The sequence below is a fragment of the Centroberyx gerrardi genome, chromosome 4 (genome assembly GCF_048128805.1).
Source record: "Centroberyx gerrardi isolate f3 chromosome 4, fCenGer3.hap1.cur.20231027, whole genome shotgun sequence".
NCBI lineage: Eukaryota > Metazoa > Chordata > Actinopteri > Beryciformes > Berycidae > Centroberyx > Centroberyx gerrardi.
In genome coordinates, this window is record NC_136000.1 from 9275926 (window position 1) to 9348014 (window position 72089).

Sequence of the window (72089 nt, forward strand, 5' to 3'; positions counted from 1 at the left end):
TGACATTCAGGGACGCAGCGCACACAAGACAGATCCATCTTTTTATTTGTAAAATAGAATTTACATTCCATTTTAAGCTAATGTAAATCTTCATGAATTCAGCAAGCCTTATGAGATTCTCATCCAAATAAGATTGAACAAATACACATCAATATGGAACTATTGAGAATTTTTGGTTTATAGTCTTGACAGTTTTTCACCTGATTTCGATCAGTTCATAGTCAATAGTTTACCCACTATTTATTTTATCACTACACTACCGATGACAATGAAAGGTGTTGAGCCAAAACAACATCCAAAGTGCTTAATATACTTGAAAACTGCAATGAGGGAGAGTCTTAATTTCTTTCAGTTTGCTTTAAGCTGTCTGACAAGTTAACCTTAAAGCAGAAAGGAGGAGGTGAAGTATAGCGCCACCTGTGGTTCCAGTGTCACACTTCTACTGGTTTTGTTCATGTCAATTTGATCAATCTGAAGACTTTTAATTTTCAAATCAATTGAATGAAGCCATGATACAAGGACTAACAGCTATAGTATTTAGTAAGTATTTAGAAGCTGTATTTTTTGTTCACATTTGGACCTGTATGTTTCATCATTTTGTTTGTTTTATTCAACCTTAATTTACCCAGATTTTAAGACTGAAGATCATTAAAAATCATTTTTTTAAGAGAGACCTAGCCAAGAAAGCAGAACATATAACAAACTCATAACAAACATACAAGAATGTACACGGGCAAGAATACAATAAAACCTGAAAAGTATGGAAAACATCATTTACCATGACCAAATTCTACATTTTAAGATTTTATGTGTATAACTGATATATTCCAAAAAAAAATCCCAGATGGGGGTTTTAAAGTCGTTTCCTGTAAATGAACCGCAGAAATGTGTGTTGTGAAACGATGGAGAGAATGAATGTTGTTTTGTTCATTTGTTGTGATAGTCTACAAGCTCTAAAAGCTCAAATTACAGTGTAGAGGGTGAATGCTGTGTTGCAGCAGAGTTGTAATACAGTTGTTGTGTTGTATGGTGAACTTTTTCTGTCCTTGACATATTTGGAAACGTGTACAGTTCGTGCCGTGGCTCTCCTCTGTTGTCTTTGTATAGAAGTTCCTTGGAAGATGTACATCAACTTGTTAAAGTCGGTTTTTAGCCATATTTATTTCCAAAAATAAGCAAAGTCAGTATGTCTTTCTGTATGTGTTTTCCTACTTCCCTGTGTGTAACTTAATACAGTGCAGCATTACGTGTTTCAGCTGAAATAAAGTGTAGGCTACTTGTTTTGTTCCAAACAATCCACTTTTCTAACATTTTTGAGGCTTTAGAGGCTTTCAATAGATGCTGAACGCAGCAACATACAACACTTTGTATTTATCAAAATGTGTTTGTAATTGTATGTCTCAAATGTGTTATTACAATGTAATAAATAAATGTAAACATGCCATTTTAATTTCATATTTTTCATTCATGGGATGTATGACCTTGATCCCACAGTGGATCAGTCCACAGTGTGTAAAAAAAAGATTGTCTCGATGTAAAAAAAATCTGTTAAGTGTTTCAGCATTCAAGCCAAATAAAAAAATAATGCACCTTTAACTTTTGTCTTCAATTACCCGCTTATGACTGTATGTTGAGTGACTGAATTGGTTTTTACTGTACAGCTTTAGACTCCACTAAACACCGCTGATCTGTCATGTTGACGGCTGTGAGGCGGGCGGCTGTATGTTGGTGCAGGGCTGGAGAGAGTACTAAAACATACTCCAGTAGAAGTACTGTTTCTTTGCTGATATTTTAATTAAGTAGAAGTAAAAGTGCTGGTGGAAAAATCTACTTAAGTAAAAATTAGCTCATTTAAAATGTACTCAGAGTAAGTAAGTTACTGAGTTACTTTTTACTCTTCTCGACTGACTGTTCACTGTGAATTGCTCCACAATTTGCCAATTTCAATTGGTCTAGTTTCTGATGCTGATGGAAAGCCACAAAATCTGTACTCTACAATTGATGTGATTTAAAATCACATAAAAAAAGTAAAATTACTGACTTGAAAAAATACTTTAAAAAGTACACAAAAAAGCTACTCAATTACAATACTGTACTGTGAGTAAATGTAATTAGTTACTTCCACCCTTGGTTGGGTGTATGAATTATCTTACCTCAAGATGTGTTATTTTTCTTGACTAAATGCACTCATTGAGGTGTCATGTTTAGGTCTGTGAAAGCAGGCTGATATGATACATGTAAACATAATCTGAACAAACCAAACTGCATTATTTTGCCTGATCCTAACTTCTCAGTGTGGTCCGCACTGAGAGTGAGTTTGACACACTTGGTCTCGAGGACTAGATCAGTCTATTAAGTATAATCAGGGATGTAGAGGACCCAAAATAATAAAGTCAGTTTACCCTCCTTTACAGGCTGACAAACATCTTTCTGGCCTAAAATCATAGTGTACATTATAGGAAGTAGTATCAAATTGTTGTAAGCTATATGAGGATATGGTCTTTGAAAGGAAAAAAAACATAAATTAATGCTTTTCTTAATGCTTTCTTGATTTTGTTTATGGTTTATATTCATGGTTTGCCTCATGAAGATCCCACTTTTTATCACAGAGTATAATACTCAGAAATACTCAGAAAAAGCATGGATAGACAGTCCCAACAGCATCACATCCTCTCATCCGCTGATTACCACCGTGAAGCGGAGCAGATAGATTTCACAACCAAATACAGAACAAAGGCCTCAGGTTTTCAAGCTGTTTCAACTCCCCAAGAGTTTCAGCTCCCTGTTTTGACTAATGTCAGTAATTGTCTCGGCTGATAAAGAGTTATAGCTTTAGGTTTGCTGGTGCCTCTCACGGCTTCCTTTGATACGCTGTCAGCCCATTAGGTGACATTTCCTGATTGCCTCTCCGCGCGGCGTGTTTACTGACTGAAAGTTAGCGTGGCGCTAGACAACTTCAACAGCTTCACTTATGTGTTGCTTTGATGTGCCATATACTCATTGCGAGGCGGGCGAGTCAACATGTTTTTCAACACAGCACTTTGACAGCACTTAGTCAACAGCCGCTCTGAAAGGGCCGCTCTCTGTTCATCTTCTCATCAGGATGTAATGACGATACTGCAGCTTGTGTCCAATCTGTTCATGAGAGAACAATATTTTGAGATGCCTATGATTTGCCTATGATTATTGATTTATTAAGAGGGGTGGCAAAATATTTTGGTCCTGTACGGCATCAAAACTGTCAGAATTAGTGCTTTGACTCCCACTGGGGTGAACCATGCTAAAATAATACGCACTCATGGTTCTGTAAAACGCTTTGGATAGACACATCCACCAAATAAAAAGGCGATACTTTATTGATGATGTGTTGAACTATCAATTTCAATTTCCTCACTGTCTTGCTCAAGGACACTTCAGCAGGACGGAGGCTTGAACTGAGACAGGATTCAAACCAGAACCTTCAGATCCACAGTTAGACAAAATCAAAATCTTTCATTAAACCTCTTTCTGTTATCACCATCAGTAATGTAGAGGTATTTTATTTAAGAGCTCACCGCAGAGGAGTTGAGGAAAGCAGTCAGGCTGGTTTGCTGTTAATATTTACTATTAATATGTACTACTACTAATATGCTAATGTGTACGGCATGGGAGACGCAGACTAAGGAGGAAATCAGATTCTCTGACTGGCAGCCGTTGTGAACCACAGCACTCAAACATATTCTAATTGCAATAGGAAGCAATACTGCAGAATAACCAACAAATCTGTCAGGCAGAGACAGAAGCGAGGCATTTGAATTCAAAATATCTTTTTTATTCATTATCATTGACACATTTAATTTATGCCTGTACATTATTTATGTCAGGCTGATTGACCATACTGTATCTCTTCTTCTTCTTTCTTTTTTTTTAAGTAATAACATAATCAAACCATAAGCTTCAAATGTAAATCAAGCATCAATAACTAAATTTAGAGATGGAAAAAACATAAAACTGAAAAAAAAGGGAAAGTTTAAAGCAATATTGATGATTTCATATTTAAAAGTGTTGATGTTTGAAAGGTCTTGGAAAATAGCTAATAACTTGAACGTTATTCCAAAATGAGTTTTTACTTTTATGGCAGCAATCATCAAGAGCAAATCAAAGAGCTGGCATCTTTTTTTTTTTTTTCATCAAATGGTGAATATTTAATTTAGGAAGGAAACTCTTCAACTGGATCAAAATGGGCAACTAACATCTGTAAAGCTTTTTTCTTATTCACTGGCTTGTGAAAACTTACTGGAAAACGTTTCCTACCTGCTTTACAGTTCAGGTAAAATCTACAGGGACGAAGGAGCGCAGCACTCTCTCCATTAAAATCATATCATGTGAGTCAACAGGACCTTCATCACAGTTTCCGGCAAATCTCAAATGAACCACAGCGGCATTGGATTGCGCCTCATTTGTTGTTGCAAACAAATTGTTGACATGCCTGCAAAAATATTTGCAACTGTGAAACTTTAACAAGCATTGTTAACAGGGAGGGATGTGGCCTATTTTGGTTTGATGTTGTGTTTCTCTACTAATAACTGGCACCTTTATGAAAAAAAAAACACCCAGAGAGCTTTGTGTATCAAGAGCAAACTTAAAAGAAAAAGGAAAACTAATCACTTACACATTCTGTCTATCCAGCGGTCTTGGATGCAATTCATGATTCTAATGATGATGATCATATTGTCATATTTTTCCCCAAACACCTAATAACCTCCAGTCAGTTTTATGGAAATACAGACAGGCTCTTCAGCATTAAAGAATCTATATGAAACATATTTGGTACAACTTAAAAAAAACCATTTGTGAGACATGGATGATGCACTTTTCTATCACTGTACTTGCATTTATTTGCATAATGAATGCTTGCAACGGCTTTGACAGGTTGTTATCAGTGTTGGGGTGTATAACTGTGTGTGTGTGTGTGTGAGTGAGTAAGAGAGAGAGAGAGAGAGAGAGAGAGCTTGCATACATATTCAGCTAACACACTTATGGGGTATGTGTCTCTGTTGTGTTAGGTGACTAAATGCAGAACAGAGAAGGCAACCTAAAGTCACACAACCGGGCCTTTGCTGTCCACGCTGTTCTGTGATCAGTCTGTTTAGAGCGGCGACACAGGGGGTTCGCTGGGACGGGGAGTGTTATTAAGTCACAACAATACACACACACACACACACATACATACACACAGCAGTGACTCAGGCCGGCGTGTTGGGTGGTGTATCTGGAAGGAGGGTTTCTGGCTTCTGGATCTGGACAGAAGCAGGAAGATGAAGGAGGTGAGCGGGTGAATGAAGTGCGAGTGACACTGAACAGCCATGTGTATCAGACATGTTACCAGGAGACCGCTTACCTGTGGATGGGACAGAGGGAGCAAGCGACCCGACTAAAGGCAAGTGGCAACTATCTCACCTGAAATGAGCTGTAGATTTTACAATAAATATAATGGCAGGAGTCCCAAAAACATTTGGAAATGTTTTAATACATACAGGAATTTGAGCAAAGCACTAAAAGCTGTTTATTCCTCTTAGGTATCACAGAATGACTTACATAATAAATACACACAGTCTATCTGGGTACTTGTGGGTAGGGTTTGACTGATAGGGGCTTTTGAAGGCCGATATCAACACAGATATTTTTAGATAGAAGCTGCTGGTAGCCGATATTTTGTGCTGATATTCAATATCTTTAAATTTGACCATTTCCATGCCAAGAAATTGCAAGGATTCAGTGGTTGCCCCCTAGAATTTGATTCTTTTCAGCGTGTAAAAGCCTCTGAAGCAGCATTTAGAGCATCATGGGACACTAAACATCTCCATTGAATCCCAGACTAATGAAATTCTTTTAGGGTGAGCAGCTCTTTAAGGCAGGGACCCGCCACACCTTCAACACACATTCATCAATTCTTGGATAGATTACTGCCTTTAAATGAGGAATTAATTTAGAAGAACATGATTTAACAATCAAAGGAATAAATATAACCCTAACCCTAAGAAAATAAAAATTTTACAGGCTGTTTTATGCAGCTGTGGTCAGGGAGGAACCTATCAGAGACGGACTGACTGGCTGATATCCGATATTTAATAAAATGCCAATGCTTCATATAACGACAAAACGATATATCGGTCTAACTCTACATGGGTACTGCTAACTCACTGGTTTCGTTGTGCCTCCCGGAATTACAGTGTTATTAATACTTTATAATTTCTCAAAAATATCTAAAGTAGGGCTGGACGATATGGTTGAAATCAATATCACGATAATCATAAGGATTTTTTTCGATATCGATATATATGACGATATGGCTCACATAAGCGAAATCACGTTAAATAAAAAATTAATGTTCATCATATTGAATCCAGTGGTAATGTTTGGTGTGATGTCAAACTAAACTGAAATTTTCACATAATATTACTACCATACTTCATTTTGTCTGAGTTTCTAAATAAAATTTGTTTGTTCTCATCAGTTTAGACAGCAGAATTCTGCGTCTCGATATCCCAAAATCACCATATCATCACAATATAATCCCACTGAAAGACGATAAACGATAATATTGAATTATCGCCCAGCCCTAATCTAAAGGTTGCCGTGGCTAACATCATGACAGGCTGGCAAAAATCTGAACTAGAGGTGTGGAAGGGAAGCTATGAGTGGGGACTGGGACTGTGTTCGCCTCTGGCTTGTTTTCCTTCTCCTTGTGCATCAACTTTATATGTATCTGTGGCATGTTGCTTTTATACTAACATGACCTTTGTCTGATGTGTTTCAAGGTGGCGCGTCTTTAAAATCAGCAGAGGAAATCCTTTCTACACATGATGATGCCACCAGAGGAAACACCGTCCCCACTGACCTCATTATCAGTAAGTGGAAACCTCAGTCAATGAATTCAGTGACCAGTATTAAATGTGCGACATGACTGGGGCTTTGACTGAAGACAAAATCATTTTCATTAAAGTGGAACAGAGTCAGTGAGACAGGGATGAAATTCCAAGTCGACAGAGTCATAGCATTTCATCAGCTCATCGGCCTATTTAACAGACAAAGCTGCAAAATTATTCCCTCCACCTTACTGTCTCACTGCAAATAACGTGCAATCATGCAAATTTACCTTGAAATCTAGAGTTTATCAAAGACCATAAAATGTCTGTGTGATTATTTTTTTTTGACGCCAGAGATGTGTTCAGGATTTTGAGGAAATAACAAAATCAATATGTTGTAAAAAGAAATCAGTAAAGAGTCATGAACTGTAAAGTCAATTAAAATCCAAATAATTAACACATGGACAAAAGGGGGTGACAAACTAAATGGAGGTTTTCTTGTCAATATACCTTGAAATCTAGGGTTTAGAGAAGACAAAGAAGATATTTTTCTGATAATACAATATGTAAAACACATGAACTAAAGGGTGTTTCTTACAACGGGAACAACAGCAGAATAATCTTAAATTCCTAGATCACCAAAATTACGATAACACAATATTCCTGTGTTATCGTGCGCAGATAATCTTCTTAAGCTCTTACTTCACTCCTTTATTACTGTACAGAAAATCTGGAGTCTGACTTTTAGGGAACATTATTGACTTTTCAGCGGGTGCGTACACAGATACATCCAGGGAGGCTCGCAACTACAACAACTCCCGCCTAGTTTTTACTTTTTACTTCTTCCCCCATCCTACGACAAACCACACTGACTGAGGCAGATACCCTGCAGGGAGCATCACGCTTTCCCTCTTACACAACTAATAGCCAGGGGTGCAAGGGTCTCCTGACAATATTCCTGTAATCCTACAGCAGCGATGGGCAACCATGGAGCCATGGAGGGCTGAGAGTCTGCAGGTTTTCCCTCCAACCACAGACTACACCAGGTTTTTTCTCTGATTAGCACACCTCCAACCAGAGAGGAGGACCTAATCAGCGAAATCACCTGCTGTAGTGGCTGTTTGGAAGGGAAACCCGCAGACCCTCGGCCCTCCGCGGCACACGGCTGCCAATCCCTGCTCTACAGTGATTATAAAAGAGAGAATTTCTGTCTCTATTTCTGTTCTGCCCAGCTCAGCCTCTCCCTGCTGCACCCGTAGAGGCCTCAGAGGGGGCGGCGGGGTCGGAGGAACCCCAGGTTGAGCCCCAGGTTGAGCTCCGGCAGCCCTGCCCGCGATGTGGTCTCTCCCCGGCCCTCAGCAGACTGCAGGGCTCCAGCCTGTCGGTGCAGAGCAACAGCGGCAGCAGCAGGAGGAGTAAGAGCAGGGACAGTCTGGCCAGCTCACACCAGCCTGCTGCTGCACCGGGAGGTAGGAACGACCGATGTGGCTCGCTCCCACAAGCACACACACTGTAAATTAAATAGATGGTACATAAGGGATGGGACGATATGCTTATCTCACGATACGATTCGATACGCGATATGGGATTCAAGGTTCGATACAACCACGATACGATGTGATGAATAAGAGTTCAATGATAACAAAGTACGACCGCAGAATTCTGTTTATTTCTGAGCCACAAATTTTTCTAACAATGGAATTGGTTTGCTAGAATGTAAACGACAATTTAAAAATGTCATTACAAAGTGCGAATAATATAATTTGGATGGAGAGCTTGTGAAATTGTGATGGGCAAGCCGTCTCATTTGTGATTACTGCAGCAGAATAAAATGGAGCTAATATCACAATTCATTTTAGTACCCACAATACTTATTCTCACATTTTTGTATTTGTATTTCGATATATTGTCCCATCCCTATATGCCACATGATATACTACATCATCTATCTACAAATGGAGCTCTAAAAAACTTTCACCTGAAGACTTTCAAACTGCTATGTTTTCTTCCAGTAAAAATGACAGTTATGAATTGATATTTTGCTTAAAAAACATTTAAAAACTGTGTAGTAAGTGTGTACATTCAAATCAATTCTTTCTCATTACTATCAAAGACTGGAAGACTACAGACCATACTATATGCCACATACTATAATGCATTATCTATCTATCTATCTATCTATCTATCTATCTATCTATCTATCTATCGAGCTCTAAAAAACTTTCACCTGAACACTTTCAAACTGCTATGCTTTCTTCCAGAACTATCAAAGCCTGTGCTAGGCCAGTTCTTGTTTATCATTGTGTTCATGTTGTTATCTCTAAAAAGTTATGCATTAAATCAATACAGTCGCTACACATAATGCTCCTTTTTCATCTACACACACGAGCATTAGCATAAGTTATGTGTGGGGGGAGTGTAATTCGGGCCGCTAAGCAGGAAAACGCTGAACCCCACTCCCCAGGGAATTCTGCCATCTTCTTTTCATTTACTTCCTTGAGTAAACAGGATAAAACACCTTGATTTGCATGAGCTCACTCGCTATCTGGTCTTTGCGAGGATGAAAACAGCAGCTGAGTAATAATACAACGGTTTGGACCCTAAGAGATGCACTATAACGCACCAACGGGGTTAATGCATGCAATTTTATGTGTGCCTAATTTGGATAGGAGAGCAATTATCTAGTGACAGCTTCTTCCTAGTGTGTTGTTCATCACTGGCGGCCTCTGTGGCTTCCTTTTTATTCTCCCCGAGGACTGAACCGGGCTCTGTGATTAAGTAAACACAATCACACTTGATCACTGTGGCGGTGTAGTGTCTCTTTTAAGCTCTAGATGACACAACAAATAAACATGCATGAGATTAATTTAGGGTTAATAGAATTGTTAATCCCCGTCTCTCGATGCCTGACAGTCGTTTGGAACATCTAGCGGCTTTTCTGTAACCCACTCTGGATCCTCAGACACTTCATTTGTTGCCAAATCTCTTTCCTCCTCGTTTTCCTCCTCACCGCGGCTCCCACAGACTCCTGTCTTCGGCTGGTGCTGGCCTGCCTGTCGTGCCAGTGCTCGCTGCTGCTCCTGGGCCTGCTGGAGGCTTGTTCCTCCTGCCTCCACACCCTCTGCTCCTCCTGCTGCCACGGCTGCGCCCGCTGCTGCTCGGCCCTGCGGGAGGCGCCCGTGGAAGAGCTCAACTGCCACGCCCACTGCCACTCCGTCCTGTTCGAGTCGTGCTGCGAGCCGACCGAGTGTCTCGAGTTTTGTCTGGAGTGCTGCAACATCTGCCATCACAGCTAGCGGGCGGCTGATCCACCAAATCCTAGCTAGCTAAGCCAACTGAGGTCTAACTTTCAGGACCTGGGTCTCTTGGAAGAGGACAGATCAATAAAGGCAGCAATATTTTATTTGTCAGTATAGTAGTACTGCTCATTGTTCACACAGGGTTCCTGCACAGTTTCAGTTATAAAATCCCAGACTTTTTCCAGACCTTAATTTGTTGATATGAAGATTTTGGTTGGTGTTCAGTCTGACAGTCTTCTCACTCCTACTAACTCCTGCCATATCACTCAAATACAGCAACAAATATCAGAACATGTGAGATGACGGGGGTCTAAAACCACGCAATGTATCCATATGTGGGGACAGTACAATATTTTTTCCATACTTTTCCAAACATTTTGTGCAATTTCCACACCTTTTGATACCTGGAAATCACCAAATTCTTTTACCATACATTTCCAGACCTGTGTAGGAACCCTGTTCACAATGAGCCTTTGTGGAAGAAAAAGTGAGGTATCAAATATTTTAAATGCAAATATTAATATTTATATCAGCAATAATTTAAGTGATTAACATTAAAAACACTGACTTCTTTATTTATTAAACATGACCAGGAAATTGTCAAGGTCAGCTTTGCCAAATATCTCAAATTTCTCTGGGTAAACTACAGAAATTAAAACCAATGTGGGATTCATTAGCGCTATAATAATCTCGTTAGTGACCAAACCGCTTCTATTTGACCTTACTGTGTCAGTTACAGTTGTGAACAACACAAACACCTTGTTGGATGGTGTGTGTTGTGTATGAATGTAGTTCTCGCCGAATTATGTAGTTTTATGTCTCAATGTACTGGCGGTGCACTAAGAAATATTCCTAGCAACCCTTGTGTTGATATGGCAATACAGTTGACCTTTGACCTGAGAAATATTCTGTCTTTGTGATCACCAATGTGATTCCTTCCCTATTATCCCAGATGAAATAACTCCTGGCACAATTATCAATCTTTATCGACTTCGACCCACATGAATCCATTGGTACAGTAAGAGGGCAGATTGCAGATTTGATTTTGTGCCTCTCGGTGCTTTTCAGTGAAGGAATGGGGCGACACAAACATCAACTCTGCTTTAAATCCTTTTCCTTATGTGCCAGATAAAGCTTTTACAACATGAAAGGATGCTCAGCTCATTCCAACAACGCTGACAAGAGGAAGGAACAAATGCAATATTTATCTCCTGTGTGATTTTTGGGAAATAGATGCAAAATAATCAAGGACCTTTTGAAATATTAAAAGAAATTTGTCAAGGTTTTCCCGTCTCTCAAATCTCTTTGGATAGCCAGGGTAAATAAAATCCAAGCCAATGTGGAACTCATTAATACAACAGAGATGTTGCTAGTTGCACATTCAGCCTCTAGCTGAAGTCTTTATGTCAATTAACAGAACAACAAATGTCTATTTAAGCTGCATAGTAACTAGTGAGAGAGAGAAATAGAGAGGAGGTTGGTGCTGTAAATAAAAAAATCTATCATGTCTCATGAAGTACTAACATGCATTTAACTGTGAACTGACTGTGTGTGTGTGTGTGTGTGTGTGTGTGGGGGGGTACTTTAGCTCATGACCTTTAGGGTTTTTTGTATTTTATTCTTGTGTATTTTTTGTATTTCAATTTATTTATTTTTTTCCCTCAGACATGCAACGCGGTTTTCCTGCTTTTAGTATTCTTGCTCACATCCCTGCACACTCAAATCGTTGTTTTTGTGATCAACAAAGCACCAACAAGCCACAAAGGCCTACACTACACTGCAGCCTGTACAGTACATGTGTGATTCAGGCCTTATTCCGCATGAAATAACAACGTGCAGATTAACTTCCATTTAATGACTCTGACCCAGTGAACCCCTGAATGAGAGGGGGTCTTCCTCGTCGTTCTCGGTTCACCGTGGTTCTCATGATATAAGATTCCAGGTTTGACTTCTCCCTGCACGGCGCTTTGCAGCTAAGGAATGGGGCGACACAAAACTTGTCAGCTCTTTCTTGAATCCCTTTTCATATTTGTCATATAAAGCACTTACAACATGAAAGGACGCTCAGCTTATTCGCACAAGATCTTGAATATCGAAGCCGGCTCCTTTAAGCTCTTTGTGCGAGATGACAGCAGAGAGGCAGAGTAAATAGCCAAAAATAAAACAAAGCACCAATAAAGACAACACTGTCAATCTGTCCAGGCGAGCCAAAAGGCTCATTTAAATCACGTTAGAGCGAGAAAATCAAATCAAAGTGTCTCTTTTCCAACACATTTGGATTCTACTAGTGACAAATAACAGTGGTGACACCTAATTTAGAGCGTGGTGACCATACGCCAGCAAATAAACACTCAGGTTTGTTACGCTTGTCGAAAAATCACCCATCACACATTTCACAGACAGGTTAGGTTATTGGAGTAAATTCTGATTCCTACATATTTTGCACCCAGACAGTTGTTTTTAGGCTAGATGTATTCATAAGTAATTTGCTGCGTAAAGTGTTTCTGCCAGTGCAAAAATCAATCATGTGAATGTGTGTCAGGAAGGTTCCTCACAGTACCATCACTATTCCTCAACTTAATTTTCTGACAATTTAATCATTAATCAAGTAATAAAATAAAACATGTAATAGAGCTAACAGCAGTTGGTAAGATGATATATAGGAAATTTCAACTTTAACTATCAACTTATCAACTTACTTGCATTAATATTAATTAATAATTGCAGTAAATTCGCTGCTGATGTCCAAAACCAAGTGATTCTCTGTTTGGGATGAATCACATAGGCTTCTTAAAATTTTGAATTATCACTTGATGCAAATATATTTAATCTGCAATTCATATCCAAGTACACCTCTAACAACATGCTTACTCAAACATTGATACAGTATGGCTTGTAAAATAATGTTTCAGATTTCCTAATATTTCTTTGATTCATTTATTCATTTCTTTGTTTCATTTGGGAGAGGATCAATGCTTTCCAAATCTGTGACACTGTATGCACTTGAACATTTGAACAATCACAAAACTATCCTTTCTATTGACAACCTCATAACGCAGCGGAGCCTGGAGGGTGAAAACCGATGCCTTGTTTTTCTTAACAACTGCCATGATTTGTTGGACTGGCAGCCTGAGATAACAAGAGTGGGCATCACAGATACAGGATGACCCACTGAGGAACGGTTTGTTTTAAACCTACGTTGCTTTTCAAAAACAACCCTTTCAACACATTTTATTCAGAATCTGTCTATTTGTATTCTCCCCTGCTCTAAAGCTCCATGACAGTGTTTGTAACCTCCTCAATCAAAACAAGCTTTATGTGTAGTGTATGAAGTGGTGTCTATTGAAAAAAGAGGAAATAATAAAAACGTAATAGTCAGTCTGTCAGATGTGCCCATCTGCTGTAAAGGAAACAAAAATAAATGTAACCAGATTTGAATATCTAACATTTGAGGCTGACGGAGAGAGGATAGATCAAAGGGAAGAGAGACACAGCGGAGGGGGGCAATCATAAACACATTGTCTCATTTTAATAAGTGAGGGGAATGGTTTCTAAACCAGCGCACGCCAGCAAGTTTCATGTGTTTTGGAGTGCGAGGAGAGGGGGGGGTAAAGTGAAACACATCAAAACTTGGCTAATGAGGGTTGGGTTACAAATGGGTGTGCATGAAATATTGATGGCAAGCTTCATTTTTATCTTGGAATGAGATACCTGGAATCCAGAGTAAGTTATGCACAGAATAACTGCAGGAGGACATGTGTGAGGAGTAATCCTGGAGTAACAGAGGTCAATACTAAATAATGACTGAATCTTTAGCTCATTTAACTACATTAACCCAAGTTTTCATAACTGTTAATTCTCCACCTTTATTCAAGTTAAACATTAAGCAGTTTGTGACCATTCAGACTGTATTTACTGACCAGTCTACATCACTGAGATTCCTGAGGTTTTGACTATGTGCATAAAGGAATCACAGCTGTATAAACCCATTTAAACTACAGCTTAACAGAATCTGCCATCTGGTTAAGTATTGTTATGTTTTTAAGTTTTTTCTTTTTCGCAAAATAATTTTTTGTGCAATTCAGTTAAGATCCACTTAGTTCAACCCATTTTTTTTTTTTAACATGTCAGTGTGAGGGTGTATGTATGCATATATATTTCTCCTTCAATATTTTCCTTATGCATCATTATCTAGTAGTATTAATACATTCACCCCCTTTCAACCAACCAGCCTCATGACTAGACTTAACCTCTCATATTGTTGAAGGTCTTGTGTTATTGCATGTGATGTTTGTTGGTTTTATGTTGTCTCAGTATGTTCTCATAATCCTCTATTAGTCTCAGTCTTCTTTTTGTGTTTGATATGATACTGTCTCTATATTAGTTAGTCACTTTTGTTTGTTTTTGTATTGCACTTTCAAAACTTATTACTAATAAATTATAATAACTCCCTTTTGAACCTTGCACTGCCATTTCTCTTGTGTCCATGCAGTGTCCAGACATGAATAGTGGACGCAAAGTCAGGGTTTTCTGAAGCTTTATTTGAAACGTTAGAGTCTTCTGTAATGTACAGGCGTTGGAAATGTTCCCTTATATTTTCCACTACAAGAATTATTATGACTTTCATGAAAAAACAGAACAAAACAAATACTGAAATGTTCCACTTTTGGTAGCCTTGAATGCAAACCAACCAAAAGTGAAATGACCGTTTTAACCTACAAATGACGATACCCTGTTTAAATAACCAGAGAATGTTCTAGTTCGTCTTATTCAAGTATATCATGTTCTCTTAAAAAAACAAAACAACAACATAATAATAATAAACACAAGACTCCAATGAGTCTAATAAAATAAGACCAAGACAGATATTGCACCATTAGATGGCACGTACCAAATATAATATCTTGGCAATATTATTCATGACGCATACATCCAATACTTTCATAAATTCAAATTTAGCAATACCAATATTCACAAATAAAAATCCAAACCACAATCCTATATACTGTATATACATACTGTGCTAAAGATACATAACGATTACAGATTAAATATTCAGGAGGAACAAAAACTCGTTATTTGCTCTCCAATTGTACCAATCAATAATGCAGGTGTTAAAAATATGGCTTAACATATGCTTTCAAGGAAAAAAAATATGCCATTTGCTCCTGAGTGGATAAGTGCAATGTGCATTATGTTTGCTTCCTTTCTGAAAAGAGGGAGAGTGACGTATAAGAAGCTGGAGTGGTGGTGGGAGTGGCTTTGGCCTTAGTGTTGTTGCAGTCAGTAAACCGACTGTTTACGTGCCTTACTGCAAGTTTTTTACTCAGTGAAATATGAAGTTTGACTGTGTGGTCAGATCATATAGTTCTTCTTCAGTACCTCCAGATACTGCTGCGTGGCCCTGCTGACCGGGTCCAGCTCCGCTCCCGAGGCTGAGCCCACCGGGGACATCCGGGCCGAACCGCCCTCCAGCTCTGATGTGGCTGAGGACCAGAAAGAGACCAGGGCTCATAAGCGACCATAAAGCAACTGCTATAATTCACATGCAGTTACCATCCATTTCATTAAAAGATTCCACAAGACAGCTAAGACTGTGACATGTTTCCGGCCTCAGTGCTGAACATCACTCACCACGGTCTAATTCCTTTGATATGTTTCTATCCAATTCACTCTGCATCTGGAGAAAGATGGAAAGAGAGAAGATGTAGTTAGATTTGAGTTTGAATGCTTTGGTGGAACTCAACTGCAAACAAACTAAAAAAGGTGGCCTTGAAAATAAACGTGTGCACATTGTAACAGAGATGGAGACATTATAGAGATGAGAACTTGCCACCAAACACGACACTATGATAAATGGCAAGACATATTTTATGACAAGCATTCAAATTAGTACTGCAAAAAGACTGCAAGAACATCAGGACTATTCTTTAAAACACAGCAGGACATGCAAGCATGCAAGCTCTGCTTTAGTGTGAGATTCTACAGGCTGTTAATGTTTAAATCTGACTACCAGCGACAAAAACAAAGTCAATAAGGTCAGCTGAACATATTATTTCCACCCAACTGAACACAAAATGTTCTTTCTGAAATTCAAGTTCAAGCTACAAAGAAATGTGTCATACAAGTCATACAAAAAATGTATTTTTTTCTGGTTGAGTCAAGTAAAAATGTGTGAAATGATCAAGATCTGTGTTCATTTCAATCCATTAAACATGACCAAATGGAAAATGTACTTTTATAAAAATTGTAATGATTCCAGCATTTTAGGTATTTTGTGTGTATACAAATTCTTGAATGGTAGAAATACTTGACCCAAAAATGAAAATGTCATGTAATTATCTACTCACCCTCATGTCAGTGAGTAACTTGCTGTGCATTATATGAACATACAAACTTGACATGAGGGTGTGTAAATAATAACAATTTAATTTCTGGGTAAACTATTACTTTAAGGCTCCCGTTTAGCTTCACTATTACTTTAGTTTCATTCATCTATTTGCAGTCCCTGAACAAAAGAAATCGTGGTCAATACATTTCATAGTAAAAAGGGATCTTCAAATTAAATACATAAACTGTGGGGCAATCTTGGTACTGCTGGTGGTGCTGTACTCCAATTCAGGATTGGGCTTTAAAAGAAATAAATTCTGTCAAAACTGTCAAATTGAGTTAAAAAATAAATAAATAAATACATTGTTTCTACCCTACCAGACAACTTTGTAGCATGGAGAAAATCAACTAAAAGCAGAGAAATCAAGGAGGAAGGGTTTAGAATTAACATGGATTTCAACTGTGGGACTATAGTCCATAACTTTCCCAGGCAACATGATTTTTAAATTCTATGACTTTTCCAGGCTGTCACTTGACTGTAGGAACCCTGAAAATCATGGTTGCATATGAACAGAGCTGTAAATGTGGGCCAAATAGCCCAATAGCAGGGTGAAGTGAGCAGCAGCCAATCAGACACTGAGCTAAACACAACTACACACCTGGTCATGAGTCTGGCTGAAGAGAGGAGAGATGAGAGACAGACTTTTGAGCTAGAAGCTGAAGGAGTGAGAAATAGAAGAGAGGTTAAGCGTAAAGTCCTGCTACCAGAAAGACTAGAGACAGACCAGAGACAGACCAGAGACAGACTAGAGACAGACTAGAGACAGACTAGAGACAGACTAGAGACAGACTAGAGACGGACCAGAGACAGACTAGAGACAGACTAGCGACAGACTAGAGACAGACTAGAGACAGACTAGAGACGGACCAGAGACAGACTAGAGACAGACTAGAGACAGACTAGAGACGGACCAGAGACAGACTAGAGACGGACCAGAGACAGACTAGAGACAGACTAGAGACAGACTAGAGATGGACCAGAGACAGACTAGAGACAGACTAGAGACAGACTAGACTGAAGAAGAAGGAAAAAAAAGATGGAGAAAGAAAAACTTTTTAGTTTCTAAGGTACAGGTGGAGAAGGAAGACAGCCATTCAGAGAATTTGTTAGCAAGTCATTAGATCAGTTTCACCTCAGCTTCATTTGAATAAAGCCGCTTTTACAATCTAAAATATTAGATTAGATAGAAGCCTCAAAATCCCCAGATTAAAATGAGTATTACTCTGTATACTGTCCTACCTGCAGTCATGACAAGGTAATGACACAGACAAAGCAATATCTTTAAATAAAGAGCCACCAGTTACACAGTAACAATGCTGACAACAGTGACACCATGGGAATGAAATGGCTATAAGTAAATTAACTCGTCAACATAAAGGACAATATTCCTCTGTAATATCCAGGAATGTGTGTGTGTCAGAGTTGCTGACTGTGCGGACCTTGGCCAGGTAGTCCTCCACCCTGCTGCTCTGTCCGTCAGTCATGGGGCTGAGGAGGGGGAGTCCCAGGCCGAGGCTCCGGTTGAGCGGCCCCAGTGTGGCCCCATAGGTCGGCGGTGAGCCCAAGGAGCCCACGTCCAGCGAGGGCCCTCCGAGGCTACCGTTGACAATGCTGCTGGTGATAAAAGACTTGCTGCGATGGCGCTCGTTGAGCAGCTTGGCATTGGCTTCTGCCCGCCGGTTGTTTGCCCTGTGGGTGAAAACATAGCACAGGTTAATAATTTATGACACAAATTCGTCAGGATTAACACTGCCTATGTCCGATGACACCATCACACGGTACCTGCTGATCAGCAGACTTACTCAGTATAGTGAAGTATTTCTCCAACATCAGTATACCAAAAATGCAAGGATGTCACACTGTTTTCAGGGTCTGGTGGAGTGGACCCATAATGCTGTGCGACATTAACCAATCACAGACACCACCACCACCATGACACAAGACATGTGGCAGCATTCAGGCTTCAGTATGTTTTGAATGCAGTATGCTGAAACTGTCATGTAGCACGTTGATATTTTTCCCTGTAGTACATGGATAATATATATAGTATGGTAAATATATATACAACTTAATGTTATAATTGTTTTATGTGCTACACAGTTGTCAGACATAGCTAGTGTACGACAAATTATAATCTACTATTCAAGAATACATTATCCCTAAACCTAATTCCAACAGCATCATTGCATACTACACTAAGCAAATAATTCCTTACCTTTCAAGCAGTCTATGGGCCAGAAGAGAAGGAAGAATGCTATTACTTATGATATCTATTACAAAATGTGTATTGTGTGGTACCAGATATCTACAGTACAGACCTTAGTGCCCCAATGAAAACCTGTCACTGAGCTGTGAAGGACAAGCTGGTCTCACCTCTCTAGTTTGGCAGCAAGGGACTTGCGGAGGCGCAGCTCCTCTGTGTAGAGTTCACGGTATCGCTCCATCTCGGTGCGTGTGGAGTCTCTCTGGCTGAGGCTGTCCTGCTGGCTGGTGCGGGCCCGGCCCAGCTCCCCCTCCAGCTCCCGGATCCTCTGCTCCAGCTGGGAGCGCAGGTTGGCCTCATTGGCTGACTTAATCTGATCCAACGCTTCCTGGGACGCTGCCTGGGACTGGGAGACAAACAAAGACAATCATATTAACCAGATATAGCGATGTTTTGCTAGACATAGTTGGTCACAATACGAAAAATATTAATACTGGTTGTCCCAATATAGTGGGAATGCCATAGCAAAGCATAAAATGGCAAATTTAACAATCCACCCAATAGAATCCCTACCTGCAGGAAGAGGTTGACCTCCTCCAGTTTCTGCCGTATCTCCTGGCGAGCCCTCTCCTCGGCGTCGCGGCGGTACTGCTCTGCCTGACTCTGGTCCATCAGGCCGGCCTCCATCTGGCGCCTCAGGCCCGACACCTCCTCCTCCAGCTGCCTCTTACTCCTCTCCAGCCGCTCGTTGCTGCGATTCAAGCCCTTCAGGGAGGTCAGCTGCTCCTTCAGCTCCCCGTTCACCTTCTCTAGTTGGCTGCAGTGAGAGACTTCCTTCTCCAGCTGCACCTGCAGATCATCCACCTGGGGAAATAAGGAGGACAGGGGACATGTCAAAGGTCAGTTCCCCTATCAAGGGACAAGAGGAATTTTAACTGGAGCTCTATATCGGGTTGTTTGTAGCATGTGGAGCGAGGGCAGTAGAGGAGCACTGGGGTAGGGGGGTTTAGGTCAAAGAGTAATGAAAGGTCACATGAAGCAAAGTAAAAAATATTGCTGTAAATAAGAATGTGTTCGTAGTCAACTTGCATAGTTAAGTAAGAGCTTAATTAGCGTTTTAAACATAAACCGCAGCCCTGCGTCAGACTGACAAACCTTATCTTTCATCCTTAAGTAGTTTCTTAAAAAATACAGTGCGAAGCCAATTCCTTTTGGAAAAAATAATTGCTACAAACCATTACAAAGTAGCACAACACAATATGAAATGGGAAAAATTTGCTCTAGTGAAGAGTGGGACTATATAAAACTCTAAATACACTCTACCTGTCATATGTATATTTCAGTTTCAAAATGCACTGGTACTGTCAATCTAATTATTTGAATTACTGAAGGGATCCTATTATTTTTATTTTTATTTATTTATTATTATTATTATTTTTTAAATTATTTTTTTTTTTTAAATTTATTTATTTATTTATTTATTTATTTTTTTTTTTTATTTTCTTTTTTGTGAGGATATATTGTCATGTCATATTGTCGTGTGTGTTATGTGTATTTTTGCCTGTAATAAAAAAAAAAAAAGAATGTGTTCGTAGTCAACTTGCATAGTTAAGTAAGAGCTTAATTAGCGTTTTAAACATAAACCGCAGCCCTGCGTCAGACTGACAAACCTTATCTTTCATCCGTCCAATGGCGCCCTCAGCCTGGCTGTGTCTGCCCATCTCCATCCTTAGACTGCTCATTGGAGAGCCAAACTCAGCTGCACCGCCACCGTCCTGGTCCCGCAGCTTCTTCTTTGCGGTTTTCAATAGAGTACGCAGCCTTAATCACATACGCAGGAAAAAACACCAAGCACACAGAGAAATACACAATGTGAATATCAGATACACACTAGCCCTATAATCAATCTGTGATCACCAACACACAACCGCAAATTAATGATGAAACAGACATGGCCTGCTCAGAAATAACTGAGTGTATTAACTTGACCAATTATTCCAAATTGTATCATCATTCAGATATTCTACACAATTATAACATATGGTACATTATCCTCTCCTTTGATTTCTGATTTGTCCTGACTCATTAGAGATATCCTATAACCAACAGACTTGGTACATTTAAAGCGCATTTTATAGTCCAAAGTAAACGTAATATAAAGCGCGAATGTAAAGAACACGGCGGCGCTTACATTTAAGTTTGTATACTTCTGTGTTGATGTGCGAGTAGCATGTCGTTGAAATCCCGTACACAGGGTGGCAGTGTTTAAAAAAACATCATATTGCACCAAAACCAAACATAGAAGAACAGGAAGCAGACGTGACGACAATCACCGGTAAAAAACAAACATCCCTAACAACACACGTCATGATCGCCCCTACGATCAACCAATCAGAGTGCGCGACTGCATAGACTCGACACAAAACTGAGATTTTTGGGCAGGTATACAACACTTACGCGGAGCCAGTTTTCTACCCCAAATACGCGTCAAACAGCGTCAGTTTACGTGCTGAGATGCCATTTTCATCCAAGTATAAAATGCGCTTAATTCACAAACATGCTTCTAGTTGTAACAACAACAAACAGATTCATACAAAACACATCAAACAAGCCACAAGGAACATTTACATTACACCAACCTCTATGCCCACCAACATACACTGCATGTCTAACTAAAAACAATCTCAGACAGCTGCAATTTACATTACTAAGCAATCCTCGACAAAACAAGGTACATCAAAAAACAGGAACTCAGAAAAACCAGGCACAGTTAAATTAAACACACACAAAACAAAAACACTAGGGTGACACAAGGAGCCACTTGACATGACACAAGCTGTCATGAGCAGGGATGTGATCAGAAACCCCAAAAAGCAGGGGAAAAAAAGGTCTCATTAGAAATGAATGGGTGTTGTCTGTCCAAAAACCCTGAACTCCTGACAAAGCCCCCCCTGAAAAAAACAATCACATCCTTGCACCAGATATACAGAGAGGTATCCATAAGCCAGGAATGATTGCGCTCTACTGGGTCCTAGGAGTGTCTACACAGCGGGAGGAGGTTCTGCCGTAGGTGAGGAGGAGGAGGAGGTTAGGTGTCACCTGTACATTTCTTTTTGAAGCTCAGTGTTTCTGTTCATCTCCTGGTCCAGCCGGGTGTCCACGGCCTTCTTCTGCTCCGCTATCTTCTTGGCTTTCTTCTTTTCTATCTCCATCTGGAACACAGGCCACAGGTTGAGAAGTCTTCAAACCCTGACCATGGTATATTCTCAGGTGGGATTGTCTACTAAATCTAATCCATACCACATTTGCTTGCACAGTTTCTGATCTGTAAATATTTCTGTACATTCTCTGCATATGAGTCAGTACCACTGGACATTTTTTTCTGTATGTATGCTACCTTTATTCATAAATATGTTCTGATAATGAGAACATATAACAACACATTTGCCTTGCAAATTGACGATTTTTCCGTCAATATGGTACATTCATCTGCATTTCTTGATAAGGTGGACAGCTAGTAATGCACAATCTGCATATTCTATACGTTTTCTACATCTGATAATAGTTTTTACAGCACATGTCTAGAATGCCTAGACACTTTCTGCACATATGTATGGCCTTCTTTTAATTCATATTGCACATATTCCATATTTTGGTATTTTTTTCATATTGTGTATATATATATATATATATATATATATATATATATATATATATATATATATATATATATAGATTTCATTTGTATTTTTTGTCCCAGTAAGTTCTACTGCTACTAGAGCTCCTATTTTGCAAACTTTTTATATAGCCCCATTTGCTATTTTCTTCTGTACATCTTATTTTTTTCTTTGCTGTATCTTACTATTTACTGATGCAACGACTGAATTTCCCACATGGACCATTACAGATTCCCCTTATCTTAATCAACCCTTAACCCACAATAATCAGAAGAATTGTGCAATGTTCCACACTATACATAAATTGATATTACAATATTTACCTTTATGTGTTATATACTGCTTATCCTCTCCTTATTCTTTCTTTCTTCAAAACAAAACAAAACAAGTGCTTTAAAATGCATCATCACGGTCACCTGCGTGTTGAGCTCTCCTTTCTCCTTTTCCAGCTCTGCCAGGCGCAGACCGAGTTTGGAGCGGCTCTTCAGCTCCTCCTCCCACAAGGCCTGAGAGTCCTGGGCTGTGTGGGACAGCATGCTTTGCTTCTGCACCTGAGGAGGAGAGAAGAGGGGGACAGACGCTGAGAATTGGATTATAATACACAAAGAACATGATATTTATTAAAAATTATTTATTAGTAGCTAACCTAACACCAGCATTGTCAAGATTTGCTTTGAAACATGGGTAAAATAGGACTCATATTAACAAATTTGTAAAACAAACAAAGAGCACAAAGAGCTGAAAGTTTGATTAAGAAAGAAACCAAATATGCCACCAACCTCTCGATTGAGTTGGTCTTCCAAAGTCATCTTACTGCCTTGGAGGTTTGTAACCAAGTCCTCCAAACGACTTCTGACCTGAGGGAGTCAGAAAAAGTGTGAAATGTGTGAGAAACTTTGTTTTGTTTGGTTTCAAATCTTTTACCATTTGGGAATGTCATGGAAAATTGTTCAATCTAAAGGGTGTTACGTTGCTTTTCTTTTTAAATTTTCACCACTTTGGAAAGTCAGGAGGGTGCTTCAATCTAGACTAGAGGAAGTAACATGCATCATGCAGCTCTAGGAGCAAAAGACCCCACATACCAAGATCATGCTTGAGGGAGAAAGCACACGGTCCCATCACCAAAAAAAAAGACCCAAACCGGATCAGAGGATGTATATTTTTTCATGTATTTGAATTCCTAGTGCAGCAGCTTGTACAGAGAGCCCAATTAATCTAAGTCCATTTCTTAGGTAGATATATGATTCTCATCAATTGATTATTTTGGAAAAAAAAAAAGAACATAGGTCAACCCACACAGAGAGACTAAGCCTATATCCACAATACCAACCCCTCCTCCAGGTGAAGAGTCAGATGGCTGGAAAAGATTAAATACCTTATAATATATCAACAATGATTCCATAATGAAACGTCAACCATTTGGTATCAAAACAATAGTTAATAGATAGTGCTGAATATCACCATATTGAGGTATTTTGCTTTTTTAGTTGTTCATTAAAGTAGATTTGATGCCACTGATATCCTGTGCAAAATAACTTTATGTGTGGGCAGATGACCGGGTTAGGGTTGCTTTTGGTTAGCACTCACCATGGCAGCTTCCTGGGCCCCTTTCTGTAGTGCGTCAATTTTGTTGGACTGTTGCTTTGCGGCAGCCTCCAGCCTGGCGTTTTCTATCTCCAGCCTAACATGACATTACATTGACACTCTGTATCACAGGCATTCATCTATCTATGCAGAGTTAAAGGAGAGATATACATTTAAGACCCTGCGCTCATATACATTGGAATCATATGCTTTTTCCCCCCACAAATGACAATGTCATCTCTTCAATCCCCAATGTGTACACTGAAGAAAATGTACTATGGTGTGGGTGTATGTGTGTGTGGATACCTCTGCACAGCTTCCTCCAGCTGTCTGATGGTGGTGTCTGAGCCTGCCGAGGCTGACAGCACCTCCTGGAGTTTCTGAGCCGCAGTGGTGAGCTCCCTCTCCCTCTCATCCAGACTGCTCTTCAGACTATTAATACGTCTCTCAGCCTGAACATACTGGTCTTCGCTTTCCTCCAGCTACATGACAGAGACAGAGCATCCACCAGATCAGAGAGGTTAACAGTGGATCTCAACTGTCAACTCAGGGAAAGCATGGGGTGTGAGTTATTGCCGTTTGTGACCGAGAGCTCTGTCTTACAGGTTTCAGTAAGAGATTCTATAATGAGCCATCTCATTTCAGCACAGCGTAAGGTGCTTGATTGAAACTCATTTTCAAAACATCAGACCTGGTGAGAGTACACAGCCACAAGGTGGCACTGTCCCCTTTCTTTACCTTCCCTCTAAGTCTCTCCATGTCCTTGAAGAGCCGGGCCTTCTCTTCCTCCAGGTCATTGCGGTAGCGTGTGTTGACCTCCAGGGACGCCTCACTCATTGACAGCTTCTTCAGTGAGTCAGCTAGCTCCTGCTGCAACTGCCTTAGACCGGTCTGTGATCAGATAGAATTCAGAGAGAGCGTGTCTAGGTTAGACACTAAGAGAGATCCTGAACTCTGGGAGGTGGCATGTGGAAGAAAGGCTAAAAGTGGGGCTGGAGGAAGAGGTAGTGTAATCCTCTTACCCTCCTCTATCTTGGTCTTACCTCTCTTTCATTCTTCTCCTCTTCTAACTTGTAGACCTGGTCTCTGAGATCAGCCGCCTTGCTGGCCAGCTCCTTGCTCCTTTCCTCCACTAACTGCACCCTCTCCTCGCAGTCAGAGCGCAGCTTGGACAGGATGTCACTGAAGCGCTCTTGGGCGTCTGTCACAGCGCGTTCCTTTGCCACGCCTTTGTTTTGGGCCTCCTCTAGCTGCTGCCGCAGTAGCATGCCCTCACTCTGAGCTTGGGCTAGCCGCTCCTGTGTGGCCTCTTGGCGTGCTCCAGCCCGGCTGACCTGCTCCCTCTCGGCCTGCAGGGTTGTTTCCAGCTCCTTGGCACGTGCAGCTGCCTGGTCCTTCTCCCGCTGCAGGACCTCCAGCAGTAGGCCTTTCTCTGTCAGCTGCAGCGTGGCACGATGGACCTCGTTCTCCATGCTGTTTGATCGTGCCTCTGTTTTGGACAGTTTCTGGGAGAGGCTGCTGACTGCCTCGCGCTGACTGGCCGCTTCACCTGTAGAGGAGAAATGCTCCAAAGTCTAATAGGTTTGACTTCTGCAAATACATTCTTAGTTTTTTTTTTATTTTTAGATTTGCAGTGCCAGTTTACCAGACTAAGTGTATCACAAAATTCCAGTAATCACAATTTTACTGGATATTGGACTATGTATGGTAAAATATTCCCACCACTGTTCACCTGTGTGTTTGTCTTTAAGACGCTGGTACTCATCCTTCTCCCGGAGCAGGGCTTTCTCTGTGTCTGTGTGGGCTGCCTGGCAGCGCTCGGCCTCCTGCAGAGCCCCAGCCAGGCGGTTACGAGTCGACTCGACCTCTACCTCCAGCGTCTCACGAGTCTGCCGCTCGTTCTCCAGACGGGTCGTGGTTACGGTCAACTCGGACTTCAGGGTCGCCAGCTGGCTGTTGTACTGGAAGACAGTTTGTGCCAGGGCCTCACTGTTGAGTTTGAGGTCTCGACGAGCATCTTCCAGCTGTTCCTTGAGGGCCTCGCTCTCCTCTGTAAGGTGGCTCTCCTTAAGGTTGCTGTTGGCACGGGAATGCTCAAGCTCTGTCCTCAGGATGCTCAGCTCCTCCTGAAAGGTAGCAGTCTGCTGGAGCAGCTCCTTCTCCCTGTCACTGGCCTCAGTGAGCTGAGACAAGGCCTGTGGAAACAGGAAACATTCAGCTGATGAATGATTTGCTCATGTCAACAGGGTTATCGGGCCATTTAGATTTCAAAATTCCATATTTTTTTCCAGAGCTTCATTTCTTTTCTGGCTTGGTGTTCAGTATAATTTACGCTGGTAAATTATACTGAACACCAGCCTCTATTAGCAACACCATGCTGTATCACTGTATAGATTAAGATTGAGAGTGAGGCACAATATTTTTCTTAAACTTTTCATGACCTATAAATTAACAAACTAGTTTTCTGCACATTTCCATACACTCCAGACCTGTATAGAATCCCTGTATCAACAGGCGTAAAATGTTACAAAAATGGCCAAATCATAAAGTTTAACAATATGCTCTAGAATAATGGGTCAAACTCTGTGAGGATTACCTCATTGCTCTTGCTGATGTTTCTCCTGTTCTCCTCCTCTATCTCCTGCTGCTTGCGGAGGTGGCTGTTGAGCAAGTTCTCCTGCAGGGTTCGTGCACTCCGCTCCTGAGCCAGCAGCCTCTGGGTCTCACTGTGGTCGTCCTCAAGCTGGGCGGTTGACATTCATAACATTCATAAATGCACCAGCCAACAGCTGGCCAACTACTCATACAGCGTTGCATCCCTCATCACATCGGCATGAATTCCAATTAGATTTCATAAAATGATTACTTCTACCTGTATAAAAAAGGTTCTTTGCAACTGTGATGCTACATGTCCAAAACAATTTCACTATCTCATAACTTGGCTTCATCAATAAAAGCAGTACAGCTCAATAAAATCATTGTGCACATAAGTTGGACAGACAAACAAATCAAGTCTACGAGGGTGTACCTGTTTCATGTTGTTGACCAGTGTTCGCATCTCCAACTCCAAATTCCTGAGGGTGAGCTCCACCCTCTGTCTCTCCTCGACCTCCAGCTGCTGCTGCTCCTCCGTCCTCTTCAGCTTCTCCCTGGTGGCGTTGTACATCATGGTGGCATTGCGACGGTTCTCTTGCTCTTGTTTCAGCTGAAATCTATATCAAGTGAAGGATAGCATTTTTAAATCAATAAATCATCCCAAGACAAGGAAATAGAGAAATGCAAAGAACAAACAAAAAAATTTAAGTAATTAAATAAGGAGAGAGAAAAGCATGCATGAGGCATAGAAACTACGAGAAGAGAGGCCAGGTCCAGGTGAGAGAGAGCCAAGAGCAAAAAGAAAGGACAGACAGACTACAGCTGTCAAAAAAATCATGTCAGATTGAGAAATGGTTCTCACTTGAGGTTAGTGACTTCAGTCTGCAATTCCAGCTGGTTGCGCTCCAGGGCAGACTTGACGTCTTTAACTTCCTCCAGAGAGCTCTTCAACTCAGCCCGCTCCATTTCCAGCTGGCTCACCTTGTCTGCCAGGTGCCCATGGCGGCTTCTTGCCTTTTGGATGGAGCGCTCGTACTCATGGAAAATGTTCTGCAGCTTCACCATGCTTCTGGAGTCTGAGGGATATAATATGGGAGAGTCAGCAAGGGAGCCCTCTGGGTCTTGGTGCTCAATGGGCACACAGACATTCACATTAGCCTCTGAATACGCCTGTGAGATCAGGCCTGGAATTTCATCATTTTAAAATGGAGTAAACCAATTTTTAACGGTTGACTTATGCTTAAATTTTGACTGCCCAAATGGCTAAAATAAAAAATATTAAGGGCAACCTCTGTCTTTGCTTTGTCCTATGAAAAAGAACATGAATGGTATGATTTTCCATTAGCGATGACAATAACAGACTGGGGTGAAGCTAATCATTCTAAGCTGGACTTATTGACTATTCTGGCCCATCCCTAGTGAGCAATGACAAAAAATAGTATCAAATGTACTATTATAACTGAAATGCTGTGTGATAATTGTTCAAGCACAGCTATTTAAAAACGTGTAACTGCAGTTTGAGTGTTATTGTGTTGAAAGGGCATCGCCAATCAGTACCTAAGGTGGCAGAGTCCAGCTTCTGGATGAGCAGGGAGGCATGACGATAGCCTGAAGTGGGAGAGTCTATGTCATCTGTGGCAGTGTCTGATGACTGAGTGAGCTCATCGAAGTCTTCTGCCATCTCCATTTCCCCAGGGGTCTGAATCTGGACACACATCAATTAATTTATCATCATCATTTTGTTTCTCACACTGTATATTGTATTAAAACATAAGCCAATAAAATTGTGGAAGTATATTTAAAGTCAGACAGTAAGTGCAAATTACAATTTATTATAACTCAACAGAGGAAGTTAATTGACAAAGTGACACTGGCAGGGTTTTACCTCGTCTCTCTGCTGAGTTTCAGATGGCAACCTAGGCCACAAAAAACACAGGGAAGAAGAACAGGGGTTATTTAGGAAACTGATGTCACATGCTTCGTTGTCAAGCTCAGTATCTTTAAGCTGAGGAGGGAGAGTCAACTGAAGTGTGATGGTATAATGCAGTATACTATTCCATTTGTCAGAAAGGTTAGTCATGCAACTATGTTGAGAGAAGTGAGTCAAAATCAAGGTAAAGGAGGCCTTGATTGTTACCCACCATCAACAGTGGAAGTGTTAGTAAGAGAGGTGACGCTGATAAACAGTGGCATACTGCATATATACCTTCCTTCATCGTCCGACACTTCACTTAAAGTGCTATCGTCAAACACAGAGAGGGGGTCTCCGTTAACATGGCTGTTGGTCTGAGGGGCTCTACTGCGCCGGGCCCCTCTGACCAGCTCCAGCTGTGAGGTCCCCTCTACAGCTACAGCTTGCCCCTCCTGCTTGCTGTTATTGTAGGTCTGCTGGAGTGGGAGGTGTAACTGCACCGGGGCCATGTTGGTGCTATGGAAAGCAATAGACCTAGTGGTGAATGACAAGCCCGATGACATGTTACACCTACACCTGGCTGCCCTGGGAGATATAATTCAAGCAGGGCCTCAGAATAAGGATGGAGGAAATCAAAATTTTGACTGGGGTCTCTGTTAAATGTGTCCTGCAAGAATAACAACTTTTATTTACAGAGCATTTACCAAAAAAAGTGTTACAAAATGCTTTACAGGATAAATAAAAATGAAAGCAATAAATTAAAAAACAAGGTATGTAGCAGTACCTGTGGCTGAACAAGTGTTTATTATCTGGTTTCTCATTTCAGAGGACATTGAACATGGATGTGTCAAGCTTTGAAAACAATCTGTAAGGATCTGGTGTACATACCAACAGAATATCAGGGCCTAAAAATGTACCTTAATTATTGTTAAAAACAATACATACCTCTTTGGACTTCTAGACCCCAGTCTTTGGGTAATACTGTCAGTGGCTGCAAGCTGCTGTTCCCTTTGAGTTGCTCCATTTCCACTCGGCAGCTCTTTTCGGCATCCTAAACTGGTCTCAGGTTTCTCCGCTTCTACTCCTTCCACTTCTGCTCCACCAGCATCCCAGGAAGCACTGGACATTTGCACCTCCAATGCGGTCTTTGTCCTGTCTTTGCCAACCTGAAAAGACAAGGGTAAATGTTTCATAATCAAAGTTGAGGGATCAATGCAAAGTGAAACAGGTTGGGGCCAGCCTTTTAAAATGCGTTTTGGAGCACGTACCTGTATTCTTTGTCATATATAATTCAGTGTGCCACCCCTCCCTCGGGAGACCTAACACCTTAGTGTGGCTACTCTATGTGACATGGTATTTGCAGTTAATTACAAGGAAGCGCCATATCCATGCACTTTTATGCTCACTATAACAAACATTCTCAAAAATAGCATTGGATCAAACTGGTGTTATCAGTCAATTGAGTCCTTACATATATTATTGTTATGGACATGATAGCCTTTTGGATAGTCTAACTTGAATGACAGTCTTTCAAAACTAGAATCTAAAGAAAGTAGAATTCTGCGAGGCCCCAAATGTTACCTTGTGTGACACAAAATGCATTTTCATCTACAAATTCCACAACACATTGTTTGATTTCGTCCACAAGATGCAACACAACACTTCATGTCATGTGCAAAGCTGAGTTTCTGGCTTTGATTTCGTGGATTCGTATTTTCATTTGAAAATGCATTTTGTGCCATGAAATCAATTTAGAAGGTAACATTTGGTGTCCCAACGCCCCCTTGTGGACAGCGGATCTGTTCACAACCGAGTGACGATACTTTGAAAAATTTCAAACTTTGTGTTGACAGCTTTTGGTGGACTGTCAGAATCAGTCATTTTCAGCCGGAAGTGATGGTTGGCATAGCAACTAGTAAACAATATATGTTTTCAATAAATTAATTTCAATAAATTAATTTGATTTTTATTTAAGGCGTTTGTAGTGACGATCTTTAACATAAATAAATTATTGTGATTATTATATTCGATGAAAATATGTTCTCACTCCATTTTTTGGTGCTAGTTTTGGTAAATAACGAGCCTTTATAAGACAGATTACTTTTAAGAGCAAGCTAGAGCTACTATTGATAATTCAATACCTCCCTACTCTAGCTTTGGCTAGCTAGCGCTAGCTTGCTAGCCTCCGGGCGCTCCTCCATCTTCCGTCAAGACGGACTGTGCAGTAGAACCGTTGGGTGGCGAGACTGCGTTGAGAATTCAGGCACGTCTAGCTGTCGTGAAAAAGTCGCGTTCGTGCTCGTATCGCGCACCCGCCTGCTCGCTCATCCAGTGTTCAATTGTCTTTAACTTTTTGTCACCGCGATGCGGCGTTTCACCACACAATTGATTATCAGTGGACACCATGTCACCAGTTTGAAAAATGGAGGAAAAGTTGGTTCTCGAGGTCTGTGATTTCCCAAAACTTAACCGGGACATTAATGGCAGACTCCAAAGTGTCAGTGCAAGAGTGGGTGCATGAGGTAGGCTATGTACATTACAATTCAGTAGTTATATATGGCTATGTAAACATGTGCAAACGTTAGCAGCATCTGGACTACACAGCTGTGCGTTGCGGTCGTTTCTATGGTTACCACGCGCGGAGCACCAGCTATTTTCCCCACATGCCGGCGGTGCGAGTCCGCATGCGGCTGTCGCCACACGGACTCATTTGGGGTCATAGTGATACACACCCTGCAGCTGTTCCAATGACTGAATGAACTGAACTCTGACTTTATTAATTCAGCTAGTACTCAGCTAGGCAATCCAAATGAGCTTCACATTAGAGTAGTACTATCAGTTCATTGCCAGTAAAATGTACTCTTATATCCTCTGAAAATCACCCTGGATATCATCAGTCACCTATATATTCTCTACGATGTATACAAGTCCGTCTTGTTGACTATGGGGGAAGAAATTAGTTAATGTTCCCTAGTAAGGATCACTCTGTCATATGGTATAGGAAGAACTTACTTCAAAGCTGAAATTCAACATAATTTCAAGATAACATTGATCCCAGAAAACATTCAAAAGGCTGGCCGAAAGTTAATTTACATAAATCTGTTCATTCCATGGATGTCAAGTTGTTTTACAAATGTTATATTATAACAACTCCATGTATGAAGACTAATGTCAAACCAGCATGCATGAAACAAAATCCAATACAGCAACTGCCACATCATTCCAATAGCACTTCTTTTCAGGGTAAAGAAGAGTATTATTTACCACACCACCTTCACACCACATCAGCTGGAGAGTTTGTGCAACAGAATTGATCGAATGTAAAGCTACATGCAGAGTCCATGCACGAAGAAAGACGACAAGTCACTACTAAAGAAGATGAAAGATGGCACTTTCTGTGGTTTTTGGAGTGCAATCCAGAATGCCAAACACACTACAACTGTGGATTGAGTGTTGTGCTGACAACCTTAAAAGCCACTAATGTTAGTTTTATTCTGTAATGTCTTTCAGATTGGTTAAGACAGACAGACTGTTGGAAAAAAGTATAAATGAGTTCTATGACAATTCAGGAATAGTGATGGTAGCAAAAGGATATATGGAAGGAGGAACATGCAAACTTTTCTACATGAAATTACACTTGGGAGTATTGTGACATGGAAAATTGACATTTAACACAGATGGAAATAAGCCGATGTGACAGTTTGTGGCCATGGTTTGGGCTTTTTCCTCACACTCACCAAAGGTAATGAAATGGGGAAAAAAATGAAGAGAAAGAGAGCCAATCTAGAAGGGACTATGGGAGTAAGGGGCGGCCATCCTCTACCTCTTTCTGTAGTTGGGCCTTCTCTTTCTCCAAGTCCAGGAACACAAACTTCAGCATCCCTACCTCATGCTTAAACCTTTGCATGTCCTCTTCCAACTCTTCGTCGGAAACCCCTGGGGTAGCTGCAGAATGTATGCTTAGTGAGGGAGGACGAGATTGAGTGAACTCTTCAGGATCCTCGTCTGAGCTCGCACGGTTCCTCTCAGCTTCATCTAGATCAGTAGTGTTGCCCCCCAAGGGAAGCTCCGGATGTGGTTGCTGGATTGGCTCAGGTTTGGTCTCATCATTCAAGTATGAGTTCAAGTTGACATCATCAGACATAGGCTCGACATGGCCATCGGTAAAAGCCTCGGTAGCATGATTTATGTTGCAGTCTCTCTGCGTGGTGTAGCTTCCTGCAGAGAGCTGTGGTGAAGGAGATCTGCAGTCCTCCAGAACATCATCACTTAGGAGATCCAAGTCTTGAGCCTTGCCGCCCTCACTACATGGGGGCTCACAGGCCTGGATCTGGTCCTCACACTGGGAGTTCTCAGCTGACTCAGTCACGGAGTCTTCCAGTCCTGACTCCCGCTGCTCAGGTATGGGGAGGAGAACTGTACTCCTCGCTCTGGCTGTGGGGCGCACAAAGAGTTCCCCCTCCTCCTCATCGCTTGACGCCTCTTCTGCAGAGGGAGATTCAGCCTTGGCCCGCTCTTCTTCTGTGATGTCTTCTGCAGTACATCTGTTTGCCTGAGATAGCTCTCCAAACTTCTCCTTCAGTTCACATGCGACGTTCTTGAAGGTGGATTTTACATCCCTTTTCTCCACCTCTACCCAGAGCTTCTCGTAACGTTTCTCCCACTGGATGTCATCACCCACTTCATCTCTTAACTCATTGTTTTCTCCACTCTCAGAGCCCACAAGGCCAGAGTGGTGTGGGTTATTTAGGTCTAACTCTGATGTATCTAAAGTATCATCTTTCTCCTTTGATGGCATGAGCAGACAAAGAAATACACAAAGAAACAAGACAAAAAATGCACAAACCAAGGTTTGACTTTGCAATATAGATGTTTAACTTTTCAAAATACAGACAAAAATATTGAAATGAGTGTGGAAGCACTGTAATATCTGATTCTCATATCATTTCCTAATTATGACATCACCAACTTAAATCTTAATACAAGGAAATAATAACCACTTTACTACAGGGAAAATCAAGCCCAAATTGTTTTAATATATCACCATGTTTTGTGTAATTAGAGATTATGTCTATGCCCTTTGATCTTGCTTAATGTTTTCAAATTAATGCATTTTCACAACATGAGTCAAAGAAAATCGCAGGATTTTAAGATCCTCAAGGGAAGAGACTCACACAATGTAAAACAAATACGAAAGATACAAATTCATAATGTCAGAAACTAGATAATTTTATCCAATTTGGGTAGTTGTTTGTCAATGTAACTTCACTTTGAAATATACCCATTTATTATTTGGACTGATTTTTCCTGTGAGTGGGAAAGCATAACAGTGCTGTACAGACAGTTTGGGACAAAAAGCACAAGAGGGTGAGAAATGAGGTAGGATTGAGGTGGGGCAGGGTATTTTCTGACGACTCACCTTTTGTTGCTGCTGTTCAGGCTCTTCTTTAGTCGCACTGTTTCTTGCCATCGGTGAAGGTTCATGCACAGGAGAATCTACACAGGAGACAGCCAGTCTTTATCTAGAGCAGAAGGCATGTGTACACAAATAGGCCTGCTTTACAAGTCATGGGGTCCCTTACCTGGTGTCACCACTGCCTGATGCTCAGCTATATTTGGGAGCTGATGGTCAGTTTTAACTGGACTGGAAGAAGAGGTCACATTGTCTGAATCCCAATCCGATTCTGAGTGACAGAAAGTCAAAGTGAGACAGGGAGAATTATTGTGTGAATTACTGAGGTAAATAATAAGGACATTGAAATCAAGTCTTATGGTTTTTTACCTTCTTCGCTCTCTGGTTTCTGAGGCACCATCTTCCTTGCACGGGGTTGGGGATGGGGCAGGGGCAGGGGCAGGGTTTGGGGAGGGGAATGAGAGGTCAAAGCATGTGGGCTGGGCAGTGTTGACATTCTCTTGTCTGAGCTGATGCTCCTCTGGGGTGCAGGGGGTGCTGCTGCAGGGATTTCTTGCTCCTGCTCCTGAATAGATGGAGTGGAGCATTCTGGGACCTCCTCGACTCCAGGGGAGGCCATTCTGCGGCCAGGGAGGGTCCTTCTACTGGTGGTACTGGCTGAATCCCAGTCTGAAGCATCTGCACCAGAAACACAATGAAAACCTGGATGAGCAATAGGTAAAACATGGTATTGATACTGCCAGGGTTGGGGGTTCAATTCCAACTGGGGCAACAACCAAAAATGTATGCGCTCATGGCATACATGGTAAGGTGCTTATATCATGTAATGGAGAAGATCTGGGAAATGCTATTTCAGCACTGCAGTGTGTATAATTGGGGTCTAAAGGGGGTCGCACACAGGACGAGAAGCGCCGCGCCACGTAGCAGATTGGACAAGGCGCAGGTAAACCACATAGGAAGCATCACACAGAGAGCGCCAGTAGACGTTAATATTTATAATAGATTAACGTTATAACTTACCGGTACATCCCGTTACTCCCGCAATCTTCCTCCAAGCTGCCGACTTTCATTGGTTATCCTTAAATAATCTGTGATTGATGGCGTATAATTCCGGATATTTACCTACTTCATTAATTAACCGTTCATCATCCATCTTTAGTTTTTTTTTTTTTTGAGGGCCATTCATAGAGTGAATGAATGGATATACTGGATAGCCTACATTTATTTGATTTACTAGGCGATGATTTTTTAGATGGAAAACAAATGTCAGCTGACAAAATAAAAACGAGTTATTGTTTTTAAAATATTAGATGGCTTGCTACTTCTGTTCACAATGATACATTTCAAGCTGCATATCTAATATTGATTTGTGGGGCTTGTTCTGGGTTTAGTAGCAATAGTGGAAAACATGAGTGGCGGTGAGTGGCGCTCCAAGACCTGTGTACACCTTCACTGTAAACACTGGTTTCAAATTTTTGGACGCTGTATGTCGTCCGCCAGACGCGTCCGGTGTGCGACCCCCTTAAGGAAGAACCAGCCTATAGCTGGCAAGGTCAGGAAAAGGTTCTAATCATCTAATCAACTCTAAGTCCATGTGCACTGACCTGCTTTTTGAGCTTCAAAAAAAGTGTGATGAAAGAAACAAACACAGTAGCTGTAGTCAACTTCATTTAGTGCTTTAAAACCAAAACAGTTTGTACCAAATCCCCAACACCTGTAAGTCTTACCCGGGACCATGGGACACTAATTAGGGGTCTAAGTTTGGGAACATTCACTTTATGTTTAATTAATACAGTCTCACCAAAATGTGCATCTGGAGATTTAAATAGTTCAGCTTACCTTCAAGATCGTCAACATCACCCAGACCAAGCTCTTCCATTAAATCTGTTGAATAGAAATGAAGTACAAGGTTAAAGAGAAATGGACCTAACTGCTTCAAAGAAATTCATTTTTCTAACATTTGGAATCATGAGGCTGAGGAACAATCCAGTTTACCTGTCTTTCTATCAGTATCTCCTTCAAGCTTGCTCAAAACAGACAGTGGTTCCCATTTTGCCTTCTCAGTCTGCCAGAGGGGGAAAAAAACATTGTTATAGAAATGGACCACCATTTCATACATTTTCTACAGCATTAAATTGCTGAAACCTACCTCTTTCTGTGCAGCAGCATCATTATTCACATCTTTGCCATCACTGTCATTGCAACCTCCATTACCATCATTACCGTTCTTTACAACTGCAAGACAAGACATATATCATATGTTTGGCTGAGACAGAACAGGAAACATTTGCTGGACAAGACAGAACAATGTTCTGATGCAATTGAATGAGTTTGCTTGGTAGTTTGCCGTATGAAGCCAGAGCACTGTAAATAGCTTTCTCATGCAATTGAGCTCATGGTTAATTAGCATGAAGATGCATGATTAGGCAAAGGACAAGCATTTAGTTTCCCCTGTTCTGGTTTCAGTGGGACACAAGTTCAGTATTAGTTTAGAATGTTGAGAAGTGTCATATTCACTCATCTCAAAAGAAGTATTTGCAAATATTATTTGAGCCAAAACAGCAAGCTGTCACTGAGACACAAGAAAGCCAAGCAGAACTTGTGACCCTCTAAGACCCAAAATTGGGAATATGGGATTCAAGGATAGCAGTCAGGAAGGAGTATGTTTCATGCATTCTCTTATAGTGATCATGAGGTGATGGTCAGTCCTCTGGGATGGTTAACATGCTGTTCTTCAGGCCTATGAGGCAAGACAAACACTCATACCCACTCCCTGGCTGCCTCTTGGCCTGCCTACACTCCTCCGAGGCTCTAGAATTGCCATCGTATTGCTTCCTTCCCCTCTTAAAAAGGAGGGAATATAAAACAAGTCTACAAAAGAAATGTAACATACTGTTGGAAAGTCTGTTTGACTGATGGAAATCACAGTGCTTATTTTAATTGAGAACACACTTGCAAACATGAACCATTACTCAGACAAAGATTTAATACATGCATTAATACATTAATGCACATTATTCTATGATCATGATATCATAAGAAGGTCATACTGTTTCTGCAGCATGGAATGGTGCCTGGAATGATTTTATAGAAAGCAAAGCTATAATGGCTGTCATCAGTTCTTTTGCTTTGACACATCCAAAAAAGGATTAACAATAAAGTGTGAATTACCTTCTTTATTCTGCTCTTCAACAATGGACATCTCTTCTTGAACTTGAGCATGAGAGCTTCGTTCCCCATCATGTGGCTTGTTGGGGTTTTCAGAGTGGGACTGAAAGAGAAAAAATAGTCTATGAGGACAGGTATAACAGATATCTGATCCTTCAAGGTATTCCAAAACACCTTACTGTACCTCAGAGTCCCATGAATCCTGCTCTTCCTCTCCCTTCTCCAGACCCAACTCAGAAAGGAAATCTATGGATGAGATTTCAACAGATGTTGATTAATTAAGCTGTTGTTCTGGAGTGTATCTGGTTGATGTAGGTTTACGCTTAATTTGAACGGTAATGGTCCTCACAGTCACAAAGTGTGTCTGTGGCACCCGCAGAGGGTCACAATGAGGGTTGGCAGACCCTCAGACATAGCGTGCACAACTAGACAAATGTAACTACATGACAGGGGCTGCACACACTGTAGATACGTTGATTGGCTTGTCAGAGTAGTGAAAACACTACCTCACATCCCTTCTGGCACTACAGCCATCCAAGATGGATTGATTTGAAGGGAGGTTAGCAGAGCTCTAGCAATTACAAAAACAAAAAAAATTCCTGGCAAGAAATCACCAAAATTCTGCAATTCGATACTGAAGTATATACCAGAAAGTAGAAAAAACCTTAGCGACAGATTTGTTAAAAGAAACTAAACAAAAGCAGCACATGCTCTGCACACCTAGGTGCAATCATTGGGCACAATACTATAAATGATGGAGTCTGTGTACTATAAACTTGATTATGCACTTGTTTATAGTGCCAGCACCAGGGCACGTTACTGTGATGACTAGAATGACCTATACATTGAGATCTTGACAATGGTACATTTCTATTGACCTTTATTTATATGGTGCACATGTGGCTGTTTTATGTTTAGACCATCCATTATGAATAGAAAAGTCTATATTTCAGTATTTGCTTCTTACCCCTTTGCCTATCTTTTGAGACTTCTGTCTCTGGAACAGGCGTGGCAGCAATGGGGGAGTCTCCTTCATCTACTTCAGCCTGATCATTTTCATCTGTGAGGTCTCCTTCCTCTTCCTCCTCCTCCTCGTCTTCATCTCTCTCCTCCTCTTTGTCATCATCATCATCCTCATCCTCCTCAATGGAATCTTCTTTTTTCTGTGTAAAGAAGAAATGTGGTTTATTCATAATGAAATATTCTCAAAACCCAGTTCTACTTACAGCAGTCCAAATTACAACTTTGGCAGAACTGGAGTGTTTACAGAGGCCTTATTAAGAATAACTAGACTACATCACAGAAACTGCTACACTATATACCTAAAAACTACCTGTTGTATTCCACCACACAAAGCCTGTTTTACCTCGGTCACAAGCTCCTCAATGTTTCTGAGCTCTGGACCTTCCTTGCCCATGCTCTCTAGCTCAACATGTGAATCTACATCAACATCATCAATGTCAGTTTGAGGTAACTCCTCGTCAGAATATCCACCACTGTTGGACTCATGGCACGGACCAGCAGCAACATCATCTTTGGTGGGTGGGCTGGATAATTTCACTTCCTTTACTGGTTCTTCATCGAGGTCATCTAATGAGGCTGTTTGGGGGACAGTGCCACCTTTATCACATAGTGGAACATATGCAGTTAATCTAGGCTCACGTTCTTCGTCTGACTTGTCGCCTTCACATAGGTATCCATCAAGAGTGTTGTCAGAATCATCTCCCACATTAGGCACTTTGATCGTGGCATTGGCAAAATCGTACTGCAGCATTTGGTCCTGGCTGTCAGAATCCTCACTTTTCTCCTCATCTTTGATGGGATTCTCTTTCTTATCATCAAACAGCTTTTCTTCCTCCAGTCCGTTATATTCTGCAGACTCATCATCCCCATCAATCATTGATACGGGAACCTTCTCGTCATCTTCATCTCCCTCCATGTCAACCTTTTGAGAGATATCTACGTCAGTTTCTTCATCTAACTTCTTGTCCATTGCACTTGTGGGTCTAGACACTAGTGATGGCAAATTTGTTGGTGTAGAAGGCCTGCTCTTCAAGACTTCACCATAGTCAACATTCTTTGTCTTAGGTACAGGGCAAGCTGCAGTGGGTGTACACTTGTGTGGTGAATTTTCTGCTTTGTTTTGAATGGGAGAGATAGGCTTTTCTGGCTCATCACTTTCATCTTCATCATCATCATCATCATCCCAACTACCATCATCATCTTTCTGATTATCTAATTTTCCTCCCATTTCTGGAGATAGAGAACTGGGTTCAAGATCATCATTATCTAGTATCTGGATACTGGTTGTCTTTTCGTCCTCAAGTTCTGGTGACACTGCAGGGGAGGCATCATCATTTGACTCTTCCTTGCCATTTTCTTCATCTTCATCTTCCCAAGAGTCATCAGAACACTGCTGCTCTCCAGCCTGGTTTGTTGATGATACAATATTCATACTAGTAAATGGTGATGACACTTCTACTTCTACTGAACCAATAACCTCTAACACTTCACCTTTGGTGGAGGAGGCACCAACTTTTTGATCATCATTATCTGAGGAAGAATCCCACTCTGATTTTGACTGATCTACATTTGATTTAGCTGATCTGTTTTTTGAGTGAGGAGTGCTTGGTGAAGAGAATTCCAAAGAGGACTTTGATTCACCTACCTTTGGCTTAGGTGAGATGCTTTTTGAGAGAGGTATCACTGATGATGAAGAATCCCACAAGGACTCCAGGTTGTCTTCATTTGGTTTAGGTGATATACTTTTTGACTGAAGAGTCGTTGCTCCTGGCAATAAATCTGATGCTTGAGCATCACCTTTCTGATCACGAGCATCTGTGTTTACCTTATCCTCTTCTCTGGGTGAAGCACAGTTGTCATTGTCATTTTCCTCTAATGGGGAGCCCAATGAGGACCTGCGTTTTCCTACTTTAGAAGTCTTTTCATGTGATTCATTATCATCATCTTTAGCATCTAAAGAACCGTCTGAATTTTCCTCTCCTTCATCCTCAGATACCATATTGCTTCGGTTGGCAAGTACTGTGTTGCGACCAAATCCCACCTTTTGATTACCCTCATCATCATCATCATCACTGTCATTCCACATTGTATCAACATTGTCTGGTTTATCACTCCAGGAGTCTGTATCTAGGTCGTCATCATCCTTTTTCTTCTCTTTATCAAAATCCTCCTCAACCTTGCTAGGTGAATGAGTTTGGGTGCTATGTCTGGAAGTCATGAGGCCTGCAGTAGAACCTAGGTCTGAAATTATGTTTTGATCTGATAGCCATTTACTTTCCTTCCCACAGCTTTCATCTTCATCAGATAATTTAGATTCTACCCGAATGGCTGACACAACACAGTCATCCTCTATATCTAGTGTCACCGGCATACCATAGTTTGATATCCCAGCTGAACTGATGTTCTCATTGTTTTGAGTCTCTGTATTGGTCGCACTCTCTGGAGCCTCTACTTTCTCAGCTATACCTACAAGACTAGGACCAGTTACTTTGTCAGTACCAGGTACATTTTGAGTATTACCACTGCCAATAATCTTAAGGTCACCAGTGGCAGACAGTTTTTGTATATCTTCTATTCCAACGGTGTTGTCCGGGACTGAGGCCACAGCATTATTGTCATCCTCTTCCTCCTCACATTCTTGCTCCTCTTCATCTTCTTCCTCATCCTCCTCTTCACTTTCCTCATCCTCGTCTTCATCATCATCATCATCCTCCTCCTCATCATCATCATCTTCCTCCTCCTCCTCCTCCTCATCATCATCTTCATCTTCTTCCTCAGAGTCCTCTCCTTCTGGGCTTCCCTCTGGAGAGTCTGATCTTGCTTTACTACTTGAAGGCTGCTCTGAGGGCTCACTTTTCCTCAGCTCAGCTCCACGGTCTGCTTGTTTTAAGCATGAAGGACAAGAATAGAAGAAAAGAAGGAGACAAAGATGTCACAGAAATACAACTGGCACAGTTTCAACATCGTTATTTTACCTTTTTGTAGTTTGGGAGAGGGACAGAAGTCATCTGGGGAGCTTTGGAAAAGGAAGCAGGGGAAGGGGCTACTAGGTGCTGTGGAGCTTTGCTGGATGGTAAAGCCTTGGGGAGGGATGGGATTCTCAGGACTCTATCCTCACTCTCAGGCTCAGACTCTGTGCCGCTCAAGGATCTGTCAGGTTGTGCAGAAGCTACAGGGCAGGCAGGGGTCAAAGATTACTACCAACAACCACAAACTATGGAGGGACACCAATAAGTGAACAAGGTTAAAAAATTTACCAGCATCCTCTCCATTCTTAGAGGCAATCAGTTTCCTTAGGTTTACCTTCTGTGGTTTCTGAAAAAAACAGCAGAACAAATAAGGGTCAGAACTGACTTCAGAAAAAACAATATTTGTAAGAATAAATGTGTAACAATCACCTTTGGGATTAAATCTGATTCATCATCATCTTCTGACGATGGCCAATCATCAGCAGCACTTTTTGAAGCCCTGAGCAGGTAAGAAGAATGACATGAACTGGGAAGTCACATAGTTGTTGACTGTTAAGTTTCAGATATTGAAAAGAAATGTGCTCACCGACTTAGTGACTCTGATTGAGAATTGTCCTCGGTATCTGCAACACAACAGAGGAACTTGGTGTTGTCAGTTGTCAGTTTTTATACACCTCAATCCTCTTTATTCAAGACTTATCCACATTGGAACCAATTTCAGAGAGGTTCATGTTGCACGATTATATTTATGCTATCAAATGTTGGGTCCTAAACATAGCTTAGCATCTTAAAAAGTGCAGAAAGTGCAATCCACAAAACACTATCAAATCAGCATAACAAAATCAGACACTTCCTCAAGACAGGAGGTGGGTAAGTGTGCAGCCTTGGTAACGGTTAATCATCTTTACTGGAGAAAAAACATTGAATGCATAATTCCCTTTGAATTATACAAGTGCAGCATATTTTTAATTTACGTTAAGAGACAAAGATAAGCCCTGAACAACTTGAATTTGTCTGATTTTGCTGTCAAAGCTATATCTATGCATAGTAATACCTCTCCCTGCTTCATTTGCTCCATGCTCTAGATCCAGTCAAGTGGTATTGCATGAGGGATAAATGAAATAATCAAGGTCAATTATGAACAGACACAATAATGATACAGTACTAGGTTAGACTGATAATATCCTCGTACCACTTGTTTATTATGATGCAATGAAAACTCATCTTCCTACCATCTTTGTCAGTGGCTGGTCCTCCCAGAGAGAAGCCTGCTTCAACATCTTGGGAAGGACTGCCCAACAGCATTTTTTTCTTCTTTTTGCTCGGGACTTGATGTGAGAGGGAGGGCATGGCGTTCCTCTTGGTACCATGCTCAATGATGAGGTGGGAACAGCTAAAAGGGAGTCAAAAGGGAGTCATGAGACTGAAAATGTCAGCATGATTCATTTCCCATTTGTCACCAAGACAAATTCCTGTACATTTATTGTACTTGTATTAAGTGATTCTGATTGTGATATGCTAAAAGCCAAAGGAGATGTGGATATTATGTATACAGCAATCCTCTAGGTCAGGGGTGTCAACACATCTGTCATGGAGGGCCGAGAGTATGCAGTGTTATATTCCAACTAAAGACTCCACTGGGTGATTTCACTGATTAGCTCCACCTCTCTGGTTGAAAGTGTGCTAATCAGTGAAAATCACCTGAGTGGATTTGATAATCCACTCAGGTGGATCCAAGGATGCCAAGGATGCCAAGTTGATACTTGTGACCTTGTGGAGAATGTTCTTCCCAAGTTGACTTGGAGAGAACAAACTTCACATGAACGTAAGCACAGAGATGCATAATTACAGTTTGAGATGGACTGTGTGATTAATTTAGACACACAGCTGTTAACTTTCCCAGCTGTTTCAACTGGCTCTGTACTAGGACTGGGCGATAAATCGATTTTATCAATTAATTTGAATTTATGGTTTAGGACGATGTGTAAAAATGAAAATCGAGATTCACTTTAACCTGGGTAAATACGGCACGGATCGCTCTCTGTCAATCAAGCCCCACCACTTCCCTGAGCTTCTGCAGTTGATTACAACACCCACCGAGATTTCCCCTCAGACACAAACAGAGTATCAAGGTGGCAGCACACGCTTCTACAAGTGAGGAGCTCGTTTGGAAGTGGTTCGGTTTTGCAACATCCGACGTCGAGCGAAGCACCGTCCGTTGTAAAGTTTATCTAAAGTCTGTGGCAACTAAAGGTAGCAGCGCAACAAATTTATTCCAGCATCTCCGACAGAGGCAGCAGCCGAGTGGGAGAAGTGTGTGGCACTGCGAGATGCACGAGCTAGCGGCAGCCCCCAAACGGCTGCTAAAAAGCAGGTAACATTAGCAGCATCATTTTCCTGTGACATCCCATATGACAAGAAGGGGCCCCGGTGGAAAGACACTACAGATGCGCTGGTGTTTCATATGATTTTCATACACTTAGTTTGTTTTTAAGAAAAAAAAATCGATTAAAATTGTAAATCGGGTGTAGGTGTGAAAAAATCGGAGATTTTATTTTTAGGCCATATCGCCCAGCCCTACTCTCTACTGTAGACTACAGCGCTGCTCGGACGTGATGCGTTGTTCTCGCAATGAATCTTGGGGCTTTCTATTAATTCTTGTCAGTCGAGACACATCTGATGCATCCTCGGCTAGCAAGTAAACTTAGTCCTCAGTCCTTGTGTTAGTTTGTTTTGGAATCATGCTTCTGAGGTTAGGCTAGATATTACGTAAAAAACCCGTCATGGAGGATAGAAGAACGCATATTGAGAAAGACCCCTGGTATAGTGTTTGGTTGGAACAAAACCTGCATACTCTCGGCCCTCCATGGCACATGGTTCGACACCCCTCTAGGTGAATATATGAGCAAGGAAAAGAAACAGCTTACGCATGATGCCCATTCATCACTGCATGGTCATCAGATGACCATCCTTTGGTATCCTTTAGTGTAATGTCTGCGTCAAACTGTAAGAGCAGCCGCAACATATTGATTTGTCCATTGCCAGCAGCTATCATCAATGGGGACCTAAAGGCAAAATAAATGACAGCAACATGACCTAGTGTAAACTGACATGTCAGCAAAATTAAGGTCATTCTACATGTATCACAAATGTGCCATTGTTTTGCAGTGACCTTTGCCCCTGGTCCTTAAAATTCACATCAGCACCCTCCTTAAGGAGAAACTCAGCCATCTCCGCATGGTTCTCACGGACTGCCACAGTCAAGGGGGTGAAACCCTCCTAAAAATCAGATCAAAATCAATATCCTCTTTCAGTGCACAGCCTTCATCACAATAGCAACACCTCAATGTTAAAATATGATCCAGTGACTGATATCAAACAACGCTGTAGCATTTTAACATGTTAAAAAACAACAATTATTATTGTGTATAGTTATCATGTAACTGTGCTCCTGTCTTTAGCTTCATGCTCTCTCTATTCTAAACCTATAGGAGATAAGCCTACTCCCCAGGGCTTTGCTAATGTGTTTCTTTCACTGTGTATTAGCTGTGCTACTGCAGACGGTCCCAGTATGTGGCCTGAGGCCGCAAGGGTTACCTTGTTCTGGGCGTTGATGTCAGCCTCATGCTCAAGGAGCAGCATGGCAGTGGAGATGGCAGGGATGTTTGCGGCCAAGTGCAGGGCTGTGTTCCCATTGATGTCCACCAGGTTTGGCTCGGCATGATTCTCCAGCAGTATGCTCACACAGCGCTCATACTGGCCCTGCACCGCCTGCCATTGTGGAGTATTAACAAGAGTGTGGGGACAAGGCTCTAAACAAGACATGCATTAAGAAATCGGCCAACCATGCTCATCACCAATACATTTTACTTTAAAAGCGTTGCTCTCTCCATCTAAGACTCTCATCATCCAGGATTACCTTCATCAAGGCGGATCTATTTTGATTGTCGCATAGGTTAAGCTTGGCTTTGCTCTCAACGAGGAACTGAACCACTTCAACATGTCCACTGGCACAGGCAATATGAAGCGCTGTTCTGTAACAGGAAAAAAGGATGATAATTTTCTCACATGCAAGCATTCTTATTCACACTCTTGTACTGACCAGACATAATGAGCCAATTCAATGCTGACACAAAAAATAATTTAATACAATTAATAATAATTACCATTAGAATACTACTTTTAAAACTAACAATAATAACATTTACTGTGCCCAAAATCTGTGATTTCCTTCTAGAAAATATGCAAGGAATAGGAGTAATAGGAATGCAAGTTATAGTATATAGTGTGTTTAGAATACGTCAGACTTCATTTTTTGAATGGGTCAATGAATGGTTACCTGAATATTTAACTAGTTCTGACAATTTCCACTGTTGGGGATTTTGGATTAGTGAAGTCCTACTGTAGTTTCTAAGGAACAGATGCCTCACTATTGTTTCACTATAACAAGCCACTCTGTAAATTGGCTCAAGCACTCCACTAACACCACAATTACGTCTGCCACATACTACTGGTAAAAGGTAACTAGATCCTACCTTGAAACACAAGTAGAAAAGAAATAATGGAGGTGTCGCATCCATTTTACTTGGCATTTAAAACATGAGTTGGCAGTATGAAATACTGGATACCAGTTACCATAACTCTTGTTCTGGGATTTTGGGCTTTAGCATACTCAGCTATGTGAAAAATGTCCATAATGAGGACTATTGAACAGAAGCTGCTAAAAATATACACACTGATGTAATAGTGGATAAATGAGACGTTCTATAGATAGTGTTCAGAGAGATAAAGATAAGAGCGTTGGAGAGATGAAGTGATGGTGGCATGATATAAAACAATTCATGGACTGCAATAATGAGTAATATCATAGAGGACAATCAATCCAGCAAGGAGTAACAAGCACTGTGCCTACTATCCCATTTACCTGTTCTCCTTGTCAAGCTGATTGATGTCATTCTTCTTGGCAAGCTGCTTCAGCTTTGCCACATCACCCACTGAGGCAGCCTTATGAACCTTCCCGAGGTCCTTTTCTTTCAGTTCATAGCCAACAGAGAGCACACTCCCATTGTCGGGGGTGCTGGAGGGGAATTTCTTTTTCTTAGTGAAGTTGAATATCTTCTTCATTGTATAAAGAAGCACAGCAGACAGCGACGCGACCGCATTGCTTTTGCACCGTCACTACCTGCTTCTCAGCTGCTGCTGGAGGATCACCACAGGCGTCTCTCCCATCCCTAAAAATAAGACGTGTAAAGCGGATTAGCCACTCAGTAAAACCGCGTTGAGAGCATTGCAAGCTCGCTAGATATTTCTTTGAGATAAATAGGCGACATGATCATTCGAACACATTTGATAAAAAAGTAAACCAGCGCCTGGCATTTCAATCAACTGGACACGTTAGGAAACACTCATACTTTTCATTTCATTACTTTAACGCTAACTGTTAGCTAGCTGACTAAACACTGATGCCGATTAGCGATCAAGCTAACGGTAGCCTTACAGTTAACGTTAAGCAACGTTTACCCTCATTTGACCATACCTTTGCTGGAAACCGGGGCATACTCTATAACGTTAGTACCTACGACTTACAATGTACTATGTTGACGTTGCATTACTACAGCGACTTTGTAAACTAGCATAGAAATTAAACATAACCCAAGCTTATAGGTCAGCTAGTGAGCGTTGTTATATGAACGTATATCTTGTGCCTTGTTACCATGGCAACTGACTGCACAAATGGTTGGCTACCGTACCCATCTGACGTTATGTTGATGTTGACAGTTACCTTGATGTCATATTTTTCTCCTCTATCATTAACTAATGATTGATGCACTCAACAGTTTCTGGTATTATCTTGTCCAGGAAAAAGTAAACATGGTGGTCAATGCTAAAAATCTGCTTATAGTTGCGATCATTTGTTGCCTAGCAACATTACCTAGCTAACGATTTCAATGGCATAAGTTAGTAGATGGCTCCGTGCTGCGCCACCCACGTCGTCACTTCACAAACGATGCAAACCGCCATATTTGAATTGAATTTGTAGCAGAGCCGAACAGAGCAGCTGTAGTCGCTATCACGTTGAAATAGCATAGGTAGTATGCAAGACTTAATTCAGCAACAGGAATATATACTGTTCTGACAGAAGTCGTTAGCTAACGTCGTTAGCTCAGGCAAACTAAACACAGCTAACTCAAAGCTAATTAGCAAACGTTACATACTGGACAGCGGAGACAGCAATTATTTAGGTAAGCGTTAACTACAAAATGAAGGGTGTAGCAAGCCTCTTAACGTTATGTGAGCATCCAGGAAAGACAACGTGTAATAGCTACTTAAGTTAGCTCAATAAACCGAGACACAAACCTGTTGATGATCCGAACCCTATCAGGCAGTTGAAGCTAACGAGTATACAACTTAGAAGAACATGCTGGCTGTGTCTTCTGCGAACCAATCAGAAACGAGTTCTATGAAACAACTCCTTCCACTGACCAATAGGCGACTTCAGTGTAAAAGGTTGGTTGGTTTACAATGGCTCTGGTTTACAGTACAGTTGTTTCACGTCTTGTTTTGCATTGGCAACATTTTGCCACTTGATGGTGACATTTGTCTTGAAATCATAGTTGGCTCTGCTCATAAGGACTGCAGTTTTAAAAGACCCAGCAGTTCCCAACATTGGGTCTGGTCACCCCAAGGGGTTCTCCCAACATTTCAGGAGAATTTAGACCCTATAGGCACATAGCATACTGAAGAGCACCACATGTGAGAGGCTTTGACTAAAGACAGTGGAAGAAAAGAAGATCATTTCTGTGGGTTATGTTTTTCTGTGGGATACAGGGCTAAAATCTTATTTTGTAGCATAATCTGTGCTTTTGCTCAACCATTATGGGGGAATAAGATTTAACAGGTTAAAGGATATTGGAGAGGAAATCCAGTTTGTTTTCATATGACGCAGATGGTTCTTTTGGCATCATTGAGGGATCTGGACTTTTTTTCTAGTGCCCAGTAATTTAGTTTTTACCTCCTATAACTAGATTTTATTGCCTTGTAATAGGAGCCAAATCTCTTGCTGGCTTGAGTTATGTTTGTTGCTCGGCTTGTTGCAATCCATTACAGTTCACAGTGTGCAGCAAGTGAGGAGCTGCAGTCAAACAAGTATGTGTTCCTACAGAGAAACTAAAAACTACCAACATGGTTTTGGAAATATTCAGCCAATACCAATATGGAAGATCACAATTTGTGCCCTTGACCATGTTTATTGACCTAAACCTCAGCCTAAAATGTAATGTTGAAGGTTTTTCCTGCAGGGAGACATCTTTAGTTTCCTTGACAAAAATACAATTCTCTCTTTTTATTTAAGGTGACATGTAGCAATGGTAATTATTATTTAAAGGATATACATTTGAGTCATAATGGATCCAACTGAATTGCTTAATTGCTTTTCACAATTGCTTAACCTTCGCATTGCCTTCAGTAGGTGCTTAGAGGATGTTCAGTTGTTCTGCTTTTTTAAATTGTGATCTGAGACGGTCTCGAACGACTAGGCCGCCCTTCCACAATGGTATCACTGTTACTACAGAACTAAATCAATCAATTTAAATTCACCTTTTTTTTTAGACTACTATCTTGCCACATGACCATCTGAACATGATAAAACAATCCTTTGAGAGCTGTTTTTTTTTCTTCACTGAGTAAGTTTTTGATATCATGGAATCTCTGAAGGGGTGTTGATGATCCTCCACATGCTGATGATCCTACCTTTTGGATGATAATAATCCAAGTGTTTAGCTCTTGTGTTATGCAAGTTTATACGATGGATTGCTTACTTCCACAGCCGAATGTGCGACATTACACAGGACACTAATCCCTTTTCCTCTGTATACATATATTTACCTTGGATACCAAGTCACCCAATGTCATGCAACAGTAATTTTATAGTAGCTGACTGAGACTCTTATGGCAAGATATTTAAACTGTAGGCCTGACAGGATGAATGCAGAGTAAGTTAAAAATGTGACTGTGGTACACTTGTCCACTAACTGTATTTAAGACAATGTCAAGTAGCTGTAACTGTAGCAGGATGTGAACTAGTAGCCACCCCTGGGTGCCTTTGTTCAGCACTCTTTGAACATCATAGCTTGTAATGGGAGTTCTAATAGAACAAAATGCAGGCAAATTGAGAAAAGCACAGAGCATACTGTTAGAGCATACATTAGTTTGGCCCTGAGCTATTTTACCTCCACTAGAGCACAACAGCTCAAAATTGCTTTCTGCTGCAGCAGGAATACACATAACAGCTGTGTGAGAGAACTATGATCTAGAAAAACATCAAGCCTATCATCATGTCTTGGTATTACAAAGGAATGGTACATTGTCTCATAGAAGTAAATTGATATGTGTTATGATTACGAGGAATGCTGTATGTATGCCTGCATAAGACAAAATGAGACAATGTATCATGCATAGCTTATGATTCCATTGATTCAATGAGGAGACACATGAGAATAAAAAGTGCCTCACCTCTGAAAGACTTTCAGAAAAAAGGCACATATAATGTCTTCATAAAGGGTAAATGAAAATTTCATCGGTTAGCCTACAACACAGTCTGTGTGAACACATCCCAAGCATGGTACATTTGTCATAAGACCTCAATACAACAGACAACAGCCACATGAATGAAGTAAATCACTGGTGAATATCTGTGCATTTGAGAATGGCTAATTATTTGGCTCTTGTTTTGTAATGCCAGGTGCCTCATTCTTGACATCCTCCCAAACCAATGGGATTCTAATGAGGATGTGGACAGATGTGGTTAGACTGCTATAATTGGGGTAGAGGTAAAGCTCATTAATGGACAATGGCAATAACGGTTCATTTGGTTTCAATGAAATGCTCTTCCAGCAATGTTAATGATAACTTGATTAGGTGAGATAATATAATTTGACATGCAATTACTACTGAGGATATTACCACTGAACAATGTGCTTTGGATGATGGACAGATAATGACTTTCTCACTCTCAGTTATGAATAGACTTAATCTCAGATAAACACAGCTCTGAAATGATGTGTGCTTGAATACCAATAATGCTCCTTCGAACCAAGTTTTTGATTGGAATTGTGAATCAATATTACATAGAGGTTTTACTTGAATGCTTCAAGGGATTATAAAGCCCCAGTCCGTGATCACTGTTGAGAGCAGGGGGTTATTTCCCTCTAAACTAGGCTTAATTCACTAAGTCTGACTAGCTTCTCGGATAATTCCATTTCACAAAGCAAACCTGAATGGATGCCAGCTACGTTACCATGGTGATTGACGCTATGAGCCAAACCTGGTCGGGAGCAGGTTTAACTTGGCTAAGTCTGATTTAACAGCAAAGACTGGATGTGCCTTTGTGTTTGACTTTATTGCTGCGTAATGTGTTCTTTGATTTGTAGCTCTTTTTATTTCATATTTTCCATGTACTATGTATTTCATGATACTTAAAATGTTTACTATTCCAATGGTTTATAATGTTTTCATAGGAATGACAAAGGGAAATGTAGTATCCGAGGCACCCCTCGCCCTCCCACACACACTCTGTTGTCTCCAAATTGAGTCTAAAGTCTAATGGCTTTGTGAGAGGATGTCAGGACAGGTAGCTTTGTAATATTATTTTTATTGTCATAACCAGACTATACCGCAATTCAATTTTCATCTTAGAAGGAAATATATCGTTAGTTGATGCTAAGTGAAGTAACTACAGTGGTCGGCTGCCCAAATTAGCCAAAAGTGACTGACATGCACAAACTGTTTGGGCAGTTTCCATGGCTCCTCAGCTCTAACCCTCCCCTCGGCTACTGTGAAAGCTGTACCCCAATGAATAATAAACAAAAACAGAGAAAGCTGGAGCGACAACAGGTGCTATGGGGGCGCTGTACAGCAATCGCGGATCAGGCCTTTAAGGGATGAACCATGGAGTTATGAGAGGCTACATTCAAAGTCAACATTCAACAATAATTCATGCCACGGATGTCTTCAGTTGCTGGAATTTGTAAAGTTTTCCAGCCAGGGATCGATGAGTCAGATCAACATTTTCAGTTCAAGTAGCAGGCATCTGTGAACTGTGAGCCCTCACCCACTCTGTGTGACAGCACACTGTCAAGGCGGCAAGCAGTCATATCATACCTAAAATCAAATCAATTGACAAGGATGGAAGAATAGATTAATTTGACTCTGCAACAGCTTGACTATAGCCATATAAAACATTTATTATGATTCTATGTTGCTCCATGAGGCACAGAGAACCTCTTGTCAAAAACAATACAGTTTTCTCAAGTGTTTCTTTCCCAGAACATACCATTGATTTCTTTGATAGTATTTTGAAGTTCTGGCATTTGGAAAAGAAAATTCCTCCGTGAGTCTAAACCATCTCAAGTAATCCAGGTAGATTAGTTGCAAAACATACTGTACTGTACTTTAAAGCCCTCAGTTGTCTTTAACAGATGTGTTGGCCATAGTTCATTGAGACCTTTTACGGTATCAGTCTTGACATTACATGTTGTGACCCGTTCTTTGTAAAGTCCGAGAAATAGGCTTATCTCTGCAGTAAATCCCAAATAAATCCATCTTTAAATCACAGTGCTTTAGAGGGAGAGCGCTGCCAAGACTCATGCGCTATGAATGAGAGAACCACCTCAACTTGAAAGCTTGTTCTTACATATTCCCTTACACCAGGGCTTAGCCCCTAGTTGATTCATCATCTATTCAGTTGTCAAGGTTTTATTCAGTTAAGGCTTTTTTAGTTCGTCTCTAGCATCACAACAATACTTACAAATTTATATTGGTTCTCTCTGATAAACTAGATCTGAGGGTCAATTTGCATAAAGGCTGTAACCAGGATCTTTGCCAAAATAGGGGGAAGGAGTCTTATTGTTTGTAAATTCTGTCACAGTTTTGTTAATTTTGTCGCAGTTTTGCATTCACAGTAATGTATCTCGGAGCATGACAGGAGAATCTACGGTAAGAATGAAGGTCATCTACTTTTTCTGCTGTTTGTTTACAGAAAATATGGTCTGAAATTCATCAGGTATTTGAAAAACATAAATTCTGTCCTCAGAAAATGCACTATTTTATAAGCAAATGTCTTCAGATGACTCCTACCTTCATCTTCAGCCCATACTGTGCTTAACTTTCATGCCAGCAGTCAATATGGGACAGTGGGTGTCATTGTTTTTGAATGGTAGATATCTCATTTTGGACACACACACACACACACACACACACACACACACACACACACACACACACACTCAAGGGACAAGGTGAGCTGTTTTCGCCTTCCCTTAGGTCTCATCTCTGAGGCTTTTGTCTCACCTCTTAAAACCAACTGAGTTCTGCCTTCTCACTGCAGGTCCACTAACTCCATTTACACCCCTCCAGCTCCCCGTGTTTCACCACTGGCCATGCTCTCAAATTGAAACAGAAGAGCACTTGTTTCAAAGCCACCCTGCTTAGACCCTGGAATTACAGCTTATGTTATTTTTTTGGCCATGTTTTCAGAAGTCCATTGGTGTCACGTCTACCTTAACTGAAGGTTTGTGATTTATAGGCATGAAAGCCAGTGCCAATACTTCTTCTGGGATAATACATTCTATACAGAGAGCATGACGCTACTCTTAAAGAGCTAAATATTCTACTGTGTGTGGAGTTCAGAGAGAAGGACCCATCTGGGGGCTTTTGAAAGTACCACTGAGTTTAGATTGCAGCAATTGCAAACTGGCAGCGGTAAGTGGAGGACACACACACACACACAGACACACACACACACACACAGGGAACCCATAAGACTTCTGCATGAGGTCTTTTATAGCGCTGCGAGTTGCACAGCACTGTTTTTTATGTGTGAACAAACACAACTGATTCACTGCCACTCCCTGACTGTGTTTGTCTGGCCTGCTTTTTGTCTCACATAGCCAAGGAAGAGGTTTGAAGAAAAGAGTGTATCTTATTGCCTGATTTATCCAGCACTGAAGTCTTGGTCCACGCATTCGTCACATCCCGGATTGACTACTGCAATGCTGTTCTCGCTGGCCTTCCCACCAAACTGCTTAACAGGCTTCAAATCATTCAGAACTCGGCTGCTCGGATCATTGCCCGCACCAAATCATCCGACCACATCACCCCCATTCTCATCCAACTACACTGGCTCCCTGTTCAATACCGGATTGACTATAAAAACCTTCTGCTCACCTTCAAAGCCCTCCACAACCTAGCCCCCACTTATCTTTCTGACCTCCTCCAGGATCACATCCCCTCCCGCTCCCTGCGTTCTTCCTCAGCTGGTCTTCTGACCATCCCCACCTCACGCCTCAGCACCATGGGTGCTAGAGCTTTCAGCTGCACTGCTCCCAGGCTTTGGAACTCCCTGCCCCCACACATTCGACAGTCTGACACCATAACAGCATTCAAATCCCACCTCAAAACTCACCTGTTCAAACTGGCCTTCTCGCTGTAATGCTCATCGTACTGTGCGTTTCCCTTATATCCTTACAGTGTTACTGTTTTTATTCCCCCTCCTATACGTGTCTGCCCACCTTATGTCACTTGTTTTGTTTTGTCTATGCTGGTGTCTTTGCCACGTTTCGCTGTTTTTACCTGTTTGACTATGTTTCTTTTTATGCATTGTAAGGCGACCTGAAAGGTGTCCTGAAAGGCGTCCTCAAATAAAATGTATTATTATTTATTATTATCTCAGAAAGATATCAGAAGGTAAATGCATCAGTGTGGTTTTCACAATAATGCCATCATGTTACAGTAAACCAAACTGAGAGTGCAGAAGGAATGAAATCTCATTTGCAGAATCATCTATTCTATCATTCTATTCATCTATTCTAATCATCTGCCATGATGGAAACAAGTGCTATTTTTTTTCTTCACGTGCATGCATGAGGGTTTTTAAATTGGTAAAATAAATAGACCAACGTGAACGAGCTGCTCCATTCAGCTGCCGATGTTTACAGCAGCAGCTTTTACTGTAACTTAGTACCGTTCCGTCCTGTTGACACTGTGGTGTGGACGTGCACGTTTGCCTGTCAACACACTACCACATTGATGGGCCAGAGTGCCTCCTCACAAGCCTCAGCTCTTTCTCACAAGGAGCTAATCAACACCTCATCAAAATGACTGACAGTCAACAAATGGCCCCTCTACAAGGGCCGTGAAAGGTGTTAGTGTTAATGGGGGATAGGAAGCTCGGGAAAGAAAAACAACATACACATGCAGGATGAGAACCTTTTCAGCAATTCTGAGTATCACACTCTGGGAGAGCGTATAGGAGCCAGATGGTGGATGGTGGATGGTGGATGGTGGAGGCAGGCAGCGAGGACAAGCAATGCAGGAAGTGGAGGCATGGTTGTTGTTTTAGTGGGGGAGTACCTCACACCCATCACTGACTCAGTGGCAGATTACACATGAACAAATGCATCTCAATAGCAACATGCAGGATTGATTATGCACCAACATTGAGCCAAATAGTTCTAAAAATGATTTGGTTCAATGATATGACTACGTAATAATAACTATTTATATTGCACTTATCAAAACAACAACAAAACAGTTACAAAGTGCTTCACAGGAGAAAAGGCAGAAATAAAAGATAAAACATGATATAATAATGACATACAATAACATATTATGTCATTATATGTCATTATTATATCATGTTTGTGGATCTATGTTTCACCTGAGATCTAGATAGGTTTTTTGAGTAAGTGAAGATGCACTCCTCTGCAATATTTGTTATCATTGCAACATATTTAATCTATTGACAATAGAATAAATATTCATGAGATGCTGATCACCTTTTATGAATTATGTGAAAGAGTGATTCTCTTTTAAAGCCCTTTTTTTGTAATTCTTTGAGAAAATTTGAGAAAATCAAGAACTTACACAATTTTACTTTCAGTCCTTGTACAGAAATGAAGATTATTGCATAGTAATCACAGCTGTATCCTGTATGCTTCCTCCCCTTTTGTCCCATATAGAAACAAAGAGATATTTATACACATGGAGGGAGCCCACCCTCCTTCAAGTCTCCCTTTTTTTAACAGAAAAATATAAATGTATAATATTATGTTTTCATACGCCCCATGATGCAAGTAAGCAGCCAATGACTAGACTACGTGCCCAACATTTCCATGATGGCACTTGAGGCTGAGTAAGTAAGATTAAATTGGAAGTTGGGAACTGAACTGGAACACAATATTCCCATGGAGTCGTGTTTTGGTCCGAGGCGATTGGGTTTTAAACAGGAAGTCAATAATGTCCCTTATCTGAGCCATCTGCTGTTTTCCCATCCGAGAGCTGATGTCAAATTAGAATGGCATCTTATGGTAAGGTTAATTAAAACAACACAAGTGGCTAAGTTAAGGCTACTGTGCATTTAGGGCAGGATGGGACTACGCATTGAGGAAGTTCACGTAGAAATATCCCCTTCCACAAATTGTCTCTTATTGCTCTCCCTCTGACCCTGAGAATGCACGGGAGGATATACTATGAATATTTATGTACGCGACATGTAGTGAAATTCAGGTCAAGGATTTATCCAGGGCAATTCTCTTGCCTATTCCCTTGCAGGAATACATTTCCTATAGAATGAACTCCCGCACACTGCTACTTGCAATGCAACACCTTTATTGTAGTAACGTTTCGGTCCAACCGGACCTTCGTCAGACTAGTGAATGAAGCTTGTCGTTCGGACGTCTTAGATAGATAAAGCTCCACCCCTCTCTGTGTCCTCAGCTGTGAGACAATCATGACATCAGTAGGGTAAAGAGTAAATCAGTGCAATTTCTTATAGAATCAAATAGTCAAAAGTGCAACAAGTTATCCCAATAACCACATATACAAAAAATGTACAGTATGTATACAGGGATTAAACACCATTGTAATGGGACATCGGTCGTAATTGACTTTCATAAATCATTACATGGGTCTAAATTAGTAACATAGATGAGGAGACTCCATTCTTACTACAGCATCACATACCTGCACTAACCTTTTTTTGGATGTGCGAGTTTTCCCACTTGCTGAGGAATACATTTCCTAAAGTGCTAAAAACAGCTTTTTTTTTGCACAATGTTGCTAATTCTGTCTGTGCCCCAGGGGAAACTTGAAGGGTCGAGGGGCTCCCGGGCTTCTCGTCCATCACAGATGCATCACGGCTTACCGGATCATAGGTGGTGTCGCTTTGTACAACTGAGTACAAAAGGGGAAAGGTTTGGGTTGAGTCACCACCAGCATCCATCTAACCACCCATGTGATTATCTTTATTTTTCAATTATGCTGTCTAATCAGATCAACGTTTACAGCATGATGTTGAGACTGAAACCTCAATATTGTGTTCAGTTCAGTCCATGATGGCTACAGGTGGTGATACATTTATTTATTTTTTTTACACAATTTATGGGCAATGTAGATGGGAATCCCCTCTGGCAGCAGGCACCACATTGAGCCACAGGACTAAAAATCTATTCATATATTTCCTGGCAACAACATTTTTCTATGTAATTAAAGTATGGAGTAGAAAATTAGGATAACTCGCACTTCCAATGTTGTTTGTGCAGGTGCGTATAAATATAGAAAGGGAATCTAGGGATGAAGAAATTACCAGACACTTCTCTTGTAATATGCTTACAGTATCTATACTCTGATGGAGGTCCATGTGGACCAAATAAAAGAATTGGTGTATATTTCGAGTGCTGTGTGCAGGAATTTCTTCATCCCTAATTAAAGCAACCATTTCTGAGGCTGGGGCACAAACACACATAGTTGCCCAAAAAGTTGCTTAATCACTGCCTTAAAATAAAATATGACAGCCATTTCATGGTTTGTTTGTCCTGAAGAGAATTGGGACATGATGTTGGGCATGTGCAGTAAGAACTAAACCGTGATAAACACTGCTGAAATTAGCCAAGCTCTTACTTCACACCTGTTTGCACAGCGGCGTGTGAGACCCCGTGGGATTTCGAGGTGGTTTGAATGCTTTGGATTTAGTGTGTAGCCTACTTTTCAACCTTTAAACAATTTTTCATTGGTGGCATGTTGTTACATTTTGTTGTTGTTGTTTGTTGTTCTGCAAATAATTATTATTCAAAGATTATTTTTCTCATTATAGAGCAAGTGATTTAAAAGGATGAATACAAACTGCTTAATTCTTGGTTCAATTTCATGTGTTCTGTCAAACATTTTCTTCCTTGCCTGTATACTTGGAGCAAGAGGCAATCAAACTGCACTCCCAAGATAAGTCCCAGTGGTGCAAAGCTCATTTTCTGACAAAAAATGTAACAATTCAAAATTACATTTACATAACAAAACAAACTGATGTGGCAGTGTGCATTTGAAATTGCAATGTGTCCGCATAATTGGATAGTTCACTCGGCATATCAATTTGAAATGCTGCCAAAAGAACTTTGCAGTACAGTATTAACAAACTGCAGCTAGGAAATATGACTTGGAAGATTTGATTAAAGGAGATTGCTGATGATTAGGAGATTACTGGTTACTGATCCATGGTATTTAAGAATTTAGATAACGTTACTCCTATGATCTAAGACACTTAAATCAATAGTGAACATAAACAACTATCTCCCAAAGCTAGAAAGCAGAGAACCAAGACTCTACTCTGTGATGTTTTCAAGGTGTACAACATGGAGCTGATCCATTGGCAATGGATAAAAGACTGACTTTAAGCTTTTACACCCACAAGAGCTTCATTTTATAGCAGGGATATCCATTATAAACCAGAAAATTATCTAATTCACCAGGAAATCCCCATTATTTATTCCACAGACAAATTTGTGTGCATTGGCAGGGAACAGAAGTGAATGTTCACGCATACAAATTGAATTGTCCTAAGGCATGGAAAAATATATATTTGAGCAGCTGAAAATCAGCAGTATTCACATTTAATGGAGACTGGCCACTCCACCCACACATCACTTTGCTTTGACTGAATGTAAACTACCTTGCTACTGGATGGTAATTAGTGTCAAATGTATGGTTCCCACTGCTGCTGAAATACACAAGTTAGACATTGAACCTAAAGCTGCTCCAAGAACACTTGAACAAAGAGAATACAGTATATAAAGAAAAGAGTCCACAGGCAGTACAAGTCACTGGAACATTTGTAATTATGTATGTAGTTTCTAAGTACAGGACTGCACTGTCAGCATCCATAATATGTGACCTCACCAATAAATATTTAAATTTTCCCCATCCACTGTTAATGCATAATGATGATTAGTGTGCTTTGCTCTGACAAGCTGACAAGCTGAGATGAAGGACTGCCCATAGTCATGAATATTAATGAGGATATCATATTCACAGGTATAAATTAGGTTCTGATTAACAGCAGATGTAAAAAGGGCCATTCAGATTCAGATTGGTTCCTATGCAGGATAATAATGTGGGGAGAGATTTTTTTGTTTTTGTTTTGATACTGTGACTAATAGTTGAATAAATTGTTTTTGTAGTTGGGGAAAGCTCACTGGATATAACGATAAAGACTGGAATTGGGAAACAATGATTTATGCAGCCAGGGGTTGGGGGTTGGGAAAAGGTCATGCTTACTCAGCAGAAATGGTGTTATGCTGAAACGATTGATGGTGTTTACAACATGTTACTGAGCTATCTCCATTGTGCTGTAGGAGGTTGTCCAAAGAGTGATAGGAACCAGCAACAACATTGGCTGCAGAATTAGCAGATGCTTTCAACCACTTTGAACCTCTTCAGACCAGTTCCTAACTGGAACATTGTGACCTAAGCTTTATTTTTTTTCCTACAGGGAGTCTATTTATGTGCACATAAAATTCCATAACTTTTTCAACATTTGTGTAATCAATCATTTTACGAGAGTACATGACATTTTGTTCAAATGGTGGATATCTAATTTTGGAATTTGTTCTTTTCATTTGACCTAAAATAAACAGGTCACGATAATCTTATTCCCTAAGTATTATAACAGATAGTGATACCTGTGTATCCCTGGCACCCTGGTGTGCTCCAGCAAAAAATGTAGAATAACTCAAGTAAGTAGACAGAAAATATGTGTGATCGCCAGACACATTTTTACAATTTAGAATTCTCTCGCCCTGATACTTACAGGCTTAGTGAAAATGTGGGAGTAACATAAGAACTCTTAGTCTAGTCTATCCCTAGGTGGCTGATATGTGGCACTGTGCGTGTGTGTGTGTGTGTGTGTGTGTGTGTGTGTGTGGTGGGTATTCTGTTAGAAGCCTTGAGTGTAGTCATGGTGCTAAAGTGACTAAACTACTGAAGTGAGTGCAGATGAAGGACTGATTCCTGGTTTCAGGATGTTGACACAGGCAGCGGGGGACAGCAGTGTCAGGTAATAAAGCCTCCGTTTGTTCCGTGCAGCAATCTACCCCCACCCCCCCCCCCGCCCCCCACCCCCCACCTCCATGCTGTGCAGGCAGGCTTTTGCTATGGGTAGCATCACATCTTGCGTGTTCCTCTGGTTTGGCACGTACAAGCTGTTAAAGGGAATCGTCGAAATGTGAGTTGTGTATGGCTATTTTGGAGCATGTTGATTTTACAGGAGAGAATCACTTTGTGCCTTGTACATAGTATTTCATTGTTTCACGTAAACATGACAGTAATATGCTGCACTTGTTTGGGGAATGCATCATTTGTTTATGAGAAGCAATTAAAGGTCTTTGTTTTTCTTTGATAAACTTCATTCCTCTCTACTGAATAAGGCATAGAGTTCTAACCACATTAAAAACCAGCAACACATATTTTTTATGGGAAAAATATGTGCACTTACCTGACAGAAGCAGGGTGACCAACCTGAGTGAGGTAAGACAAAGCAGGCAATAGTAACATGAGCAAAAATAACTTATATTAGCGTAGAGAAATTGTAGCATGAACAACAGAGTCTGAGGCTTTTTTCCCCACAACATAATGTAGGTTTCCTTGGCTGAGTCTAAAACAACATTCTTTCCATGGAGTGAAAAGTCTCAATCAGATTGTGTTGTATTTTGTTTCTTGCTTCAGTATGTAAACATTGTCAACTCGGCACATAAATTCAAGTGCGCACTCCTGCAGCGCTGTGCATTGGTGGTTTAGTGGTGTTTCAATTTATGTAGCATCCACAGGGTCAGGGAGACGGAGTGAGGCCACAAATATGGCCGTTTATATTTTCACTACCAGTTGGGGACACCAGGGACTAGTCTTGCTGCTGCAGAAGGAAAGGAAATCGCCCCCATTTTTTTGGACTCCCGGTCGATAAATGAGGCCATTGGTTGGAACATCTGGAAAGGATTTGACTGTTTCTCATCGTCTGCTTGTCTGAGAACCTTGGCTTCCAGTCAGGAGAGCACAGCAATACCCCAAGTCTGAGAATCGATGAAGTCAGGGAGTTTAAGGGCAAACAATTACTCAACGGAACCGTAAATGTTTAATGAGTCAACACTGACCATGAGAAAACACTTAAAAGATACAGCTCATAAAAGATCCTTTTTTATATGGCATTTGAGGATCATTTTAGATCACTGAGAAAACGCCTTCTGGTGTGCATCCTCAGTGAGAGATTTTGACAGGGAAATATGACGACTATGAAGTCCAGCTTTGCGGTGCACCTCAAGTCCTTAAAGCATTTTGGAATGCAGGGAACAGAAAAGCTGAAGCTGAAGCTCCTTGCTATCATAGTGGCCAGTATACCTGTCTGTCATGCAGGAGAGTGGGAGGCAAGCAAGCTCCATGAAGAAGTGGACTCTATTCCTCTCATATTTTACGCATCGTTTCTTAACAGGAAAACATATGATGGGGCGTCACGGTGACACAGTGGTTGGTTTGACCATCCTTAAAACGGGACTACGTGGGTGTTAGAGCCAGTTTTGTTTTGTTCCAAGACAAATGATGCCACCTATAGGTGAAAGGTTGACAAATAAATACAGGAGCAAATGGCTTGTGCCGGCGCCCCAGCCACTTAATTGAATCAAGTGTGCACAATCAGCAGCTGCAAGACGCCATCGAGATACAGTTCTCAACCGCAAATGCAGAAAGCAGTAGAATAAAAACAAAAACAAGTGTAAAGAAAGGAATAGTTAACCGAAAGAAGAAAGTTTTATTTCAACATGCAACTCATGCTTTCATATTAGACAAACACTTCTGGACTGAAGTGAAGGACTGATCTGGATTGAGCACACACTGATTATGGAGGAGAGTGGGTGTGTATGTGGGTAAATTACTCCATTTCCAACAAATCAAAGCGGTTCATGTAAACAAGCTGTTTGTGATTACCTTGCCCACTCAAAGCAGATGAGAAACTGATGTTTCTCACGTGGCATCACGACAGCATCAACGATATCTGAACGCAAGAACATAATAGATATACTTATGATGATTGGGCATCCATGTAAGCCATATAAATTGTATTTTTAGATGTATCTAATCATATAGATATGAGTGCACAAGATACTTTAAAGGACATTTAAAATTGAACAGTATTCTGCAAAAAACATGTGAGCCGTTCCTGGATCCATACATGATTGTGCTCCTGCTCCACTGCTGACCTGGTAGACCTTATTTCTGTGTTGAGACATCCATCACAAAATGACATGAGAAGACCAATAATCATATCATTTCCATAGGGAACACAGAATACGAACGCACGGAGAACACCAATAATAACACTGGGCTTCAATGAGAGGGATTTATATTGGGCCTCTTGATAAATCCATCAGGTCCTGATCATGTTGCTGTCTCTCAAATTTGGCAAATTGATTGGTAAACACTGTAGGCCGGTTATATTTATGTGTGCTTTGATTTAGAATGAAACTGGAATGTTTAAAGCACATCTGATCTGACACTGAGCGTGTTTGAGCAGTAATAACTAGTAACTGGTACTGATCAGATTATGGCAATAATTTGATTGACATGTTTACATGCACTCTAGTAATGCGATAACAAGGAAAACCCTGGTTTACATGATTCAGTCATAGTTGGAATTTTCTCCTTAAGGAAGTGATGTAAAACTCAAACTTCCTGCTGGTTGTTTGGATTTTGAACATAACATAACATAACCACACTTAGCTTATTTTTATATGATCAGGTTTCTGTGTCTCATTACTTTGCACTACTTACTGTTGTAGAACAGTTTAACAAACTCTCTCCTTCTTCTTCTTCTTCTTCTTCTTCTTCTTCTTCTTCTTCTTCCGGGGAGTGTAAACATCCGCCGAATAATTTGAAAGATTAGACAAAAACCTAGCTGTGTTAATCGGGTTTCTCATACTGTGATAACTCCCTTTATCCAATTAAGGAATTCACACTATGCTGTTTACCAGAACACTTGAATAATCAGGGAATTGCCTTAGTCAAACTATGTTTGGCTTATTAGTGTGCATGTAAACACGCTCATTTAGACCCAGATCTGACTGCAGAATGCTCAAGTGCATCTTCTGTTCCTGAACAGCACCATTCATGATGTTCATGTTTTTTTACATACATGTTCTGACCATTTTCAAAACAAACCCTCACATGCCTAAATTCATACAAACATAAAAACACAGGAAGTGCCTTTTCAACCAAAACATATTTCATATCCCCTGAACATAAACACATTTGACAAGGTCCAATTGTTTCCACCTGTTGTAGAATCTGCTATGGGAATCGTTTCATACTGGGAATTCTGGCTTGGTAAAGGAGCTGCTCGTCTTCACACGTTTCACACTGGAAAACCGGTTTGCCAGTTTGGATGTCTCTGCCAAAAATGGAGTGAAATCTGAACATATGGAAAAAGAAAACAACACTGCTAACGACTGGGAACCCAGTAAAATCCCATGAAACTTTAGGATGCATCTGCACATCAAAGTCATCCTTGGAGACATACAGTCAGGAGAGCAATGACTCTCACGCTGGGTCACAGTGTGTATGTTCAAGTTAAGCTGTGGGGAAACACAAGTCAAGGAATTAATTTTAAAATGGTACACATCCATTTTGGAAAATGTTATCTGATCTTCATTTGTTAATAATTAAAAACACATTATCTTCTCTAAAATGTTATTTTGTAAGTAAAGGGCCATAGAGACCTAATATCTTAAAGACTATTAATTAAGGAGTTTAACTTTGATGCCAACAATCATCTTGTCAGAGTACATGTAGGTGTCGTATTTTTCAAATGGTAGATAGCTCATTCATTAATAGAAGTCCTCAAATCTAAATTTCAGGTTTTGAAATATTCACTTGCAAACTTAGAGGTTGGCTGAATCTTCAAACAAACTACACAGTGCTTGAAGTGATTGAACTGACAGCATGAGAGTTTTTTTTCAAAATATGGCAGTAAAAGCTGTCTGGCTCAAGTGACAAAGCACCATTCCAGATATCAGAGGCAGAAACCTTAAAGGACCCTAAGTGCGACAGAAAAAGAGATGCTGCAAAGCTTTTCCCGAGATTTTCTTTGCTGCTTTGAAAGAATTTCTGTTCACACACAATGAGAGTGAATCTCAGGGTTGGGTAGGAAAATGTATTCCATCACAGTAACTGAAATCAGTAATGTAATCCAAGGGATTACCAAACCTCAGTAATGAATTACTTTCAGTTACTTTCAGATTACTTTGCCATATTTCAGGTATAAAGGTACAGATGAGAAAAAGTGAAAAATTACAAAGTTCAGGAAATCTATTTCAGATTTTGCATGCAAACAAATTTTCTTCTGCACCACATTTTATGAAAACAAACACCTGCCAAATGACCATCCAAGTTTCTTGCTTTTGTTTCTTTTTTTACCATTAGTAATCCTCTAATTTTTCACAAGTATCTGTAATCACAATACAGAATACAGTTCTTCTTAAAAATTTAAAATACGTAACCCTAGCGATTCCCCATCTTCCACTGCAGATAGAAAACTCCTGAAGAAGTACCTCACACTACCCTCTCCTCGCTGAATCATGTCCTCTCTCCCATATATTTCCCCTCTGCATTACTTGCTGTAATATGGTCATATCTTAAAGTAATAATCTGTGACATTTTCATTGCTATTGCTGACTGATATATCACAGCAGTGATTCAACCTATACCCAGTCCATAAAAGCTTCTACATTTGCTGCTCTAAAAACCTGGTGTCGCGTTGGTCTTTCCTGGAAAAAAATCCTCTGCATTTTTGTAGCAGTTTGTTTGGAATAAATAGAAGAACTTGAGCATGAGCAGCGATAGCCACCATCGCTGCAGAGACAAAGAAAAGAGCGCCACCTACAGACACTCAAACTTCATTAAGTTCAAGTTCAAGTTTTTTATATAGATCTTTATCACAAGCAGGTCTCAAAGGACGTTACACAGAATGAGCCTAACTACATCTAATTGATCAACAATCAATCATAGAACACAATTATGTAACATAATTCAAGGAAGCAAAACAAAGCTCAAGACACACAATAGCAAGTTTTAGCAAGACATAGCAAGCCTACCTATATTCTACATAGCCAAACCTACCCAGCACCACCAACCTTAGACCCTCGATGTATACACAAGGAAAAACTCCCAAGAAAACCTTATTAGGAAAAAAGTGGAAGAAACCTCTGGCATCAACAGAAAATCCAAGGAAAATGATGACAGCTTGTCTCTCATTCTGGTCATTAGTCTACTTTGCTCCGGTGCTGGTGGATATCTGAGGAACAGAAGACACACTGGTGGTAAATATACTATATATGGATATACAGCTAAATAAATAATAGGCATAAACGAAAATGAAAGGCATTATGGCTGCAGGTCTGTTTCTGAGGCATTTCAGACATGCAGAGTTCAACATGTATGACCCCTGAAAATCCTACAGTCTCTTAGCGACATCAGCACATGTAAATACTTACACTTCTGGCATGCATAAAAAATGTAAATGTCTGTCCTCTTCCATCAAGTTGCTTGGCAGAGGGAGAGGAGAAGAGAGAGGAACAGGGCAAAGAAAAGTGTGTGCTGTGGTTTCAATTTAAATTTCAACATAACTGGCAGATACACAGATTTTCAATGTACCTGAAAATGGTCGGAGTAGTGTGAGTTCCCAGATAAACTAGATATATTTCTGAGGTTTTTGCGTAATTCTAGATGGGACTTTCTATGTTTTGATAAAGTAGATAAAGCAGTGATAATTGATAAAGCAGCGGTGGTTAAAGTGAGGCGGTTTGCCAAAATTGTGGACACTGAATATGGGATCTTAGCATATATGGTGGTTTTTTTGGTCGTAACTGTATGCAATACTTGCTTGAGGTCATTCGGAAAAAAAACAGTTTAGCAATGAGGAAATTCGTAGCCAGATGCATAGGAATGAATCTGAGTATTTGTTCACCCACTACATCTCTCAACAATTTCACCATTCAAATTGCCTTATATGTACAGAAGGCTGCATTTGTGGTAAAGACATACTGTGCCAGGAGAATATCCGCAGAATTTAATGGCGAATCCACAAACCTGGAAAACAGAGCAGATTTATTTATTTTTTTTGACGAAATGAATAAAAATGACTTCTTAAAAGTGAGAGATGGTAAGGCTTCACTGTCTGGCACACTGGAACTGTTCAACTCCGAGAAATGTGTGAGGAACATGACTCATCCAAACAAATCAGTGAGCCAGACAGACTCACTGAGAGACCCGACCTCACACTTCTCACCAACACAATCATTCTTTTATTCCCAGGTGCCAAATGGACAAAAAGTCACCCGCCAGGCCGAGTATGATTTGCATGAAAGTTTCAGAACACATCCAACGCTGAAACAAAGCTGCGATTGTACAAGAAGCTCTGCAATAATATCAAACACGTTTCAGACCACCCATAACGTTATGTAAGACTACGTGAATATGTTTTCTGATGCAGTATTTCTTGTTGTATTGTCAACAAAGACAGGAAGAGAGCAATGGCACTAAAACAAAAAGACATGTGGAGGGCAGCCAGGCCGGGGAGAAAATGCTCAAACGCTTCCTTGGACAGAGTCTGTTAGTAATGAGTCCCTAATGCAAACTCCTTGTCAGAACCATGACTGATTCTTGGAGCTCCTTGCCAAGCTGCATTATCATCAGAGGCTTTCACAGGAATACCACAGAGGCGTTGCATTAGTGCTCCCTGACCTCGGAAAACCATATAACTGCAATTTTAGTGTTTTTCATACTTGAATTGAAACTTTACATGGTTGTTTATGTGTTGAGTGAGTTTCTTGACCACTACGGCCATAGTTAAATCTGTTAAAAACCCCACTGTATAATTTTAAAAATATATGGATGTTCATGACAAAATAAGCACTTGAAGATTATACTGCACCCAAGAGAGCTATTCTGAAAAAAGAGTAGTAGCAAATAGTAGGAAATGGGACTGCCAGGTGTTGTACGTCAATAGGAGGCGCAGATCTGAAGTGAAAGGATAGGGGGGAGAAAAATCTTCTGGTTCCTCACGAAAAGGTTTTGTTCCAAAATGGGATATCTACTGTTACAAAATGATTGCAGGCATCAAAGTAAAGCATATTATGGGTTATTATTCGGGCTATTATCAGAGCTATTTTCACAAAATATGTATGTTTGTGAAGAAAATTGACTGATATATTTCTGGTAGAAATAAAATGTGCTAATTGGATATACAGTGTTTCGCAATAATACTCAAATACACAACATTCTGAATGAGTTTTTTTAACCTCATTAGATTGCAGAAAGAATCCAAACTTGTTTTGTATGGATACAAATGCTTGTAAATATTCTCAGAGCAAGATGCTACGCTTTATTTACCTGAGTATTTAAGAACACTGATTACAGAAAACATTGAAGGTGCTGTCATGGTAAAGAGTAGACTTTTTAATGGGAAAAGTCTGAGTTTAATGTCTTCCTTTGTAGTGGGGAATAATATTCTCACACAAGTTGAGGCAATAGCATGTTTGGCTTGGAAGTTTTTCCATAATTACATGCATCATTCGGCAAAATCCTAAGACGCATTGAATGAGTAATGATCCTGGATTGATGCCTGACAGTTATTTCCTTGAGAAACGCTTTTCATTCATTAGGATTTCAGACATAATTTGACAATAATGGAAGCCAAATGGAATTCGCATCATTTGCTTGGTCTCTAATTCACATTACTGAAGGAGGTCCAAACAAGGGGATTATGTGTTTCAGGGTTTGTTATGGAGGTTTTATATGCGTGCTTCTTGTCGCCCCTTTGGAATTCAGTTGAACCGTTTTATTCCTCTAATAACACTGACTGGCTGCTTGGTTAACGCTGCACCAACAGACAAGAAGGGCAGCAGGAAACTATGGGCCTCAGTACCTTGGGATTTTTCCTGAGCCGCAAGCGAACACAACTAGTATTAAACCACAGAAAAGTGACAGGTGAGAAAACTCAAACAAATAGAATTTTAGCCACATGTGTATTTTGATTTAGATTTGAATCTGCATGAGGGTTTTGATTAGTTCAGGGTGGCTTTGCTTGTTTTAAGTGTCCAAAATATGTTGCCCCCATTGAATTTCAATATGAAATTTCACTCTTGTATGCACCTTTTACTAGATACATCTTAATGTTAAGTTTATGAGCAATTAACATCAATATAACTAACAACATCAACTGCACCGATTAGCAATAGTGAAGTCACTTGTTTTCATTTTGAAACTGGGTCTAAAGTTACTGGGTCTCAAAATATTTCTAACAGATGTGCTGAGTAAATGCAGACCCTGAAAAAGATTTGTGTCAACTTTTTTTGTGCGTTTGCAGTTGTTGATCACCACAGGAAAATGTTCATGCCAACAAGTCAGAATGATCTGCATCTGTAAATATTCGCTACTTTCTTCCAAAGCCAGAGCAAAGGGAGTGGAGTTTGTCCTGCCATCATCACACAGAAGATATATAACTCCACAGAGACTGAATTGCAGAAGTTGGATAAGAAAAAAAGCACACTTGTCTGTGACAGTATCCAGGTTGTTTTTGTGGGGATTAAAGCATTTTGTGGCTCAAAAATGGTAGCAAAATTCAACCCAACACTGTATAAATGCATAAAATCAGTCTGGTATTCACTGTTAGAGAAGCAGCCCCCGGCAAAACAACACTATGACTGGACAGATGAGGGTCTTGGCTGTCTGGTTTTTAGCTTTGGGAAAGAGTTGTTGGCATACACTGATTGAAGTGGAAAAAATAATATGAATTCTAAAATGGATCCCTCCATAAAGTGTTTAATAGTCACTGTTTGAACATTTTTAAGGGCTGAACATATTGAGGAAGCAACAGAAGTGTGTCTATGAAACAACTTTAAACATTTTTAAGAGCAAACGCTGAAAATATTGAGGAAGCAACAGAAGTGTGTCTACAAAACAACTTTAAACATTTTTAAGAGCAAACACTGAAAATATTGAGGAAGCAACAGAAGTGTGTCTACAAAACAACTTTAAACATTTTTAAGAGCTGAACATACTGAGGAAGCAACAGAAGTGTGTCTAAGAAACAACTTTGCACATTTTTAAGAGCAAACACTGAAAATATTGAGGAAGCAACAGAAGCGTGTCTATGAAACAACTTCAAACATTTTTAAGAGCAAACGCTGAAAATATTGAGGAAGCAACAGAAGTGTGTCTACAACTTTAAACATTTTTAAGAGAAAACACTGAAAATATTGAGGAAGCAACAGAAGTGTGTCTATGAAACAACTGATGACAACACCAGATCAGAAGTCTTACATCCAGAGCATTGATTGGCCCCGGCTCTTCTGAAGGGCTTAGACAAACAAAGCTTAAGTAGGTCAGGTCAAAGTTGAGGCTTCAATGACCCAGAGACAAATATAGAATTACCGATCAATAGAAGTCAATACCCCATTTTCTCTGGAGCACTTGCGCGGCGGGATGTCAGTGCAAGCGATCGAAAGGAAGTCAGAAGTACGGCTTGGTGTTTTCAAAGTGTCTCCGCTGAGGTTTTCTTGGGAGTGGAATTCCTCCGGTCCCCTCAGCTGCTCTCACAGCTGGTGAACTACATGCCTAACATGTTGATGTAATCCCTGTATGCCAGCTATTTGCGGGAAAATAGCAAGATGATTCCACGGAATTCAAAGCACTTGTAGGCATTGTGCTGTTCACACACGTTGTAAATATACAGTGTAGTTCAGCTGCTTTGTATATTCTGTATTCTTTATTCATAAGGAGGTTAATTGATGTTGATGTTTATTATTTATTGCTATATATTCACACTTTTCTGGCCTATTAGATGATATTTTCTAAAGTTGATGTACTTTGGGATTGGGATTGTGTTGTGTGATTTGTAATCTGTAATCTATTTTACATTTATTTATATTGCCTTATATCTTTCCTGTACTATTTTTATTGCCTTATTACCTTTCCTGTACTTTGTTCTGCCAATGTACTGTACATTGTTCAGCCATACTGCTGTGATACCCGAATTTCCCCTAGGGGATCAATAAAGTGCAATCTTACCTTATCTTGTTGTATCTGTCATCGACTATAAATGGACACCTGTTTCTTCCTATGGCAAATACCTAATGAAAACCTCAGGTTGAAACGTAAAATAAATATCTGGGATTATTAGAAGCAGTGCGTAACGTTCTCCATTTCCATCATTTTGAAAACGTACCAAAAAAAGTGTAAAAAATACACTTTCCACGTTCCATTTTCGATTTGACCTGACATAGTACCCAGATTAAAAAACAGAAGAAAACAAAACAGCCTGGGGCTAAACCTGCTGCTTGAAAATGGCATGTATGATTTGTGCTGTTGTCACATAATCCAGTCATGGTGGAGGAATGTAATCTTCACATTATTCGTGTCCACAACATATTTCACAAAATATGTTGAGGCTGTGTTGCTCTGACGACAGTAGCTTGTGGAGACACACTTTGCATTGAAGCCGTCTCCTTGCAAAACAGTATGCTGAATCTCTGGGGGATCTGTCACGTCTCTTTTTGGGGTCATGACCTTTTGTGAGGAAAAGGTCAGGGCCATGGAAGCGTCATGGTTGCCTGTCTGACTCAGGAAGATAAGAACGTCACTGACACTGCATCAATGTCTCTCATCCTCAGGTCCAGGACCGGTGCAGGTCACTGGAATATGACTCAGTGGTGCTGGGTGGTTAACTGACATAGATTTCTGAATTTCCCCAAGGAGATTAATAAAGTGATATCTTATCTTATCTTTAAGTAAATACTTACCATTAGTTTTGATGTAAATCAGTATTTTCAATGTAAAACAATCCCAGAGTTGTAGTACTCATGTCCAGTCTTGGTCTTGAGTCCGGTCTCTAGAGGGTTTTTCTGATTTGTGTCGGTCTCCTGGCTATTTTGACTCAGGATGTCTTGGTCTCACCCACTGTTGGATATCAACTTGACTTTTTCTTGCCCAACTGAAAAAAAAAAATAAATAAAAAAATAATTTTATTGTTCTTTTCCCCAGCTCTACAAACAGAGATTTCAACTGTAGAAACCTGTTTATGTAATGGTGCTCAAACATCTGATTAGTCAGTTTTTATGCATTGATTAGTTGGATGTTGAAGGCCATAGTACAGCGTGGATTTTCAGGCAGACCTATATCTCTGTTTGTCCTTAAGAAACTACTTGATCATTATTTTTGCAATTTGAAAGAAATGTACACAGTTCATTGCCTATTTTGGTTTGAATAGGACTCGATTTGCTCTGGTCTTGGTCTTGACTTGGTCCTGACCTTCCTTGGACCTTCCTTGGTCTTGACTCAAACTCAACTGGACCTGTCTTGAAATTGACTTGGACTTGCCTCAGGTGGTTTTGACTACAGCTCTGCTGAAAGGTGGTCACACCTCACTTGCTAGTCCCTCAGACTGAAAAAGACTGCAGTAAGGGATTGTTTTTACTTTTGGCATCAACTAATTATTTTACCAGAGCTCAGTGGGTTCTACTTTCTGCAATATGCCATGTTTTGACTGGTGAAGAGGCATTTTTTGAAAAGGTAATTTCCGTTATCACTCCCAGGAGATCATGGCCAAGACTTGGCAGGCGAACAAAAATAATATGTGATCAGTTAAGTGTTTGCAAAACGTTGCTAAATGGACTGGAGAATGACACCAGAAACTTGGCAAGGATGTTATTACTTGTTTTAGTACAGCTGTGAATGAGAAAGCCTCCCTTTGCTGGTATCGGTTGATTATTCATGGAGAGAAAGAACCACAGTGAACATCTGTCCGTCAATATGATTTCAAAGGCAGCCAAAAAGATAAGTGTGTTTTTTGTTCTTACTGACTCTGCTCAGTGTAGCTCTGAGGTCCAGTCTCCAACCAACCCCACATTCAAAGCAGCAAGTCATGTAGTCCACATCGTCTGTCATTATCTCCCACTGATCCATTTTATGATCGATGCCAACCCTTCGTCGACCTTTTTCCTTGGCTCCTCTGCAGGCCCTTTGCTCACCCTTGCCTCATGTTTCAAATTGAGCTGAATAATGTGAGTTCAGGGTGCAGGACACACTCATCAGACTATCAACACCATGAATTTATATAGCCTCTGGGGCCTGCCATCAGGGAAGCAGGGAAGAGATGCATAATTGTTTGATGAGAGTAAAAAGCGCGATACTACTGCAAATATTTAAAGTCAAACATAACCACATTAAAACTAAGCAGGCCAAATGTCTCTGTTGCTCTCTTTTCCTTTAGTGTGTTTGGCACAGCTACGTGTTCAATTATCATATAAATGAGGGTAAGTTAATACAGTGTGGTAGGTAGAGGGATGTGAGTGGCATGTAATTCTCACAGATGAGAGGACCTTGAAGAACCAAACTGGACTCTGCTCTTGGCTGTTACAGCGTCAGCTGGGGTTTCAGCCCTGTTGTTCTTCTGAAGACGGCCGCTGCCTCTTCCAGACTGCTCATCTGGAATGATGCTTATTGAAGCAGTGAGCTGGACCCGAGGAGGCTGAGATTAAGGAGGATTATGGGTGAAGAAATGGGCTGCCAGGTCAGTGTCCGTTTCATCTGACGCATGTTTCTACTCAGCTTGGCCTTTTATCGCACAGTAAAAGAATTGGTCTGTA

At 40.6% G+C, this 72089-nt stretch overlaps 1 protein-coding gene across 2 annotated transcripts; it reads right to left on the bottom strand.

Annotated features, from left to right (window-relative positions):
- Positions 1-14667: 14667 nt before the first annotated feature.
- Positions 14668-47466, bottom strand: ankrd26 (ankyrin repeat domain 26). Of its 2 annotated transcripts, XM_078283270.1 has the most exons (42): positions 47440-47466; positions 46007-46313; positions 45002-45116; positions 44680-44853; positions 44255-44361; positions 44010-44147; positions 42315-42475; positions 42137-42163; positions 41669-41705; positions 41512-41581; positions 41371-41428; positions 41089-41282; positions 38058-38253; positions 37275-37336; positions 37094-37193; positions 36072-36157; positions 35918-35987; positions 35762-35806; positions 34292-34600; positions 34092-34193; positions 33929-34005; positions 29455-29675; positions 28804-29025; positions 28483-28513; positions 28155-28302; positions 27460-27673; positions 27031-27214; positions 26599-26745; positions 25735-26197; positions 25046-25551; positions 24741-24893; positions 24309-24484; positions 24006-24099; positions 23198-23275; positions 22835-22969; positions 21841-21953; positions 20412-20562; positions 19315-19605; positions 18912-19147; positions 17978-18227; positions 15782-15827; positions 14668-15633 (listed from the first exon to the last, which is right to left on the bottom strand). In XM_078283270.1, exons 2-42 carry the CDS (start codon positions 46204-46206, stop codon positions 15503-15505), a joined length of 6318 nt encoding a protein of 2105 aa, XP_078139396.1. In that variant the 5' UTR covers positions 46207-46313; positions 47440-47466; the 3' UTR covers positions 14668-15502. The 2 variants fall into 2 exon arrangements, with proteins under 2 accessions (XP_078139396.1, XP_078139397.1); XM_078283271.1 differs by lacking the exon at positions 42137-42163.
- Between the last annotated feature and the right edge of the window lie 24623 nt (positions 47467-72089).

Bases quoted from the DNA above. Each gene is read 5' to 3' on its own strand.
- ankrd26 (XM_078283270.1), bottom strand. From the start codon at position 46,206: ATGAAGAAGATATTCAACTTCACTAAGAAAAAGAAATTCCCCTCCAGC. The intron at 35,807-35,917 runs GTAAACTGGATT...TCTATTCAACAG, and splicing joins AGATACTGATAGAAAGACAG to ATTTAATGGAAGAGCTTGGT. The intron at 27,215-27,459 runs GTGAGAACCATT...CACTTGATATAG, and splicing joins ACTGAAGTCACTAACCTCAA to ATTTCAGCTGAAACAAGAGC.